Below are 72,089 nucleotides of genomic sequence, written 5' to 3'. Positions count from 1 at the left end.
TATGCGTACCCCGCTCGTGCCAGGTAAACTGCGTAGAAAAAGCACCCCCCTGTGGCGTGGGCTGCCTGTGGGGCATGCCCAGGGAGGATGGGGTGCCTGTGTGTATTTCGGGGGTGCACAGGGAGTTTTACACGAGATAGGCCTTGGGCGAGCGGGGTACATGTATTTGGGGGGTACGTGGGACGTTTCATACACGATACTCTGGATGAGAGCGGGGTACGTGCATTTGGGGGGTACACAGGGAGTTTCACACGTGATAAGCCTTGTGCGAGCGAGGTACGTGTATTTCGGAGGTACGCGGGAAGTTTTACACCAATTTGGCATTGCGGGCCCTCCCGGGTGTGCCGTTTCCTCCCCCCCATTCCCTGCAGGCAGCCCACACCACAGGGGACTACCCTATAACCCTCAACAAGCCCTGCATGCAGCCCACATGGCACCATGCACTTGTGAGCGCACTTGAGAGCCCCAACTCATGTCCCCCACCCACCCAACCACCATTGACGGACACCTGCCAGCAGGCCCGACTCATGTCCCCCACCACACCCCCAGTGATGGACACCTGCCAGCAGGCCACGACTCATGTCCCCCACCCACCAACCCACCCACCATTGACAGACACCTGCCAGTAGGCTGCGACTCATGTTCTCCCACCCCAGCAACGGGCACCTGCCAGCAGGCCCCGACTCATGTCCCCCATACACCCACCCACCATTGACGGGCACCTGCCAGCAGGCCCCGACTCATGTCCCCCCACCCCCAGTGACAGGCACCTGCCAGCAGGCCCCGACTCATGTCCCCCCACCCAACACATTATCACGATCCACACTCATGGCCCTTATGGCCACCCAAATCCCACCCCACGCCACCTCAGTCCAAACACCCAACCAAGCATTCCATCCTCTCAATATTGAAATCCCCATGTCATGATAGAGCCCAAATGACAAGTATGCACATCAATACATGTCCGTCAAACACACACAATGGGGGCACGTGAGTGAGAAAACCCACATTGTGACATGCACCAAACCAATGAGAAAATACCACACAAATGAAGTATGAAATAAACATTTATTATATACAAAAATGAAGGAATGAACGAAAATCACACAAGAAAAGAACTAATAAACAAAAGCCTGGATGTCCAAAATGAATGAAAAAATGTGAATGCTGAATCCAATCAAATCCAAATTAAAATGGTTCCAAAGCGTTCCTCCATTAAAGCAAATCCAAAGTTTAAAAAATAAGAAAACCATTGCTCCATGGTAAAAAAAAATTAAATGAAGTCAAATCCAGTCCAGAACTATATACAATGTAAAAATCCAGGGTCCATGAGCCCAACAATCCAAAGGAAACCTACCAAAAAGCCTATCTAATAAATAATTATATACAAAAAGGCGGGGCATAGTCCATGCGCTCCAAAGGAAAAAAAAATAAAAAGGAAACTTACACCTACAGAACTATTTACAAAGGTGGCGGGCAAGTCCAACGGCTCACTTGTTGATGTCCCTGGCCAGGGCATCATCGAACTCCTCTTCAACGTCCTGGAGGCGGGGCTGTTCCCTGGTCCCGAGGTCTTGCAGGGATAAAGCCATGTCCACCTCCAATTCACTGCGAATTTCCTCGAGGCACTCAGCCTGCCTCAACGCCATGCGCATGGAGTTCTCCGCCCTGACCAAAGTGAGCCATGCCTCTTCCGCCCGCTGCCGCTCCGCATCTATTTGCCAGCCCAACCGCTGCCACATGGTGTAACGCTCACCTGGTATCCACGGGGACGTCACTCAGCCTGTTCTGACCTCTTACGACCTCAACCCTTCCCTGGAGTCTACTCGACTGAGACTGGGCCTGAAGCACAGGATTGGCAGATTTTAACTCCCCATTGTCTCTGTCTGCTTGAACCCCTGCTTCCCTGGGTTCCAACCCCTCCCTTTAATCCACAGCTCACCTTGTATTCTTGGAAAGTGTGCTCTCCGTCCTGCTTTCAGCGCAGGGGCGCGTTGATTGAGGCAGGCTCGTTGCTGCCTAGTTACTTCACTGGCAAGAGTCCAACAGGTAAGTATAATGAGTCTTTTGAACAGTTCTCTAACTTTGTTCCTTTCTTTCCTTAGATGATGGCCGGCGTCCAGGGATGGAGACGTGCTGCTGAGATGAGTAGCACTGAAGGTGAGAGAGAGCGCGATGCGCGGTGCGACCCTTTCGTATTTCTTTTTCTGTGTCTTTTAGGTGGCGTGACGTTTTCAGCGTGGATGCCGGTTTTGAAGAAGGAATGCGGTGAGTAAGTGCGGTATGCAGCGCCTCTAGATGCTTCCACCCTAACCTTAAGTGTCTTTTCCCTCTTGCAGATGGATGAGAAGTTCTGGAAACAGAGTTCCCCCAAAGCGGCTGGGATTCCGCTAAGCGTTTGAAGCTTGTACAGTCTTTAAAAAATAAGCGAAGGTTTGCTGAATGCTTACTAATGCCTTTTTTCTGTTGTTTTCCCTTTTCCTTAGGAAGCGGCGTGCCGGGATGGGAATGACACCGCCGAAGATGCCCGCAGAACAGAAGGAGCGATGAATGATGGGCAGAAGCGCCGCAAGGTAAGGCTGTTCCTAACGGTGTTCTTGTTCTTGCAGGAGCTCAGCGCAGAAGAAAGAAGCTGGCCTACTGGAGATCGATCCGACCACGGTGAGTGTCACGCTGCAGGTGCAGAAAACACAAAGCATGTTTCTCAGCCTGGGCATGGCTTAAATAGTCTCTGGGTATCCCAGGTGTCTCTGGGCTGAACCACACCCAAAAGACTAGACTGCACATGCAATTCTGGGAACTGAAATATGTGGGGGCATCCATCTTGTCCCCATCAATGCACTACAAGTCCAATCCCCCATGTTATCCTATAGGAGTGAGTGAGTCTGGTGCCACAAGCGCCAAGTTTGACTCCAAGTGGGTCTTTGGAGGGATGAAGAGGCCCTTGAGGGCCATGTAGGTGATCCTGGCTTGGCTCCAGCCTGATATCTTGGAGGGCTGGGGACATGAGGGGCAGGAATCATGACACACGGAAGACACTCCCAATCCAGGGTCCTCCTGCCCTCCGGCCGATGCCTGCCCCTCTGATGTTGATGGCCCCGAGTCATCATCGCTCCCATCTTGAGCCTGCTGCTGCCATGCATCTGCCCTGCCTGTTGATGGCTGCACGTCCTCCTCCTGCTGGGGTCCAGTTGTTGGGGTGGCCACCCCTGCTGGACCTCTGACTCCCGACTGTGGCAGGGATGTGTCCTCCACCAGCCTGGCCGCTGGGTCAGAGGCAGCTCCACAGGGTGCCCAGGTGATACTTGGGCAGGAAGATGGCACGGAGGACGACTGGCACATAGGGGGTTCAGTTGAGGAGGGGGTCGGTAGAAGGTCCAGCATACGGAGGAACCCAGCACTGGTGACCCATCGTAGTAGGTCGACGCGTTCAACGAGGCATCTGAAATAACATGCACCGCCCGCACGAGAACCCTGCACGTTATCCCGGATGCCATCTTGACGCAACGCCACCCCAGCCAGGACAGGCTCAACACGGCCCCGGATTGCCACGTCCGCAAGGAGAGGAAGGCCAGTTGTTGTTCGCGCGTCCCCTCCCTGGAAATGGGTCTGGACAAAGGCATCCCTGCTGGTGCGGTATCATGCAGTCACAGGATCGGGGACAGGATTACACACGCACCTCCGCGGCCGCCTGTGCTGCCTCCTGTCCCTCCCCTGGACTGCACCACTAGCACCAGTGGAATCCCCCCCAGACCCCGTGCATGGGCCTTCCACTGCCTCCTCCTCAACCAAACCCCCCAAAAACCTGGATGACTCCATGTCATCTTCCTCCATAGGCCCTTTTGGGGTCTCAGCTGCCCCTTCTGCTGCTGAGGAGTCCACCTCCGACCTCTGCCTCTTGGACTTACCCTCGGCAGCTGCGGCCGCAGACTTGGCACCAGACTTCTCAATTCCCGACGAGATGACAACATGGGAGGGGAGCTGGGCCTTGCGTCTCTGGCTGGTGGTGGGATCTCTGCTGCTGTGCTCCACAGCACCGTCTCCGCCCTCTTCTTCAGTTGACACTGCAGACAGGGAGAGATAGAACACAGGCATCAGGGCACTGTACAATGGTCTGATACACACATGATAGTTGCACATGAGTGGCAGTGTCAAACTTCACACATGGCATCACACTCCCCAACACACATATCATTTGAACCCACACACATGTGCAAATTAACAGGAATGCTGCAGCAGGCAGCACCATCCATACACATACAACAGCATGAGCATCCAAAGGTTAGCCTGACCTCACATGCAACACGGGGAGTGCCAAACACATGCACACACGCCACCAGACATACATGCATCTGTACATCTCCACCACCTGTCGAAGTGAAATCATCGGCATCCATGTCACATCTGCCAATCAGCCTCCTACATGTCGGTGTCACATGCATCCATGGTGTATCACAGTGGCACACATGTCAAATACACACACACGCATTTGTACATTGTGCACATACATGAAGGTAGAACCAGCATCCATGTGTCACACCACAACCATGCCACAGTACATACAGAGAAATGCAAACATGTGTGCACCCCACATGCATTTGAACACATACACCATTGATGTGCCTCACACATGCTGGACTCACATGCAACAGGCTCATGTCCCTATACATACACATCCATACATGGGCCTTTCAAGACATATGTCCAACCTGCACACTCCTGCCACACCTCAACATGCACAGCGTCCAATCAGTACACATGGTCACTTACTGCTCGACTCCGGACGGGTCTGCCTATGAAGGATCTGGAGGTGGAGCGCTGGGTGTATGCATTCCAGAACCCTCATCTGGATGTTGGTAAGGCGGACCCGGCACCCCTCTGCATGCTTTGCCTCCAAGAGGCGCCGAGCCTTGCTGAGGGTCCTGGACCTGAAATCCTCCCAGCGCTTCCGGGCGTGTTGCATGTCGCGGGCTGCCACCTCCTCCACGTTGATGGCAGCCACGATGTCCTTCCAGATCCTCTTCCGTCCTTCATTGTCGGCGCGTGAACGTCCAAAGAGGGCATCATAATGCCCCAGGACTTGCTCCACCAGGATGCCAACTTCATTGGCAGTGAAGCTGGCAGCCCTCTGCCTCTCTGCTGGGGGGTTGCCACTGGTGCCAGATGGTGTTGTGTCGGACATGGCAACCCCCGAGGCAGGTGTGGGTGGGCAACTGGGTCCTGGGGCTGGGCTGTGAAGCGATGGAATACCAGTCGGGAGTCTTCTGTTCCAGCAAGGGTGGACACAGCAACTGGACCCTTGTAGATGGCTGACGTACAGGCACTAAATAGCAGGGCACGTGGCCAGCAGGCAGGCAGGCAGCAGCAGATGGCAGGTGGGAGCGTGCTCAGGCCTCTGGGTGGCAGGAAAATGGCCTTCTGGGCAGGAGTGTGGTCTTCCGTGTGTTGTCGCGTGGCCAGCTTGATACGGAGTGATTTGGCACATGAAAAAACTGTGCGTCAGCGTGTAATTCGAGGAAAAGCCCTTAGCACATAAGCGCTTCTGTGACGTAACGCGCACAGGCCTTTCCCTCCCTACACAGGGGCATAGTGATTGTACACGTGCAAAAACTGCACGTCCGGGTGTCACTGCGTGTAATTGGAGGAAAGGCCCTTAGCGCGTACGTGCGTAAGTGCGCAAGTGACATCGCACGTGTGGACTGGGTTAAAAGGTACGCATAGGACACCATTTTCTTGTACGTGCTTTTTGTGGAGAGCGAACGGGTGATTCTTGTACTTTTTGACGGTTCACATGCGATTACTTCACAACGGTTCCAGTTCGTACTCCTTGTATACTCAGACAGCGTTCAATTCTTCTTTTGGCAGGGGTGTTGCCAATGCGCACACGCACGTCTTTTTCACGTTCTTTTTCCAGGCAGACAGTGAGTCGCACACGTATTTTTCAACTGTGGTTGCCCCGATGTGTCGCGTTCCCATTCAGAGGTCATTGTAGCCTGCATGTGCCACGCATACGCTCATTTTTGTGTTTCTGGGTGCCACAGCATAGTGCGGGTTCTTTATTCAATGCACGTGGGCTACCAGGGGTCGCGTGCACGTTACATTTTGTTTTTGGGGTGCCTGAGCATTGCGTGACCTGTCATCTTCCCCAGGGGTCACAGACAGCTTTGCTAGAGCACTAGGGTACGTATTTCATCTAGTACCCTGCCCCTTTCACCCCAATTGCCCAGGACAATTGTTTACTGCACCTCCCATTCGCACAAGAACATCAGTGCCATGGTTGGGAGGTGACCAAGTGGTAAGGGAGGCAAAGGTGGCCGACCTACAAGAGGTCTCCGCGGTAGGGGACGTGGCCAGGATGTGCAGGGTGGCCCAAGAGGCCAGTGTGTGGAGGACCAATCAGGGACACCTATGCCCCCCCCCAATGGGTCGGGGAGATGCAGCTGACACAATCCCAGCTCAGGCCTTCTTATCCCGGCCCATATTGTCAACCAAACCGGCACAGGATGGCTCCCAGGCTGACTTCTGTGTCACCAAGTCAAAGCCACGTGTGGCGGTGAAAGTTGCTGTCACCAGGCCACGTGGATCTGGGGCAGCAATGTCATCTGCTGCCCCAAGTAGCCAGGGTGAGGAGGCTGCAGGGCAGCTGCAGCTCAATCTACCCCAGCTCCGAGTCACACAGCTGGGACAGTGTTGGTCCAAGTCCATCACACCGAGGTTGGTCCTGCAAACATCACCCAGCAGCCAATGCCTGCAGTGAGACCTTTGATCATCGTGCCTTTGGCTACTTCCAGTGCCCAGTCCACCTGCGCTTCAGCCCCTACCAACCAGAGCAGTGTAAGACACTCAGGGTCCGCACCACCTCTCAAGAGGAAGAAGGGTGCTCTTATGGTACAGGCTGGGACCCCAGACACGGCTCCCCCCTCCGGCATATCAAGGAAGTGTAGTTTCAATGATGTGGAACTAGACGCACTTGTGGGCTACGTGTCGGCCCATGGCTGCAAAATGCTGGTGACACCAGGGTGCAAGACTACAACTGCTCAACATAGGGCCCACTGGCAGTGCATCGCGGACCAGATTAGTTCCCTTGGATTTGTGAGGCACACAGCTGATGATTGCTCTAAGCGGTGGAATGACCTCAAACGCAGAGCAAAGAACAAGTTTGCTTCCAATCGTGCCTCTAGTCTGGTGATTGGCAGTGGGTCTCCACCAGAGGAGGAAGTGCTCACAGAACATGAGTCTATCGCTGGAGGCTTCATCACAGAGGATCAGATCCAAGGCGTGGGAGACCTACCAGATCTTGAGGCAATGTCCGGTGAGTGGCCATGCATGTGTGTGCAAACCATGTATATGTTGCTTGGGTCATGTGTTCTGATTGAGTATCAGGTGAGGCTGTGTAGTCATGACTGCTATGGGTCACCCATGTGGTGCAACCAAACCTTCCCCTGGCCTTGGGTTTGGGTTTTACAGTATCCCTTCTGACCGCAGTTAACACTTTCCACCTGATTACTGCCCTTCAACTGCCATCATGCCACAACATTGTTCATACTGTTTTCCTGTTCATTCTGCCTGATTGATGGAATCCTTTGCATGTTTAACACACATTTTTGTGCCGTTATGCCCCAAAATTAACATACTTCAGACATAGATTACACCCCACAATGCCGCACATTTCTTTACTTATTATGGGAATTATTTCATCAATCAGGCTGATTGAGTATTGTGCACCTACACATGCCCTGCACACAATCACTTCGGGGCCCTGTTTGAATGTTCAACATGACAATTGCCTTCTGTCATGTCCAAGTGACCAACCATTGATGTATCCATGTGCCCCCCATCACTGCATTAGTGAACACTGGCTTTTCTGCAGCATGAGGCATACGTGTTGCTTTTCCATCTTGGAGTCATCAGTGTCTGCTTTTTGGCTCCCCTTCCACTTCATTGCCAGTGCATGCATGCCAGAGTTATTGTCATGAGTGACATGTGTCATTTATGTATTCGATGTCTACCTAGTCATGCCTATGTGTGTGGGCTATGATGCTCATGCCTGTTTTCATTACTTTTCTTTTATGTTTTTGCAGGTGATGAGGCACTAGATGCTGTTGAGGAGGAGGAGATGGTGCAGAGGCAGGAGTACTCACAGCCACAACCAGGCACCAGTGGAGGACGTGGGGTGGTGGTGGGTGAAAATCTATTACTCCTTCAAACCATCCTGTCCACGGGTGTCTCTGGGTACACCTCCGGAGACCTCTATGAATCAGGTGCTGAATCTGACATTGAGACATATGTCCCGTCGCAGGTGAGTATTTCTGGCAGGGATGCTGTTCTGTCCAACCCACCTGCACTGGGGGTAGACCCCTCTGTGGGGCATTCAGTGTTGGAAAGTCCGCCTGTGGCGGTTACGGATGCAGGGTCACACTCCACAATATTTTCTCCTGTTCCTGGGCCAGCAGATCACAGGAGGAATGCAGTCCTGCAGCCTCAGACAGTGCCAGCACAGCAAGGTGCACATCACCTTGCCCCAAACAGGTGTGGTGCCCACCACCATGGTGGCCGTGTGCCACCAGGCAATACTGTGTGGGAGAACTCCATGTACACTATTGCAGCACAACAGGGGGCATCAGGTGAGATGATGGCTCAGGCCGTGGATAGGGTGGGCACTTCCATTCTCTCCCCTGAAAGGCAGGTGGAGCGCCAGCAGCAGGCAACAGAGTCCCTGTGCCACTCACACAGGGAGGACATGTTGGAGGACATGTTGGCGTGCAAAAGGGACCGACGGGCTGGACTGGAGACTCTGCACACAGCCATATCTGCAGAGTCACAGGCCCACAGGGATGCCCCGAGGTTAGAACACAGGTCCCTCAGAGATACTCTGGGTGCACTTGAGGTGTCCCAGAGTACAAGGTCAGAGCAGCAGCTGGAGCAGCTAACACGCACACTCTCAGCTGAGCTCCAGGCAACCCGTGAGGAGCTCCGGGCATCGCGCAAGGCCTTGACAGCAGCAATGCGTGCTACCCGTGAGGTGCTGCATGGGGATCTCTGTACCATCATCCTGCAGAACCAAACCTTTCAGACCCGCATGTTTGCTGCCATGGAGGAGCATGCCAGGGCTTTGCGTGGTCTGCCTCCCATATCACGTGCACCTTCTGATGTACCACCCGAGGGTGATGACAGTTCTCCCACTGTCGGGTACCATGCAGGCCATGAGCCCATGGAGTGTTTTTTAGTATTTTTTCTCAACATCCACGCATGTGGGTGTTGGGGTGCACCCTGTACCTCCTCCCTCCTGGGAGCCCTCCCCGGTCCACACACGGCCATTTTTTTTTTATTTTATTTTTTTTTTATTTTGGTTTTTTCATATTTCATTCCGAATAGCAAAATTGAATTGGTATTTCATTCATTTGTTACCTTTATTTCATCTTCTTTTTTCTATTTATTGTGTTCATTTTTATTTAATTTTAAATTTATTTTAATTTTCATACATTTATTTTTAATTCATTTGGATTATGATTTTTACTTTATTATTTGGTTTACTTTTTCTTTTTCTTTATTTAATTTGCATTTACTTTTTTGTTCATAACCATTTCCTTTCAGATGGTGAATTCATGTTACAGTGTGTTGCTTTTTGCGGCTCCCGTAGGCATCCACTGTGTATTCCAGCTGGGCACATGCAGGCTTGTCCTGTTTTTGGGTTAGAAACTTGGGTTCCTGACACACACACCCCTCCTGCTTTCCCTTTCCATGGGCTCGCAAAGGGTGTGACCAAGTGACAGTAACTTACAAAGAGGCATTGGGCTCCCATAAATTGTGTGGGCAGTCTGTAGTCCAAACTGTGTATACATCCCTAGTGGGGATTGTTGTTCATTTCTCCACTGCATGGTGGATTTGTATATGGTTTTACATACAGGAGTTTTTGCATATATACATGTAGCTTCTTCATGTCTTAACAAGCCCGTCTCCATTGCAGATGCAGTTCATGTTGTATGCCGTACACTGCCAAATTTGCCTACCAGCAACACACTGCAGTTGGAAGGGGTCGATGTGCTGCCTTTGTCAGGTTGTGACACTTGCACTACTTTCATTTTTTACTGTCATATGTTGCCACTGTTGGATCCTGTACTGATGTTTTGTCTTGCTGGTACGTATTTGTTCATGTGTGCTGTTTTTTATTTTCATTGGTGAGAGGCAATTGTCTGTGGCCTGTTTCCATTTGGGACGGTGCACTTTGTGACACTTGTGTCATGTGATGTGAATTCATTTGGTGGCTTTCACATCGCATGCCATGCCATGGTATGTTGGGTATCTGAAATGAGGTTAGGGAGGGGTTGGGTGACATACCACTATTTGGTTGTAATGTTTTGCAAAGGGTAAGTCCTTCATGCTGCATGAATGTGTGCCTTTTACTGACACAGCATTGGGTGTGTTTAAGTAGCTAGGGATGCACCCAATGTAGCACTTCCAGGTAAACAATCTCAGGGTGGATGGTTGTGACAGTTGACTGCCCCTTTTGTCATCATCATAAATTGTCAGCTGGTATGTGCGAGACCTGTGTGCATGCCGCAGGGATGGGATTTTAGGTGAAGAAATTAGCCACAAGCTGGGTACGGGCTGCCTCACCACGTGCCCTTTCACCTCCCATGCACAGCTGCCGTGCATGTGGTTGGGGATGTGGGGGAACCACCATGTCCACCGACACACCGCGCCGGGTTGCAACGTTGTGCAGGACACGTGCTGCAACTATGATCCTGCACACTACTGGGGGCGCATATAGCAGCTGCCCACCAGAGCGGTCAAGGGAGTGAAAGCGTGACTTCAGCACTCCGAATGTGCACTCCACTATGCCCCGGGTTGCAAATGGGCTGTGTTGTATCTTACCTCGGGTGGTGTGGTGGGGTTCCGTATTGGCATCATCATGTATGTGCTCAGAGGGTAGGCACTGTCCCTTGGGGAGGTGATAATGGTTGTCATTAGTGGGGTTTCCCATTGCTCAGTGTCTGAAATGCATGCATGTGCAGAGGCATTTATACTCACCAATTAGCCATGTGTCGCCATGCCTCCCAGCTTCCAGGTCCCGGTTTAGGGGTGACATTCGGAATATGAAATTATCATGACTGGACCCCGGATAGTTGGCATATACTGAGGTGATGATTCCCTTGGCATCACATACAACCTGCACATTGATGGAATGCCAGTGCTTGCGGTTTCGATAGATGTGCTCAGTGGCCCTGGGAGGATGTAGAGCCACATGGGTGCAATCAATGGCACCTAGCAGGTGTTCTGGGCATGTATATGTGCCTGCGGACTGAGGGGCGTGCAGTCATGATCGCCAACACCTGGTGTAGGCAGCGTGATTGTGTGGCCTGTGAGACACCCCCAACTATAGCACTTGTCTGCTGAAATTACCCAGTTGCCAAGAAGTGCAGTACATTGAGCACCTTTTCCAAAGGGCTCAGTGCTTGGGAGCACAGGGTGGGTGATGTACCTCCCATAGACCTGGTCATCAGGCATCCCAAAAAGGCTGGTCCTGGGTAAAAAAAAGCAGGGCCTGGCTATCCTCCTGCGGTGTCTCACGACCACGGCTGCGAGGAACGGTATATTCATCGTAGTGTATGTGCTTGTTTGTTGTTTGCGTGCACTTTTATGCTGCGCGGGGCGCTTACGCATGCTTCCTGCTGACATATGTGTTTCAGGATTAGCGCATCTTTTTTGGCGCACGGGTTTCCCCTGTTCGATTCCATGAATACGTGTTGTTAGCGTGCGTGTGGGCATTGCGAGCATTTACCTCCTGTACTTCCCCTGTAACGCCCACATTTTCACACGTTGTTCCCCATTCTGCGTGTTACACGCCGTGTTTCGCCCACTTTTCTTGTGTGCGCTACACGTTGTGTGCTTTCGCTGTGCGCGTCGTGCACAGCGTTTGATGATGTGTGCGCCCGTGTGCGCCACCAACAGATTTGGCGCACATCCCAGGGTTTACACGTGCAGCGCATTCCATGAATCGATGAACGGCTGCGTGCGCGGCTTTAGCATGCGTGCGCTGCGATTTACACGCTTGCGCTCCCCTTTTCGGCACACATTTATTCCATGAATTACCCTGTTAGTCCATATAGTGTATATAGTCCATATACATAGAGACAATGTCCATATAGTGCATCTTATATAGTGAATGTGATGCACTGCATACAAGATAAGAGGGTCATAACAACTTGTGTATTAAACTGTGTCTCTAAAAGTGTGTTCTTTAACTTATTATGCTTTCGTTTTTTACAGATAGAATGATATTATATTTTTTTATCCATAGTTGAATAAAAGCGGCTATGGTTTTGGCCAATGGGGTGGGGAATTTTGGAGGCATGGTTAACCGCAGCAATGACTGGGAAGGATCATGGCCACGATTTTGTTGGACGATACACGCAGAAAGAAAATTATGGTGTTTGTACCGAAAGAGTCCTTTTTAAGAATGATCTATTATGTACGTATGTATGAAAATGTATGTGACCTACTTCCCCGAAGTTTGATATTGTAACTGCGGCTTGGAAAAAAGTCAATGAACTCTTGCGGCGGCTATGAGTGATGAATCATTTTAGAAAAGGTTTTTTTATGTAATTTCGTTGTATTTGTGTATTTATATGTGATGGTTGTTATTTCATTGTATTTGTATATTGATATGTGATAAGTAGTATTTAAAAGGACTGTTTTGGAGTACACAGAGTGTAGCATATTACCACATTTGACATGCTCTCTTTATTATCATGTATCTTATATAACTCTTTTTAACTACCATTGTATAACTACTCATCAATATTCCACACTCTTATATATAGATTTTTTTAAAATCTAATAACTGCTGCTACTCAGCACCCACCCGATGCATGCCGTTGCTACCCGCAGTTAAAAGTGGCACCCTGTGCAGCCACAGCTAAATACCGGCACATGGCACATTGAGTGTTTGCAGACGTGTAATATCCATAGCTACGAGAGGGTTTTAACATGAGAAGACCGTGGCTATACAAAAAAACGGAGTGATTAGTCTTTTGAGGATCGTGCCTAGCCACAGCAATGGGTTAGCGTGTTCAATGCAACTATCCTGCATCCACCCAGTGTGCAGGCATTGCTACCCTTGTTTAAAAGTTTACCCTGTGCAGCTGTGACTATATACCAGCAAATGGCATGTCGAGTGTTCGTGGACATATCTTAGCCGCGGGTAATAACAGCAGAACCGGCAATGCTTCACATTACATTACATTATATTATTTGTTAGGCGCGTCCAAAGTGGCCTGAAGGTATATGGGCGCCGAAGATAATCTGAGCCAATTAGTCAGGTTGCAAAGGTCTGACTAAATAAGTTTAAAGTTTCTTCTTAAAAGCATTTAATGTCGGTCAATTTCTCACATCTGTAGGTAGGGAATCCCATTTTTCAAGGCGGCAGCCCAAAAGGCACCCCTTCTGACCATTTCCAGAGTGGTTTTTGCGATTTGCAGATTTGTTTTCACCATTTGAGTGAAGGACTTACACCTTCGGTATATTTATCAGTCTATTCGAGATATAAGCTGTGACGGATTTGTTAAGGGACTTATAAGTGATGGTAAGCAACCTGAACTCAATCATCTCTGCAATGGGTAGTCAATGCAGTTTTCTCCTCACCACATGTGCAAACTTTCATAAACCCATGATCGCCCTAATGGTGCTATTCTGCACCACTTGGAGTTTTGCAAGATCTGGTTTTCCTATTCCTATGAGAAGAGAACCACAATGGTCAACTTTTGAGGAGATGATAGCTCGAGCGATCGTTTCGCAACCCTTTTGGGATAGAAAAGGGCAGATATGCGAAAGAAGTCTGATATGGTAGGCCGATGCTGCTACCAAGCTATTGACATGGGCGTACATACCCAAGGTCTGATCAAATGTGACTCCTAACATTTCTATTTTACTCTTCGTTAGAATGATATGGTAAGCAATGTGGAAGGATTCATACTCTGAGGTGAGGTTAGCAAGTCTGGAGCCAATGATCATAAGCTCGTTTTTTTTCCTTGGTTCAAATGCCATCCCACTCATATCCATCCACTCTTGTATGAGGTTGTATACCTCTGACACTGCTATGGTGTCCTTCTCATAGTCACCCATGAGGGGTTGAGGCACTGTGAATTGTCAGCATAGTTTGAAAAAGATTTTTTTTCTTCTAATATGTAGAAGAAAGGGGCTGTGAAGAGGTTGAATAGAACAAAGGAAAGCAAGGCCCTTTTTGGGACACCATAATTAACTGAAATGGGGTCCGCTTCCGCTTGCTTGCTACATACTCCCATAGTGCTTGTCACTAAAAAGGACTGCATCCATTCCTTTGCTTGCTCACTAAATTTTGCTACCTTCTGCAGTCTGTCCAAAAGAAGAGGGTGGTCCACTAAATCGAACGCGGTCGATAAGTCCAAGGACATCAGCAACATTGTTGTGCCCTTATTAATATTGGTCATCATGTTGGACTTCAGTTCCAGCAATGCTGATTCAGTACTGACTCCTGGCCGGAAACCTGATGACCTTCATTCAGGATAGGATGATCTTTTATGTGGCAGAGAAGTTGTTCATATGCCACCCTATCCATTATCTTCAGGATGAAGGGAGAGTTGGAGATGGGCTGATAATTAGTGGCCATTTTAGGGTTAATGTCGTGTTTCTTTAGCAAGGGGGTGATCCAGGTGCCCTTCAATCTGGTGGGAACCCGACCCTCTTGAAAAAAGGCGTTCACTTTTCTGGTAATAGAGCTAATTAGAATCCTCAAACAGGCTTTAATAGTCGTAGCTTGGAACTGGTCCCATTTACAAGTAGATGGCTTAAGTTTACCTAGGATGGTACGAAGATCATCTTCCGAGATGCTCCTAAAGTTGAACTTGGGTATAGACTGCAAGGTAGCAGGTCGTTTTTCCTGAGCAGCCTTAAGAGGGTCTATTAACCGTAGATTCAGGGTTTATTCAATGCCATTTTTTGTTTTTTTGTTGTAGTTATCATAGCTTCCTGAATTTGAGTGCACCACTCCTGATCTTTGTCGATAGATTTTTGATATATAACATCTGGCTTCTCAAGTTCTCGGAGGATTGCAAACATTTCTTTGGAGTCTTGTTGAGCATTTTGGATATGAGCTTCATACGACTCCCTTTTTGCTTTTATAACAGCCAGTTCAAATCCATTGGCCGCCCCCAGATAGATCAGTCTATCCTCTTCTTCCTTCGAATTTCTCCACTTGTAGAATGTTTTCCTTTTTTCTACTCTGAGTGTCGTAAATTCCTCTGAAAAACAATTATTTTTTTTGTGACAAGTAACCTTCCTGTTTTTTACGGTAGCTATTACATCAATATCAATAGAAGGGGGTCAGTCAATCCCTCCAAATTCAAGGGTGGCAATGTTTCTTCTTGAGTGGTGACTGGTATCCAGTCCCTCAAGAATACCTGATTCACCTGCTTCAAATTTCTGGACAAAATCCAATTTTGTTTCGATATAGTCAGTTTGCCCGTGGTCATAATATCCAAACTAAATTCAATGAATGTGTGGTCTGACACAGGGCATAATGAAATATCTGGCGTGCTAATCTTTAAATTAAGCGAGAATATCCAGTCCAATATCTGGCCGTTAGAGTGTGTAGGCTTGTGTATATGTTGTACAAAACCCATAGCCTTCATGAATATAGCAAGTTCCTTCGCTGATAGATATTTAGGGTCGCCTTTCCAAAGATTAAAATCTCCCATTATTAACCTTTTGGCCTTTCCCTTGAGTTGGATCAGGACTGGGCTGTTCAGTTGTGCTACAAAGTCTGGCATGGTATTAGGGGGACGATACATCAGCAAGACATTAACCATAGTGGAAGCTGTCCATTCTGATTTTAAGACACAAGGACTCACACCCACTCCGACCTTGCATATCATGCTTCCATACCTCCAGTGAATTTTTGTATATAATTGCCACATCACCCCCACCTTGGTTATCCCTGTTAGCGCATAAGAAGGTATAACCTTTGGGAGTAGCAAGGGCCTGTGGCCTCATGCATCCACGTCTCTGTCTCTGTTAGGGCACAGATGTCTAAGTATTCGGAGGGGTTTGCCATCACCCATTCTAGATTCATGGACACTATTTACTTTATGAATATGGCAATTTTATTCAGATCAATCTCCTGAGTGGAGGACGACTCATTTAAAAGGGCTAGGACTGCCTGAACTGTTTCTGAATCCAGTGCGCCTACCAAAAAAGTGACTGGGTCAGAAAACTGCATACTCTCCTTTACAACCGACCTTTCTGATAAACCCTCTGAATTATCCTTTAGCAGTATGCAGACGCTTTGTTCCTGGGGGTGGCTATTCGAGTCTTCCTTTAACTAAATGACCGTTTTTTTCTGGAGTCTTGTAGAAATCCTTACTGTCAAAGATAGCTGTTGCTGCAGCTATGGCAGCCAGTACTTCTAGAATGCCCATGGTGAAAGGAGGAAAGAGTCTGTCGCTTCCTTTCTTCTGGCCCTTCACTGACCACCACTGACTGCTTGGTGGTCTTGCGCCGACACTCTCGTGCCTGAAATGCAAATATATGTAGTGCGAGATCCACCAGGCGGTCTGGGTAGTGTAGTTCAGGAGCTAGGTAAGAGCTTCTCTCTAACCGCGGCTATAACAAGCATGTGCGTGGGCATGTCAATGCTTTTTTGTCTTTTCTTTGGTTGTTCTGATTGACGCGGCTGCTGTTCAACCATACATTTCTGTGCAATAATCATATTTTTATGTGGATGATACAGATCAGAATTGTATCGCTGTGTGTTATTTTGCCTGCTTAGGTGTTCTCTTGCCTTATTTTAAGTTTTGAAGGTTGGCTTAGTTTGGTTTTTGGTTTGTAGAAAATGTAAGTGTAGCTGTGGCTACAAGAAAAATGTTTAGACGGTTGAATAGCTGCAGCTATTAGAGATGCTGGGCAGGGTTTTATTAATGTGTTTTTGATGTTTCTATTTGGCTGGTGTTAATGTTGTAGATATGTACTTCTTTGTGATAGATTGCAGTGAATATGTGTCGGCCTTTGTATTCGTTTTCTCACAATATAGTACGAAAACCCACCATTTTGTCTACTTTTTTCATTTTGACTCACACTGTGCAGTTCATGTTACCTTTGACAAAATATGATTGGCATTAATCAGTTGTTTGTCATTGGTTTGTTGAAAGTTTTATTTGATAATATGTTGATAATGGGTCTGTGTGATTTTTTTGTATCTTATTGTATTTGTTAACAACGAATTGGTCCTGCTGTATATGTTAAAAATGGGTGAGAACAATTGTTGGAAGGTGTTTATTAGGAAAGAAAATGTATTTCGGTGAGGTGCATGATATAGAATCACTAAGTTTACTTCCTGCAATCAAAATAAAAGAATGATCACAGTGTAGTAGAAATGTGATTTTTTAATTACAATGTTTTTAAATCACTTATGGTGTGTATTAAAGTGCGTTTTCGGGTGATCTGTAAAAAGATTTTTTTTGCTGGAGTGGGGTGATCTGAAAAAGTGTGTGCTTTAAAAAGATTTTTTTGGTGGAGTTTATTACTGTGTAGTTATCTGTAAGAGAACATACATTGGGCCTCATTATGAATCCAGAGGTAACCTGCCAGTTTTTCTGGCCCGGTTACCGCCAGACTCGTATTTCCATTCCGCCTCCGTGATTCCCAGAATTACTGGGGCATTACAACCCCGGTAACCCGGGAATTCCGGAGGCGGAATTCTGTAAGTCCCCATTCCCATGGAGTCCTGTAAGCAGAGAGTCTGAAATTCTGGTCTGAAAATAGACTTGGGGTTACTTGTGTTTTAGGCTTTCCCCTTGGCGCCCAGGTAGGTGCACCCACACATGTGAGGTACCGTTTTCATCGGGACACCTGTGGGAACGCGGGACAGTAGGCCAGGTGTTGTTGGGGGCGTGTTTCGATGGTTGAGCTGAGTGAAATTTGCAGAACAAATGCGTATTTTTCCCACATTTCGGAATTTGCGGGGGTGTCTGGGTACTAAATTCTGGGGCGATTTGCCCAACTCGCACCTCTGCGGATTCCCACGGGTGTCCTCTTTTCGGAAATGTATGGGGTTCCCTGTTTTCCTTGGTGGCTTGGACACCCGAGGGCCATATCTGTATGGTGTGCCGGTCGGCAGAGATTCTGAAATTCCGGTCTGAAAACAGACTTGGGGTTACTTGTGTTTTAGGCTTTCCCGTTGGCGCACAGGTAGGTGTACCCACACATGTGAGGTACCGTTTTCATCGGGACACCTGTGGGAACGCGGGACGGTAGGCCATGTGTTGTTGGGGGCATGTTTAAATGGTTGAGCCGAGCGAATTTGCGTAAAATGCGTATTATTCCCACATTTTGGACTTTGCGTGGGTGTCTGGGTACTAAATTCTGGGGCGATTTGCCCAAATCGTACCTCTCCGGATTCCCACGGGTGTCCTCTTTTTGGAAATGCATGGGGTTCCCTGTTTTCCTTGGTGGCTTGGACACCCGAGGCCCATATCTGTATAGTGTGCCGGTTGGCAGAGAGTCTGAAATTCCGGTCTGAAAACAGACTTGGGGTTACTTGTGTTTTAGGCTTTCCCCTTGGCGCACAGGTAGGTGCACCCACACATGTGAGGTACCGTTTTCATCGGAACACCTGTGGGAACGTGGGACGGTAGGCCATGTGTTGTTGGGGGCATGTTTAGATGGTTGAGCCGAGCGAATTTGCGGAAAATGCGTATTTTTCCCACATTTTGGACTTTGCATGGGTGTCTGGGTACTAAATTCTGGGGCGATTTGCCCAAATCGTACCTCTCCGGATTCCCACGGGTTTCCTCTTTTTGGAAATGCATGGGGTTCCCTGTTTGCCTTGGTAGCTTGGACACCCGAGGCCCATATCTGTATGGTGTGCCGGTCGGCAAAGAGTCTGAAATTCTGGTCTGAAAACAGACTTGGGGTTACTTGTGTTTTAGGCTTTCCCCTTGGCACCCAGGTAGGTGCACCCACACATGTGAGGTACCGTTTTCATCGGGACACCTGTGGGAACGTGGGACAGTAGGCCAGGTGTTGTTGGGGGTGTGTTTCGATGGGTGAGCCGAGCGAAATGTGCGGAAAATGTGTTTTTTTCCCACATTTCGGACTTTGTGGGGGTGTATGGGTACTAAATTCTGGGGCGATTTGCCCAACTCACACATCTGCGGATTCCCACAGGTGTCCTCTTTTTGGAAATGCATGGGGTTCCCTGTTTTCCTTGGTGGCTTGGACACCCGAGGCCCATATCTGTATGGTGTGCCGGTCGGCAGAGAGTTTGAAATTCCGGTCTGAAAACAGACTTCGGGTTACTTGTGTTTTAGGCTTTCCCCTTGGCGCCCAGGTAGGTGCACCCACACATGTGAGGTACCGTTTTCATCGGGACACCTGTGGAAATGCGGGACGGTGGGCCATGTGTTGTTGGGGGCGTGTTTTGATGGTTGAGCCGAGTGAAATGTGTGGAAAATGCGTTTTTTTCCCACATTTTGGACTTTGCGGGGGTGTCTGGGTACTAAATTTTGGGGCGATTTGCCCAAATCGTACCTCTGCGGATTCCTACGGGTGTCCTCTTTTCGGAAATGCATGCGGTTCTCTGTTTTCCTTGGTGGCTTGGACACCTGAGGCCCATATCTGTATGGTGTGCCGGTCGGCAGAGAGTCTGAAATTCTGGTCTGAAAACAGACTTGGGGTTACTTGTGTTTTAGGCTTTCCCCTTGGCACCCAGGTAGGTGCACCCACACATGTGAGGTACCGTTTTGATCGGGACACCTGTGGGAATGCGGGACAGAGGCCATGTGTTGTTGGGGGCATGTTTCGATGTGTGAGCCGAGCGAAATGTGCGGAAAATGCGTTTTTTTCCCACATTTTGGACCTTGCGGGGGTGTCTGGGTAATACATTCTGGGGCGATTTGCCCAACTCGCACATCTGCGGATTCCCACGAGTGTCCTCTTTTCAGAAATGCATGGGGTTCCCTGTTTTCCTTGGTGGCTTGGACACCCGAGGCCCATATCTCTATGGTGTGCCGGTCGGCAGAGAGTCTGAAATTCCGGTCTGAAAACAGACTTGGGGTTACTTGTGTTTTAGGCTTTCCCCTTGGTGCCCAGGTAGGTGCTCCCACACATGCGAGGTACCGTTTTCATCGGGACACCTGTGGGAACGCGGGACGGTAGGCCATGTGTTGTTGGGGGCGTGTTTAGATGGTTGAGCTGAGCGAAATTTGCAGAACAAATGCGTATTTTTCCCACATTTCGGAATTTGCGGGGGTGTCTGGGTACTAAATTCTGGGGCGATTTGCCCAAATCATAACTCTCCGGATTCCCACAGGTGTCCTCTTTTTGGAAATGCATGGGGTTCCCTGTTTTCCTTGGTGGCTTGGACACCCGAGGCCCATATCTGTATGGTGTGCCGGTCGGCAGAGAGACTGAAATTCTGGTCTGAAACCAGACTTGGGGTTACTTGTGTTTTAGGCTTTCCCCTTGGCACCCAGGTAGGTGCACCCACACATGTGAGGTACCGTTTTGATCGGGACACCTGTGGGAATGCGGGGCAGAGGCCATGTGTTGTTGGGGGCATGTTTCGATGTGTGAGCCGAGCGAAATGTGCGGAAAATGCGTTTTTTTCCCACATTTTGGACTTTGCGGGGGTGTCTGGGTAATACATTCTGGGGCGATTTGCCCAACTCGCACATCTGCGGATTCCCACGAGTGTCCTCTTTTCAGAAATGCATGGGGTTCCCTGTTTTCCTTGGTGGCTTGGACACCCGAGGCCCATATCTCTATGGTGTGCCGGTCGGCAGAGAGTCTGAAATTCCGGTCTGAAAACAGACTTGGGGTTACTTGTGTTTTAGGCTTTCCCCTTGGTGCCCAGGTAGGTGCACCCACACATGCGAGGTACCGTTTTCATCGGGACACCTGTGGGAACGCGGGACGGTAGGCCATGTGTTGTTGGGGGCGTGTTTAGATGGTTGAGCCGAGCGAAATTTGCAGAACAAATGCGTATTTTTCCCACATTTCGGAATTTGCGGGGGTGTCTGGGTACTAAATTCTGGGGCGATTTGCCCAAATCATAACTCTCCGGATTCCCACAGGTGTCCTCTTTTTGGAAATGCATGGGGTTCCCTGTTTTCCTTGGTGGCTTGGACACCCGAGGCCCATATCTGTATGGTGTGCCGGTCGGCAGAGAGACTGAAATTCTGGTCTGAAACCAGACTTGGGGTTACTTGTGTTTTAGGCTTTCCCCTTGGTGCCCAGGTAAGTGCACCCACACATATGAGGTACCGTTTTCATCGGGACACCTATGGGAACGCAGGACAGTAGGCCATGTGTTGTTGGGGGCGTGTTTCGATGGGTGAGCCGAGCGAAATGTGCAGAAAATGCGTTTCTTTCCCACATTTCAGACTTTGCCGGGGTGCCTGGGTACTACATTCTGGGGCGATTTGCCCAAATCGTACCTCTGCGGATTCCCACTGGTCTCCTCTTTTCGGAAATGCATGGGGTTCCCTGTTTTCCTTGGTGGCTTGGACACCCGAGGCCCATATCTGTATGGTGTGCCGGTTGGCAGAGAGTCTGAAATTCCGGTCTGAAAACAGACTTGGGGTTACTTGTGTTTTAGGCTTTCCCCTTGGCACCCAGGTAGGTGCACCCACACATGTGAGGTACCGTTTTGATCGGGACACCTGTGGGAATGCGGGACAGAGGCCATGTGTTGTTGGGGGCATGTTTCGATGTGTGAGCCAAGCGAAATGTGCGGAAAATGCGTTTTTTTCCCACATTTTGGACTTTGCGGGGGTGTCTGGGTAATACATTCTGGGGCGATTTGCCCAAATCGTACCTCTGAGGATTCCCACGGGTGTCCTCTTTTCGGAAATGCATGGGGTTCCCTGTTTTCCTTGGTGGCTTGGACACCCGAGGCCCATATCTGTATGGTGTGCCGGTCGGCAGAGAGTCTGAAATTCCGGTCTGAAAACAGACTTGGGGCTACTTGTGTTTTAGGCTTTCCCCTTGGTGCCCAGGTAGGTGTACCCACACATGTGAGGTACCGTTTTCATTGGGACACCTGTGGGAATGCGGGAAGGTGTAACATTTGTTGTGTTTGTGTGGTTTTCATAACGTTGTGACCCCCTTGCTGGTGCCCTTTGTCACACAACCCTTTCATTTCCCAAATATGACCTACATTTATTCACTGCTTTAGCCACCATACACTTTTGTAACCTGCACAAGTCACCTACCCTTGAAAAGGTCTTCCTGTGCTCTTTCAAAAAATGTATGCTTGCCCTTCCTCACCACATTGTTTTTCCCGATTTACACATGCTAAGTGCGTCTGTTCAGGCCGGGAGCGTAAAACTCCGGCGTACATTGGCTCAGTGTTTGGCTTGCGGTATTGCTTGTTTTGTAAAACACTACAAAAAATGTGTGCTCTCCTAACTGCAAGAGTCGGGGGAATGTAGCGGAGCATTACTTTTCTCAAAATTCATAGAAGCCATTGCCGTACCAAGCCAACCATTTCCAACACATAACTTTTTTTTCGGTCATTTTCCCGCTTTTACCCCAATATATGGCAGTTTCCCCTACCTAGTTGTTGCCTGACCTATGCAAATCACCCCTTCCTAAACTTGGAATTTTGTCTACTTTTCAGAAATATATGCCTTTCTGTCCTCCAATTCGGCTCACCTACCCTTTTTCTCCATTCCATCCATGCATGTCCAATTGGCAAAAATGGCCAAAATCGCCTACCTCTCACAAAACGGTTGATAACCACATCAAACTAATTATTTTTTTTTCCACTCAACCTGTTCTTGAATGCCAGGAAATTGGGGAACTCAGCACAGCAAACCATTTGTTCCTAGCTCTTTCAAGGAAAAAACCTCAGGCTTCTTTGTACATCATTTTATTGCCATTTTTTTGAAAAAACCCAACATTTTCACCCTTTTTGCTTATTTTCTCTCACCCCCCTATAGCAACCTAGGTTTCCTGGGTGGCGCTACGACCGCCTACATGTGGGGAAAAAGAGGAGCCAAATTTGGCCAAGATATCTCATGTAACAAAAAAGTTACAAGCCATTGAATGGCCACATACCGAAATCACCAAAAAAGGCCTTGGCACTGGGGAGAAATACCCATGGCACTTAAAGCGTTAATTTGACTGGTCTGGGTATGGTGTGCACTGTCGCAGTTCTGTCAGGGATAATTATTTTGCCATTTGCAGAAATGAGTTGTCCTAGATAGAGTAACTCATACTGGCAGTACTGGAGCTAAATCTTTTCAACCTTATACCCCTTACATGCTAATATTTGCAATAGGGCAATGGAGTCTCTGCAACAGTTCTGTTTGCTGTCACTGCACACCAATAAGTTATCTACGTACTGAATTATTGTGCTGAGCACCTGGATGTTACTTAAGTCTTTGTGCAGCATCCTATTGAATATGCTGGGACACTCACAGTACTCTTAGGGCAAATGAGTGTGTTCAAAGCGCGTTCCTCTGATGTGTAAATGCTGTGAGGTACTGTGAGTCTGGGTGCAGGGCTACCGAAATAAGGCATTATTTAAATTGACCAATGTGAAATGGGTTGCTTCCTTGGGGATACTGCACAAAATGGAAGCCGGGTTTGGGACAAGTGGAAATTCTTTCTGAACTAAATCATTGAGGGGGCGGAGATCTTGGTTCATCCTCCAACTGCCCCTATGCCTTTTTACTGGGGTATATGGCTGTGTTGCATGGTGAGGTAGAAGGCACTATGATCACGTGCTGTAGCAAGGCTTGTATCGTGTCTCTGAACCCCTCTTCTGCCTTTCTGGATAATGGGTATCACTTGTGGTAACACCCTTTAGTGTGATTCTTATGGGGTCACTTCTTTCAGCATCTCTACATCGTGTGGGTTGGTTGTCCATAGTTGTGTGAGCACCTGTTGTAAGTCTGTTTGGCTGAACGGGGGTAGCGTGACAACAGCCATGAGGGGGCTCTGGACTCTTCGGTACTGTACCATGATCTCCTAGGGGATTCGTATTTTGAGTATAATTTCCCTGTCACTGTTTTTGTCCTCTAAAAGTTTGTCATCTGTCTACTCCTTGTGGGGTACAGTGGGATCAATTAATAAAACTGTGCGCTACTGGCATTCTTGACTATCTGCACCTAGGACCACTATTCTTTTGCCAGACACCAGCAGCTCTTCCAGATCTAGGGATAGTATAGTGCTTGCCACTAGCTCTGTGGACACCACAGGCCAGAAAAGGAAGAGCAGGCACGATTATGCAAAGACTGCTCCTGCAGGGCCACTGGGGAGTATGCGTTTTGGGGCACGCTGCTTTAGGTGTGCGCAGCCCTTCAGGAGATGTTGCCTGGATACCCCCGCAGGTACGGAGCACTAGGATCATGTCAAGGTCACCAAATGAAGGCAAGTCCCTGTATGCTGACACCAGAAAGAATACAACTGAATAGGATGTGCCAACCTCCAAACCCCCGCAATTAGGTATAGATAACAGGATAGGCAGATCAAATGGTTCTATTATTGATTGATTGATATTTTATTTCTATCGCGCTCATACACAAGTGATTCAGAGCGCGACCAGGCAGGGAAAGGGAACAGGGGAGAAGAAAAACAACGATATTACAAGGCCCAGTGACATTGAGAATGTGCAAGTGCAGGGTAGAGGGAGAAGGGGAGAAGTGCATGGAAGGGGGAACAAAAGGAGAGTGCGGAGGGAGAAGGAAAAAAAACAAAAATAATAATAAAATAATAAATAAAAAGGCAACAAACAATGGGAGTGCAGCCAGCAAGTGGCAAATGCTGGGTTTATGGCAGCAGGCCGTGTAGGTCTGAAAGTGCAGGAAGAAAAGGGGAGGGCTGTATGGGGACAGATACAGACTCCAGTGCAGGGGTTGGCCCAGAGGCAGTGCGTGAGGGTGGCAAGATGGGCAGGTACCTGGTCCCAGAGGACAGAGGGTGGCCAGGTGCATGGTGCCGAGGGAGAGCAGAATCAACAGGGGAGAGGGGAGGAGAAGGCAGAAGCAAAGATGAAGGTTTTGAGGTGCTTCCCAAACCGGAGATGGCTCTCCTCAAGTTTTAGAGTGGCAGGGAGGCTGTTCCAGAGGGAGGCCCCAGCCGAAGACAGAGATCTATTCCGAGCTCGTTTCTTTGAGAAACAACTAACCCTGAGGGAGTTAGAGGTAGAGGAGCGGAGTGCTCGAGATGGGAGGTATTTGCGGAGGGATAGCTGAAGGTATGTTGGACCCAGGCCCCAGAAATCCTTGTGGACAATGCAGAGGGTTTTGAATTTAATCCTTGCATCCACAGGGAGCCAATGGAGAGATTTCAGAGCTGGAGAGATACGATCCCAGGGCTTGAAGCCAAGGACAAGTCTTGCAGTCCTGTTCTGGATAAGTTGTAAAGGGCGGAGAGTAGAGGCAGGTAGATTAAGAAAGAGGCTGTTGCAATAGTCCAGCTTAGAGAGAACCAGAGCTTGGGAGACAGTGAGCTTCTGGGGGAATGAGAGATTTATTGCAGAAATCAGGATTATAGTGCCTTTATTTAAGGTGTAAAGTGCACAGGGCACTACGCATTTGGAAAAGGATGACCCAGGAAATGAAGGGTTCTTTAAATATCACACACATACCATGAGTATATAAAGATATATTATGAATAAGGGATACAAAGTGAGAAATGTTTAAACAAATAAATAAATAATAAGCTCCCTGTAGAATTAATATATTTCAAAATGGATGACTCAAGTGCCAAATGATGTCCAGTTTTAAGCCAGGTGTGAAAAAAACAGACTTATGCAGGTAAGCAACAGAGGCTGATATATATAGAGAGTCTTTGCCAGCATCTTGCAGTGAGATAATTGGGTTTGTTAGCCAACAATGGAACTTGGCAGGAAAAGCAGACAAGATTAATGATGCAACTTGGATACATTTGTCTATGCTGTTAATGAGGAAGGCACAATGTGCTTCATGTAGACCAATTCGACAGACCAGCTATATTATTTGGCATCATGTAATAGAGTTTATTCATATCTCAACAGTATAAGGCACTAACTAAGATAAGAGATAAGGAGTAGATATTGATGTGAAGGTGGTTTTGGCAGAAGTTGAGTCTTTGTTCTGTCTTGATGGTCGTGCAGATATGTGGAACCTCCATCCCCAAGTACCACATGGGAAGAAGTTAAACCACTACCCGTGCAATCTTTGAGGCCACAGGTGTAGAGTGCCGTCAGCCTGGAACCGGGAACGCCGGAAGAACCCCTGACCACTGTAAGGCAAGGAATGGTTGTATTACACACAGTGGCAATGAGAAGTACTTCAGGATGACAAAGAATTAGTAACAGAGGCTTACATAATTTAGGTGGAGGGGCAGTCTGAGTAGAAAAGTGAAGCAGGAGCTTCTGACTAGCCAGCGCCAGCAGCAGGCTGGTAAGGGTCTTGGTAGCACTCTGGGAAATACCTGAGCCAATGTGCAGAACAACGTTGTTGACCCTTAAGCAGTCCAGTACACAATCCGAGGTCAAGAGCCAAGAGTAATGCCAGAGCCAAGGGAGTCCAATTCCAGTGTCCAGTTAACAGAGCCAGAGGTCGAATTCCAAAAGACAAGATAGTACGGATGAATCCAAAGGGAAATAACAAAAGGCAGTCTGTGAAAACGTTCCGTGGTCATGAATAGCTAGAAATCCAAGAAAAAAATCAACAGTCCTCCGAAGAAGCAGCTATGAAGCGTTTCTTCTGCGTTTTCCCGATCCATTTGCATGCAAAGTATGGCCACATGATGCGGGTCACGGGACCGCGAGCTGCGCGTCACGTGTCCCGCGATTTAAACAGAGACTGTTGTTTCCTGACCACGTGACGCGGGGAACTCTGAGCGCCCGTGTAGTGCCGATAGCCATGGGGAAATCACCTCGGCGGGTGCCATTGGAGGAAAGGCCGCTAGGACCCTGGTTTACCAGCTGGGAATCCCCACTTCCGGGCGAGCTGCTGCCACTGCCGTCGGGTACGTGAGTGGGAACGGGGAATGCAAGGGGCTTGGTGGGCGGTGGATGTGGGATCGGACGTGACAGAGCCCCCTCCCAAAGGCCCATGACCCCGTGGGCTTGACGGGTGATCGCGATGAAAGCGGGCAATCAATCGAGGGGCATGAACATCCCGGGAGGGAACCCATGAGCGGTCCTCAGGACCGTAACCTAACCAGTCCACAAGGTATTGCAGGCGACCCCTACAGATGCGAGAACCCAAAATGGCACTGACCTCAAACACATCAGGGGACACAGATACATGGGCAGGAGGGGAAACAATACGTGTGGGTTCCAGGCATGGCTTAAGCAGCGAGGTATGAAACACCGGATGGATCCGCCTGGCTGAGGGAATCGCAAGGCGTAGGGCTACAGGGTTCAGGATCTTGGCAACCCGATAGGGACCAACAAATCGACGGAGTAATTTACAGCAACCTGGAATGTGTAAATGGCGTGACCATAACCACACCCGATCCCCCACCCGATATGCAGGCGCCGCCACCCGCTTCCTATCAGAGGTAGCCTTCATGGAAGCCTGAGCTTCATGTAGATGGACAAGGGTCTGGGCATGGACCGTGACCAGATCGCGGGCACAGGCAGTGGCAGCAGGGGTGCTGGAATTTGTAAAATCCGGGAGAGGAAGGGTGCGGGGATGCTGGCCATAAAGGGAGTACAAGGGGGAGAAACCAGTGGATGAATGTAGTGTATTGTTGTAAGAAAACTCTGCAAGGTGTAGTAAATTGAGCCATGTACCCTGATATTGGAGGGTCAGACAGCGTAAGTATTGCTCCAAAGCCTGGTTCACCCTTTCCGTGTGCCGATCACTCTCCGGATGGTAGGCGGAGGAGAATCGAGCATCGATGCCAAGTAGCTTGGTAAGGGCCTGCCAGAAACGGGACGTAAACTGTGTACCGCGATCCAATACTAAGACCTTTGGTAACCGAAAGAGACAGAATACTGACTTAAAGAACGCCTAGCCAATGTAGGAGTGGAGGGTATTCCTGTACATGGTACAAAGCGGGCCATCTTAGTATAGGAATCCACCACTACCCAGATGGTGTCAAAACCCTGCGTACGGGTTAGGTCAGTAATCAGATCCATCGAGACCGTATGCCAGGGTCTTGGGGGTATTGTAGTGGTTGGAGAAGTCCCAGTGGGCGACCCCTGCGTGACTTACACTGAGCGCACATCGAACATGTGTTTACGTAGTTCTCCATGTCGCGTTTCATCGACGGCCACCAGCACCAACGTTTAGGCAGGTCTAAGGTACGATGTTGTCCTCGGTGGCCGTTGATGACAGCGTCATGAGACCAATCTAGTGCCTGATTGCGTGTCTCGCTCGTGGGTTGAAAAAGCTTCCCTTGTACGAAAGGCAACCCATCCTGAAAAACTGGGTCCCATTCTGCCAATGTGTGCGGATGCTGCGAGACCCACTGGCGTATGGTGGACAACATGGGTCATGACGGCGTACAAGCACAAACAACGTGGCCCTTTTCTAACAATGTGTCAGGAAAAGACGGGAGGGACTCCCCTCCTGGGGACCGAGACAGGGCATCCACCTTCCCATGGACCACCCTGGGTCTAAGCTTGATCACGAAATCATACGCCGCAAAGAACAGATGCCAACGCACTTGCCGACTGTTCATACATTTAAGGGAAGCGAGATCTTGCAAGTTCTTGTGATCCGAATACACTACAGTCTGATGTTTAGCCCCCAGAAGATGTTGCCGCCAGATTTGCAGTGCGTCTTTAATGGCCAGGAGCTCTTTCTCTGTGACCGTATAATGCGTTTCAGTTGACGTGAATTTCCGTGAATGGTATGCTACGGGGTGTAGATGACCAGTCGTTGGACAGGGTTGGGAAAGCACTGCGCCCAATGCAAATGACGAAGTGTCCACCTCTAAGCCAAACTGGAGCTGTGGATCAGAGTGTTGAAGGACTGGGGCCGTGGTGAACATCGTTTTGAGAGAATCGAAGGCTGCCTGCTGTTCTATGGACCAATGGAAAGGGACAAGAGGGCTGGTCAGGGCAGTGAGAGGGGCAACGATAGAGGAGAAACCAGCGATAAATTGCCAGTAAAAGTTAGCAAAACCCAAGAAAGACTGTAGTTGTTTAAGGTTCACCGGAGCAGGCCAATCCGTGATTGCGCGTATTTTCGATTGATTCATGGACAAAAGCTCCAGGCGATATGTGGAAGCCCAAGAAGTCGACTTCCTTAATGTGGAACAGACACTTTTCGGGTTTCGCAAACAATGCGTTCCTTTTGAGACGGGACAACACTTCCCTAACGTGAATGATATGTTCCTCCAGGGAAGGGGAAAACACCAGAATATCATCCAGATATATCACCACATAGACGTCCAGAATGTCGCTGAATACATCATTTATGAAGCGTTGAAATGTAGCTGGGGCGTTACATAGGAAGAACGGCATCACTGTATATTCGAATAATCCCTGTCAGGAGCAGAAAGCCGTTTTCCACTCATCCCCACTGTGCATGCGGATCAAATTGTATGCCCCCCGGAGATCCAGTTTGGTATAGATAGAAGCATGCGTTAGCTTATCTAGTAAAGTGGAGATGAGAAGGATTGGGTAACGATTCTTAATGGTGCTGGAATTTAGTTGCCTATAATCCACACAGGGGCAGAGGTTCCCCTCCTTCTTCGGGACGAAGAATATAGGGCTTGCTTCTGGTGAGGATGAGGGGTGTATATGGCCCAGCCGCAAAGCCTGTTGGATATACTCTTTTAAGGCCTGTTCTTCTGATCGTGTTAGTGAATATATCCGACCTTTCGGAATCGAGGCATCAGGGACTAGGTCGATGGGGCAGACATGAGGACTGTGCGGCGGGAGGCCTTCTACTGAAACTTTATCAAACACAGTCTGGAAGTCATGGTATGCTGAGGGTATTCCAGCTAAGATCGCCCCAACCGTATGAGGAGTGGTAGATGTAAGGTTACTCTCTTTGATGGTTAAGGAAGTTACTACCCCGGGGGCACTTGCAGGATTGGATACAACGTCAGGCTCTACCAGGCAATAGTTTTGACAGACCTCAGACTCAAAGAAGACTTGACCAGTACGCCAGTTTATTAACGGGTTGTGTTGCCTCAGCCAGGGGATGCCTAGGATGATCCCAAATTGCGGTGTGGCGATGAGACCGAAGGACAGAGTTTCCTTGTGGGTACCCTGAATCACCACCTCCAAGGGAGCGGTTTGTTGCTTGATTGGGCCAGAAGCGAGGGATGTCCCATCCACAGCCTTTACTGGTTCTGGGTGTTTTTTCAATATCAATGGTAAGTTCAGAGTGTTGGCTAGTGTAATGTCTATGAAGCAACCGGTAGCCCCTGAGTCAATCACTATGTGTACCGAATGTATGCAGTCCCTGGTGGGTTTCAACAGAGCCTGGACCACCACCGGTGTAATAGGGCCGAAAGCGGCCTCTACAGGTTTTGAGAAGGACTCGCCCTTACCCCTGATCTCAAGGGCGAACCTTCTGAAAACCCGAGTTCCTGTTCCTTGGGCGGCGAGGACACTCCTTGACATAATGGCTGATGAGACCGCAGTAAAAACAGGCATTGTCGGTTCTTCTACGTTCCCGTTCAGCATGGGTTATGGGACTACGAATCCCACCTATTTGCATGGGTTCACTGGTTGTGTCTTGCGAAGGGAGAGTCTGATGATGAGAAAGACCGACTTCCGCCCTGTGCTCGGTTCTTCGGGCGTCCACCTGCAGAGTCAGATCAACCAGGTCAGAGTAAATAGCAGGTAGTGCTGGTACAACCGAAAGGGCGTCTTTCATGGCGCTACATAGACCTCTATAAAACACAACAGCCTTTTTATTCTTGGGCCAAGACGTCTCGGCGGACAGTTGGTTGAACCGAGTTATGTATTCGATGAGTGTCTGTCTGCCCTGGGTGAGATCTAACAACTCCAAGTCTCAGGACTGTGCCTTGTACCTAGTATCGAATACCTTGGCCATCTCACTTACTAAGAGGTCGAAATCATAGAGGGCAGGATGATCACTTTCGAGCAAAGGATTTGCTCAGGTGGCTGCCACACCCGACAAATGGGAAAGCAGAAAGGCCGCCTTGGTGACGATGTCAGGGAATGCTTGGGGCTGGCACAGAAAATGGAGCTTGCAGTGATTAAGGAATGTGCGATACTTTCTGGGATCGCCCTGGTATCTCTCTGGAGCGGGGTTGGGAGTACCACAGGAGCAGCTGGTGTAGAGGTGGGGGCATGGGAGGAACTGGGTTTTGGGGTGGGGTATCCCCAAACTTGGGTGGGGTATCCCCGAACTTGGAATCTGCAGGCAAGGGGTGGTGGGCGCTTTGTAGATTGTCGATGCGGTGGTGTATTGCGGTCGTGGCTGCGGCCATATCTGTCCTAAGGGCCGCGACTGCTTGCATTAGAGTGGCCACGGAGTCCCCGGCTGAGGTATCCATGATCTGGACGACCAGAAGGGCTTCACAGTCTGTTCTGTCTTGATGGTCGTGCAGATATGTGGAACGTCCGTCCCCAAGTACCACACAGGAAGAAGTGAAACCACTGCCCGTACAATCTTTGAGGCCACAGGTGTAGAGTGCCATCAACCTGGAACCGGGAACGCCGGAAGAACCCCCCAACCACTGTAAGACAAGAAATTGTTATATTACACACAGTGGCAATGAGAAGTACTTCAGGATGACAAAGGATTAGTACGAGAGGCTTGCCTAATTTAGGTGGAGGGGCAGTCTGAGTAGAAAAGTGAAGCAGGAGCTTCTGACTAGCCGGCGGCAGCAGCAGGCTGGTAAGGGTCTTGGTAGCACTCTCGGAAATACCTGAGCCAATGTGCAGAACAACGTTGTTGATCCTTAAGCATTCCAGTACACAATCCGAGGTCGAGAGCCAAGAGTAATGCCAGAGCCAAGGGAGTCCAATTCCAGTGTCCAGTTAACAGAGCCAGAGATCGAATTCCAAAAGACAAGATAGTACGGATGAATCGAAATGGAAATAACAAAAGGCAGTCCGTGAAAACGTTCCGTGGTCGTGAACAGCTAGAAATCCAAGAAGAAATCAAACGCCAAACAGTCCTCTGAAGAAGCAGCTGTGAAGCGTTTCTTCCGCGTTTCCCCGATCCATTTGAATGCGAAGTATGGTCACATGATGCGGGTCACGAGACCGCGAACTGCGCGTCACATGTCCCGCGATGTAAACAGAGACTGTTGTTTCCTGACCACGTGACGTGGGAAACTCTGAGCACCCGTGTAGTGCCGATAGCCATGGGGAAATCGCCACAGGAGGTTCCAATGGAGGAAAGGCCGCAAGGACCCTGGTTTATCAGCTGGGAATCCACACTTCTGGGCGAGCCGCTGCGGCTGCCGTTGGGTACGTGAGTTGGAACGGGGAATGCAAGGGGCTTGGTGGGCGGTGGATGTGGGATCGGACATGACAGTCTTGTCATAAATGTGTCTAGCCAAGTCTAAAATAAGCTTGTCAGTTTTGTGCGTCAGAGAAAAGTGTGGAGGCTAGCTACGCTAATGTGGGCTTAGTGTACACCAGATAAGCCACCTAATCATAATGAAGTGAGTTTATTTCTCTGACGAAGAGGACCTATCAGAAGCATACTCTGACCAAAGTAGTCATTTGCATAAGGAAGCTGCATAATCCAAATGGCCTATATAAGCAGGTTGAAATGAGTGTTTTTCCAGAGAGTGTCTTGTAACTGCAACTAATAAAGACTGCTGAGAAAAACTCCCAGGCACCTGATTTTCCCCTGATTCTGTCTCTGAGGAAGGATTCCTGGATGTGTGGTGTTTGATGGAGACCGGGGCCTTCAATTCACAACCCTTTAGGGAAAAAGGCAAAGAGATTGCTTGCAAGGATAATAAGGTTTAATTGTACAAACAACAAGCGTGTCAGCAGAGGACTCTGCTGCTCAAGAACGATCTGCCAGAATGATCATGACCCTTCCATTATAAGAGTCCACAGCATCACTAAGGACATCATCCATAGGGTCTAAACCCGCACAGCGGATTGGTGAGACCACATACAAGGTCCTGCTCCATAAAGGATGCCAGGCTATGATTGGTTCCTGTCTCTGCCATCTATCAGTCTCCACGTGGTTCAGCTGAGCTCATCTCTCCAGGGAGTGAAGGATACTATTATTAGCTATTGCTACTACTGCATCATTATCGAATGTACCTTGGCGGCTCGGGGATTGGCACCAGGAGGTGTAAAGGAACACAATCGTGCTGACCCACACATTCTGGGCTCTTTCTATAGTGCACTCCTTGCACCCAAGGCTTTCACCCTTGTTTTGATCTATAATGTATCCCTCCCTGTACTTCGTACTACAAAGGGTGTATTTATGTGACGAGGTGAAATGGTCATGCATGGTCAGATCTTTTATAACCATTGGCTTTATCGCTGGTGGACTGGGGTCACTCAATATTGTGGAATGCAGGGGTTCTTGGACTGGGTCAGTGATGAGTGCCATTACTCCTGGTGGGCTGGGTGGGGGTTAGAGGTCTGCTGTTGGCCTGGCTGTGATGAATGTGCTTTGAGAAGCTAAGCACTGTCACATGGCCTTACAGGACACATTCCTTTCTTCGATAGTGAGTAATAAGGTACAAAGGAAGTTTCTGTGGGAATTAACAGCACAGGCTCATCTGCCCTCAGCATTTGGACCTGTTCAGGTTTTTCCGCCAGGCCTACGTTTACCGCACAGCCATGTAGGTCTGCTGGTGTCTTCCATAACTAAAAAATGGCATCTGTTTATATGCGCGCAAGTCTATGCATCTACACTTCCCACAGTATTGTGTTTGTGCCAGGTTTCTTAGCAAGGTCCTTTCCCCCCTACCACATTGCATGCTACCTATGGGATTCACCTCACTCTAAAGAGCCTAGAGGGGTGGGATAGACTCATTTCCATCCCAATATTGTATTAGTCTAAGGGGGCCAGTTTTGTGGCCAAAGTGTGCTAGTTTGATGAGTTACTTCACTGGGCAGCGCCTACTGTTGACCAATGTTACTAAGAAAATACTCTTAAAGGTACAATTTTCAACAAATTGTACCAAAAAAAAGAATCCCTGACAACTACTGAACAGTCTGCTACAAAGGGATAAGTCGTGTATGGGCCACTTTTACTTCCTAAAAATAGGCAAATACTCCCAAAAAATAAAAACGTGGAGTACAAATACTCCCAACAAAAAAAGAGAAACAAGCGCATATGACCATGTGCCCCTGCTTCCACTCACCAGCTCCATGGATATGTTTGGACCCGCAGTGCACGTAGTACCAGTGGAAGACATTGCTATCATTAGAGCCTGCGCAGAAGAAGTAAACATGTATCTTTTAATGTGTATGAATAACAAGGTTCAAAGATATATTACAAAACAGTTCAGTTAAACTATTTTTTTTACTCACTTATAAAATACTTTCATTGAGAATTGGAATCACATTTTTAATCCCTAAAAAATCATTTTACTCTCAAATTTAATAAATAGGAAGTAAAATACACCCACTTAAATATCTTATCTGGAGCACTGGCTCCCCAGCCGATTTTAATTCCCCCAGTCGGACCCTGGCGGAGAACATGTGGTGACGATTTACTACTGGTGTTCACACTCCATGCAGGAAATCCATTTCAGAATGCGACAGATGCTGGAAGACTCACGCAAAGACTTTTTTCAAGTGAGGAAGTTTTGAATCATTATGCAATATTAGGAGACTGCTACTGCTTGCGCATGCACAGTGCGTGTGTTCGTACCAGCGACCAGCGTGGAGGGAATCCCGAAAAGCTATTCGAGGATGCCTGCAGTCCCCATGGAGTGTGAGAGTGGGCAACGCCTACAATGATTCCTTACTGGAATTTGTGATAAGGAAGCATACACTGCAGGTAAGTGAAGGTCCTTTATTAGTAACCAGCCTGAGCCAGCAGTACTCAGCTTACACAGCACCTCTTCACTCCAGCTTCTAACGCTCTTCTTAGAATCTCACCTCTGAACAGAAGTAAACATGACATAAGAGAAAGAGTGGAATTCTACAATGTAGAATTCCACTCAAGAGCAAAAGACACTTTACAACACTTCTCCCCCCTTTACCCACAACTGATGGCAAAACAACTGCCACACACACAGCTACACACACTCCCGCAACACACACACCAACAGGCAACCACACACATTCACCACAACACATATAATCAAGGACCTAAATGCAGCTCAAAGAGGGGAAAATATAAGAACCTTAAAGAGGGAAAAACATAAGAACAAGAACAAGTGCTAACGAACTATGGCACCCAAAACATAATCATTGTACTTAGAAGGAACCTTCCTCTGCCTGACAGGATGAGCATTACTCTGGACAGAGACAGGCGGCCCAGTAACGGAGGATGCCTCCTCATCACATTCACGCACCGGAACAGGAGCAGTTTCACAATTGCGAGAAGGGGCCAGCATAGAAGGCACCTTATCTAGCTGGCCATCCAAAGCTACCCCGCTATCCGTGGGCTGGAAAACAACTTGCATCTCAGCAGCTTCCCCAAAAGTAGAAGGGCATAGCAAAGGACATTCAACCAACGCCCCAGCATTGCTCACAGCGCAATCAGGCTCCCCCAACGCACCACCAGCAGAATCCATTTTGGCCTTGTCTACCACAACCACACGCCTGAGACTCCATCTGGAGCCATCTTCAAGTTTGACATAACCACAACCACACTTGACAACTAAACGTGGTTGCATATACCTGCTGAGTCCCTTCGCTACAAACCTGGGATTATTGACCTGGACCCAATCACCCATCTTGACTGGCAAGGGCTTCCTGCGGGACAGTTGTTCCTGCAGAAAATGCTGTTGCCTACACCGCACTCGATCTAGGACTTCTTGCATATCCACTTTTGATTGAACCCCACCACCCAGGGCAGGGATTCTCAATTTGGAGCCAGGTTTCCTCCCTCGCATCAACTCGAAAGAAGAATGACCAGTGTAAACGGAAGGAGTAAGCCTGTATGCTTTGAGTGACTCCGATACTACTCTCCCCTAGGGAAGTCCATTGGCAAGGGCCAACTGAACAGCACCCTTGACAAAACGATTCATGCGTTCTACCAGACCATTGGCCTGTGGATTATATAACACAACTCTATGATGACGTATACCAAGATCATGCAAAAGCTTCTGCATGTACTCCAACAGAAACTGGGCACCATTATCGGTCACCAACCCCGCAGGCACACCTTCCCTGTCAAACACCGTAGAGAGGAACTCCACCACTTTCTGGGCAGTAACCGTAGCCAAAGCTGTGGCCTCAACCCATCTGGATGTATAATCCACCAAAACCCCAATAAATCTTAGACCTCCCCCCAATGAATCTATGGGGCCCATTATGTCAAGCGCCACCTTGGACCACACTTCACAGGGCACTTCCACAGGATAAATGGGTTGGGGAGTAGGAACTTTGCTCTTGTCACTAGTGGAACAGGCCGCACAATCCTTCACCACATCCTCCACATCAGCGTCCATTCGGGGCCACCAATACTCTTCTCTGAGCCTCCTCTTGGTGGTGGACCTTCCTACATGCCCCTCGTGGGCCAAATCGACGAGCTTCCCTCCAAGGGAGCAAGGAGAAACCAACCTCAGACTTCTGGCCACACCCCATGGACCTACAGACAATTCTTCCCACACGTGACCATACGATTTAGACAACGCAGTACCAACAACCCCACTACTGAGCGCAGTCCTTATTTCCATCAACTCAGGATCAGCTGTACATTCTGCACCCCATTCCAACTCCGACACAGCAGGCACCACACTAGCAACCAAGGTACAATCGTCCCCCCCTACAGCCTGGACTCCATCGACATAATCAGATCTCGGAAACCGCGACAGGGAATCCGCTATCGCATTCCTCGCTCCCGGGACAAATTCAACCTTGAAATTAAACTCTGCCATATCAGCCATCCACCTCATAATCCTTGAAGACGCATGGGACAACCCTTGAGTCGTCAGCACGTGCACCAAAGGTTTGTGGTCAGTGCGCAAGGTGTATTCAATTCCCCACAGAAAGGTCCTAAAATATTTGGAGGCCCACGCAGCAGCCAGAGCTTCTCTCTCTATGACAGCGTACCTGCCTTCAGCCTCTCTGAACACTCTGGATGCAAAGGCAATAGGCCGAAGCTCGCCCTCCACCCTTTGCTCCAAGACAGCACCTATGCCATACTCACTCGCGTCTACAGTGAGAAAAGTTTTCCTGACCGGTAAAAAGGAACCCAAGGACGGGGCTTGCTCAATCTCCTCCTTCAACCTGAGAAATTCCATTTGGCATGCAAAATGCACACCCTTCCTCAGCAACGACCTCATACCAACAGTCTTGTCGGCATACGAAGGCACAAATCTACTGTAGTACTCTGCGAGACCCATGAAGGATTTCAACTGATCTTTGTTTACTGGGGCCGGTGCATCCTTCAACGCTTTTACCAACTCCGCCCTTGGATGAATACCCTGGGCATCCAACGAATGTCCCAAATAAGTCACACTGGGAACACCCACCTTGCATTTGCTAAGTTTGACAGTGAGACGACAATCCTTCAAGACACACATCACCTCAAGAACCCTAACATCATGATCAGCTCGCGACTTACCCCATAATAAAATGTCATCCTGGAAACATTCCACCCCCCGAATGCCTCTAAAAAGTTTCTGCATTGTCCTCTGGAAAACCGCAGCTGCGGAGGCCAAGCCGAAAGGCATCCTACAAAAACGGTATGCGCCAAAAGGGGTGACAAAAGATGTAAGCGGGCGAGATTCCACATGCAGATCTATCTGATGATAGGCAGAGGAAAGATCAAAAGTAGAAAAGCAGGAAGCCCCAGACACCCGGGAAAGCATCTCATTGATGTTGGGCAGGGGGTGTCTGTCAACCCAAATGCTTGAATTTAGATCTCTGAGATCTACGCACATCCTCATTCCTCCATCACCCTTGCGTGCCAATACTACCGGGGCCAACCATTCTGAACACTCTACTTCCTCTATGACCCCAGACTCCTTGAGTCTGTGCAACTCTTCCTTTAAAGCATCACGAGCCATGATCGGAGCTCTTCTGACTTTGTGTACAACAGGCACGGAACCTTTCTTGAGAACTATCTTGTGTGCAAAACCCTTCAATTTGCCCAACTTCGAAGTAAAAACCGAGTGAAACTTGCTCTCCAAAACTTCTGCTGTGATTCCCACAGGCAACATAGTACAGTCATTCCCTTCACTTACACTCATCCCAGGGACATGTTTCCCAGGTCTAATTTGCAGCTCCAAGGCAGCTTGTTCGTCCCAGCCCACAACCGGGTCACCTTTGTGAGCCACGTACAACTTACCCCTAGTCATTCTGCCTTCAAACTCTATGTCAGCCCATTCAAACCCTAAAACTTTGATGGGTACTCACCCATAGGCACACGGGTTTATATCAGAAGAGGACAGTTCAGACACCTTCTTGTGGAACTTGGACTCGTATAGCTCAGGGTATATTATAGTGTATGGAGAACCTGTGTCCACCATCATCTCTAATGGGCCGCCATTAACCATGAGCGTTGCCCAAGCTCTCTTCTTGCAGCTCCCCACAATCAACAATGTCCCTTCAGGCACACCTTCTTCACCCCTGTCTGAACATATGTACCCCACTATCGTCACATCATCATCATCATCATTCACGTCCACCATTTTCACAGACTCCTTAGTGGAGGCAACGCCCCTGCACATGCGGCCATAATGACCTTTGGCTTTGCATTTCATACAGTCCACATTGGTAGCAGGACATTCCTTTTCACCCGCTGCATGGCCACGCCAACCACATCTCCTGCACTGTTCCTTCGATGAGGGCCCTGCCCTGCCGTCCTTGTTCCTCACTTTGGCCTTAACAGTCCTACGGGGATCACAGCATGCACAGCTTCCCCTTTATCAGCCATTTCTCTCACACTCTTCCTAGATTCTTCAATTGCGCGGGCAATTTCTATGACTTTTTCCAGGGGTGGATCTTTTTCAATCCATAGTCTCTCCCTGACACGTACATCACACGTGTGCATCATTACTTGGTCACGGATATACTCATCAACGGTACCAGTGAACTTGCATGTTGCAATCAAAGTGCGTAGGGCAGTCACATAAGCATCTATACCCTCACAGGAGCCTTGAGCCCTCGAGAAGAAATGGTACCTCTCAAGAACAACGTTGGCCCTCTTGCCAAATCGCGCTTCCAACTTGCCCAAAGCTGTCTCATAAGCGAGCACCACTGCTGGTACAACATCACCAACTTCACTGCCTTCTGCATGGGCAGCGGGGTTAGCATGTACATTGGGGCCGGGCAGATGCCTGAATACCCTGAGACCCTCAGTTCCCAAACAATTGAGCAAGGCCGCCTCCTTCTCATCATCCGTAAATTGTGCACCACCCGCGGCTCTGAGGTATACTTTGAAGGTGTCACCACAAGTCCCACACAATAGGCGGCTCACCAGGACTGACCAAGAATGCAGGTGGCGGACGTGCATTATTGTGCTGCATGTTGAGAAGGGGGTCAGTCAGGCTTGTAATGAATCAATATCCACTGTGCAACCTTGTAATTAATCAATATCCACTGTGCAACCTCACCCGTGTGCTTGGCAAAACAACCAATTCTGGAGTGTCACTGTACAATACAACGTGCTTTGAGCGAAAACAGAGATGTGGCCAGGATACAGTCACAAAACTCTTGGAAGGCCCACACAGGGTTAATTCTCCTTCTGTACCGCTGGAGGGAACACCCTTCAGGCAAGGCTGTGTGCGGGCACAGTGACAAAACCCTTGGAAGATCCACACAGGGTTAATTCTCCCTCTGTACGGCTGAGGGAACTCCACTAAGGCAGGACTGTGAGCAGAAAGGAGGCAGCTTACGCTTAGTCCCGCCCTCTTCCAGCCGGCGTCGATATCCGCTAAGGGAACGGGGGGCGGCAGGCACAGGGAGCTGAACGGCACGCTTCCCCCGGGCCCCAACCCTGCTCACCGCGCAGGGCAGACACGCGCCGGGAAACAGGGATCCCTTCCCCTCTCACCTGCTGTCAGAGGAGGCACCGCGCTCAACCCCGGTTGGGGAGCACAGGCTGCGGGCACGTCGGCTCTCCTGGTGCCGATGTGCACGGAGGGGCCTCCCTTCCAGGGAACAAAAGTCAGGACAATCAGGCGCCGCAGCCCACGGACGAACTGTCACAGTAGGGGCTGGGCAATGCTGCCCCTCCCAGCTGATTCAGGACGAGTCGCTCGACGCGGACAGCGTCGGCAGGAGGGCTCTCCTCCACACGGCCCCCCGCTCCTCCTCCGAAGCAGGCACTCTCCCAAAGGCGGAAAGAGGAATGTAGGCAACTGCTGGTGGCTGCAAAGGCAACGTGGGTCGGAGGCTGGTTACTCTCGTCGCCAGTGAAATAAGGAAGCATACACTGCAGGTAAGTGAAGGTCCTTTATTAGTAACAAGCCTGAGCCAGCAGTACTCAGCCTACACAGCACCTCTTCACTCCAGCTTCTAATGGCTCATCTTAAAATCTCACCTCTGAACAGAAGTAAACATGACATAAGAGAAAGAGTGGAATTCTACGACGTAGAATTCCACTCAAGAGCAAAAGACACTTTACAACAGAATTCAGGACGAACATACCTACTCTTAGCACGTCAAGGGGTTAACTACAGTACAGCAAGTGAATGTCATGAGAGATGGCAAACCAGACAAGTTGAGAGGTACAGACGGCAATGGGGCTCTTCCTAAAGAGATTGCGACATTAACCGTATCCTGGTGTGGGAAGAATAAAGAACTCCCAGAAAGTGCAATGGAATTGATAGCTATTGAGATGCAAAATGGGTCCTGGTGTGGGCCTTCTCCTTTCTCACATGAAGAACTGTCAATGAAAGAGGTACTGTAGAGCAAGCAGGCAGAGAAGGAGACTTGTGCATGTGTCGGTGCCAAACACATTGATAGATATTTAGATAAAGGCCACTGTATCAGCAGACATTGCCTGGGAACTAGGGCGTTTCTCTTCCGCGCACAGATCTCAGTTTTCCCCAATCACTGAGAGGAAAATGGATGCCTTTGATTGCCGACTACGGCACGTCGCTGGGCGCATCACACTGCTCTCTACAGCTTACATGATACTAATTCCATTCTAGGACTGAGAGATGCTGAATTTTATTCGAGGTCTGGCTAATAACGTGGACACCACGTGAATAACTAAGGTTATCGTGCATCTTTGCTAAAGCAATTGCTTCATGCTGCTCCTGCGTTCCTTGACTTTGGCTTCGTCCATCACAGCTGCAAATAAATGCCACTTGCACCTCAGGGGGAGGTATTTAGCTCTGACAGTGTCAAATCCACAGGCAACAACAAAAAACGTTTGCCAAGGCCATCCGTGTTGGCTTGTGTGCAGTGAACGAATGTTCTGCTTGGCCAGGCACTGCCATGGTGTGCCCTGTTTCTCACATCATGGGAAGCTTTCAGATCATTCACCAGGTGCCCACATCGTATGCCATTTACCACCATTGCATATTAAGGGCTCACGTGACAGGCCAGGCATTGGAATGCATGCAGACACGCCAGCTCTAGTTCTTCCATTTAGGTGCTATGTAATCATAGCTTCTCTTGGGTCCTGCCACGAAAAGGCGGAAACATCATCATCAAAACTGCAAGTACACGCACATCACTGCCAGGGAGTGCCAGCCAATGTGAAATGCAATGCGTGCCATGGAATGCACAGGTATGCACACTGTTGCCAAGGTAGCCAACTCAGAGCCAGCGGTTGCCATCTAGTGCACAGGTACCCCGCGCATTCCTAAGAGTGCCATCAAATGGTCAGATACCACACCTGCGGCAAGGGTTTGCCATCACGCTCCCAGGTACGTGACTCATTGCCTTGGACAACTATCAACCGCTCAGGTAGTCACCCCATCACCAGACATTGTCATCAAATAACCAGACACTGACCTCATTTCTACAAATGCCATGCACTCTCCAGGCACCCAGCCCATTGGTAGAGATTAGCCTCCAAATGCCCAGGCTCTCGCCCCATGGCCAGGAATTGGCACTAAAATCCCAATTATTCGCCCATTACATGATATTGAATGGCCAGATACTTGTCCCATTTCCAGGCATTGCCAAACAATTAAGTGGTACGAGCCCTATTGCCAAGGATTACCATGAAATGCTCAGATAGCTGTCCCATTGCCAAGTTGTGCCATAACATTGCAGGAACAAATTCTTGAACGAAACAACAGTTAACAACTGTTTTTTGTAACTATCTTTCACTTGTGTGCACTGAGATATAGGGCCTCATTACACGGAAGGCGGTGAGCCATGGCGCTATTAGCGCCATGGCTCATGCCGGTAAAATACCGGCACCGCCTTGGCGGAAAGGGGATTTACCGCCCCATTCCAAGGTTGGAGGGGCAGTAAATCTCCCTTCTGCCATTGCCCTTCCCCATTCCCATTTCTGCCCTATAGGGCTCTATGGGAATGGGGAAGGCGCTAATTACGGCACCGCAATTTTGCGGTGCCGTAATTAGCTCCGAGGTCCCTTAGCGGGTTGGTTTTTAACGCCTGCAAAAAGCAGGCGTTAAAGCACCAACCCGCTAAGGGACCTCGTAGTAAGGCGGTAATGGTTAACGGTCACCGTTACCATTAACGGTGGCCGTTAACCATTACCGCCGATTTAAGGGGTATCAGTCACCATCTGCTACCATCCTAGTGTAGCTCTGTTGACTTCTCCTATTTATTCACATGTTAATTTAGGAGGTGGATTGTCATTATAATTATAATTGTTCATTTATAACGTGCATAATACCAGGAGTGGTTTCTAAGCGCGGGATCGGGATTCAAACCTGCTTCTCTGCATTGTTTTGCTTCCAAGACAAACGCGTTGCCGCTGAGCTATCCTTCCTGAATGATGTTATATAAAAAATGAACCAAACCCTCAGAGCCCTCATTCAAGGTCCCCAATTTTTCAAAGGTTGTCAGTCCTCTATTAGTTGGCAATGCCTTACCCATAGGTAGTGGCGCACATGCTTCGCCCTCAAGCCATGTTCAATTTTGCAACTTTGAAATTATTCACCTTTATCCCATATCTTGAAGAGAGTGACATGTGCAACCCCTTCCATTTTGTAAAATATGTAGCTAACACTTCTTGAAAAAAAAGCAGAGGATTCTGATGAAAATGGATGGGGGGGGTGTTTCGAGATCTGGACTTTATCAGTTAAAGGTCCGCATTACGACTTTGGAGGCAGCCATGGTTCTATTAGCACCATGGCTGCCTCCAAAATCGTGTCCGGGTCCAGTCTGGTGGAGTGGGGACTTACCGGGACATTCCGCCCTTGGCGGACCCGGTAAGTCCCCATTCCAAATGCCATTCCCCATTCCCATTTGAGCCCCCATAGGGCTCAATGGGAATGGGGAAGGCGCTAATTACGGGCTTGCTAATAGCAGGCCCGTAATTAGCGCCCTGGTCCCCTAACGGGACCCGTAAAGGACGTGTGGTCCGACCACATGTCCCTTGCGGTTCCTGCTAAGGGACCTCGGAATTGGGCGGTAAGGGATTACCGGCACCGGTCTCCTTACCGGTGCCCGATATCCCTTTCCGACCAACTTGTAATGACCCCCAAAGTCTCCCAAACTATAACCACTGTTCCCTTAATCCCTGACACACATATATATATATATATATATATTCAGTAAAAAAAACTTTGTTAAAGGGACGTTATGGTTAAGTTGCGCTACTAAAAACCTATGAAATTCAGTGAAAAAACTTTGTTAAAGGGACGTTTTGGTTCCAAGTAAAACCGAAAAACCCTTGAAATTGGCCAGTTATGGTAAGCTAAGCAACCATAACTCGTGCCACCACCGTGCACTGCTAAGACTAACACCCACGACATCAAAGATGACATCACAAATGTCATTGATGACATTACTGATGACATCACATGTCTGGCTCACTCTTTTTTCTTTTGCTGACATATCTAGGCCACATGGTTTTCTTCAGTAACAGTCAGAAACGAAAAATTGTATTTTATTTGTAGACGTATCCTACAAGTAGGTTCTTATAGTAATTCCCTTAGAGTCCAGTCACATCCTATGAAACATATACATAGGGGAAGACACAAGATTTAAAGACAGCATTATTTTCATGCAAATAAATGATTGCTCTGTTTCAAAGCTGCTATTTACCCTATGAATATGTATATTGGTATGTGTTCTTGTCTCTTTGTGTTTTCTCTATAGTAATGCAATTATGTAATATATGGGTTTTATTAGCTACTTATTCCATATTTCACAGTACACAAAAATCTATTAAGAAAACAATTATCATTTAATTATTCAACATATTAACATTACGGATATTATACCTTCATCTTGTACGCTGCAAACAATGCTATGTTTCTGCATTAGTAGCTTAGTATACTAGATAGAACCCCATAATAGAATGCTATTTATATCAATGCATCGTTCAATGCACTAATTAGGGTATGATATTTATTGCAATGATCCTTGACACTTTTTTCGCAACATTATAATAAGAATCCCTTGTACACATATTTAATGTAAAGCACATACTGTAAGAGGATTCAATTCAGCACTACAGCTAAGTTAACGCCTAGTCTAGAATACTGAATGAAAACCCTTATTGATATATCTTTATGTCCAGTTCATGCGTTCTGGATGACTACCCCTATATAACACCCCTCTCTTGGAATCCCCCTGACCCCACTGAGCCAAGAAGTAGTTCTGTTTTGCAAGTTTAAAAGGTTTATTTGATAATTTAAACAATAGATATATATATGACACTTTATAATAAATTAATAATTGAATAGCACACTTAATCTGATATGATAAAGATCAACAACGGAGAATCTGGCACTAGCACACTTCTTATAATCACTAATGAGTTGACATGAAATGGATAAGATAGCACACAGGTGAATAGGAACAAAAGAAGAAGGTGGTACAAATTGCTTTATAGAGTTCAAATGGATGCAAGGTTGAATGAATGAAATGCAGTATAGAAATACTCAATATGATTTCAACAAAACAATGTAATCACTTTTCTCTGGCAATCCCCTCCCCCCCTTGATGCAAGGCAAGGAAATGGAAGGAAGCACACAGTTCTCAGAAATGCAATCAACGGTAATTCAGTTCAATCCAGCAAGCTTAGACTACATAAGTTTGAAAACACAGGCCCAAATTGCTTGGATATGTGCTGGCAATGAATTAAAAATATGCTAAAAATGCTTTTAATTCCCTGTCAGAGGTTCAGGGTGAGTGGTATCTAGTTAATATTAGCTCAGCTCACACTAGCAATGATGCAGGGATAGTTAGCAGGTTAAACGAATTTCTGGCAAATGGAAGGCAAGCAGCAGCAGTTTTTACATGTGAAGAAATTTGCAACTCGCGGTAAAATTCGCGGATGCGCCGAGCGCTATTACAGGAGAACCACAAGGACTATCTCTATCGTTTTGGGGTCCTAGGAAAGCCTAGGATCTCATCTTCCAAATGAAAGTTACTGCAAGTCTCTAGCACAAACGGTTGCGGAGATATGAGCGATTAAATAAAGGTCGTTTTTCAGATTTGAAATTTTAAAGTTCAAAAAGACACGTGCAACTTGCAACTCGGAAATGACAAGTGACAGCTTTACAAATGACAGGTGACAGTTAGGAGACAGTTCTACTTAGATTAAAATAGGATTGAATTATATTATTTTAACTAGGAGATTGGTTCTGCACAGTTTTCTAGGTACTCACACTATATTCTTGAGTGAAATGGGCCTCGCCATGGATCTGGTCAGGGTTTTGGACTGGGCTCGGGTCTCTCTCTGGGCACAGCACTGCTTTCTCTCTGGGTACAGCACTGCTTTCTCCCTCTGGTCTGGTCTCTAGTTCTGGATAGATTGAAGTCTCTAGTTTGGCTCTCTGGAGGTTTGATGGAGGTAAAGTCTGGATCTCTGGATGTTGTATGGTCCGGCAGAGCGCGTTGCAGCAAATGGAATTGAAGGTCCCTATCTGTCCTGTCTGTCTGCTTTTATGTGTTTAGAATGTGGGTGTGTTCTAGCATCACTGACCCTACCTCTCTCTCAGCTTCTAATTGGTCAAACTTCCATTTATCATTTGATTGGGGAATGAACTGTGAGTCAGAGTGATGTCATTTTACAGCCTGCAGAAAGTCCACTCCTCCTGTCAACTTACACACAAATCTAGATTTGAAACAAATACATATTTGCAGAGGTACATATTGTTTTAAAATCATATGCACCCATCATGCATTACAGGAGGTATCCCCTGTTCAAACTCTGCTCTTCCTGGGAGCTTGCATTCAGAAATGGCACATATTTCACTTTTTAAATGATTTTTCAATTTCTGACATTGACCCAACTTTACATACATGTGCGCAGGGAGTATGGACACTAACTGATGAAGTTTCAGACTTTTAACATGCATACATTTAGAGTAATATCCACTTTTCCGCTGACACCCCCCTGAACATGCCACCGGGTCGAAAAACCTCTTAAAATGTGGGCAGAAAAATCACAAGAATTATGGTGTCATTTATAAAATTTTCACATGTCCGCTCTATGAGTTATTCATCTTTTTAAAGTTATGTTCTGGCTCCAAAGGGGTGTGGTTTACCCTCAGCACAAGGTTGAATTTCTGGTTAATCCAGTTCTGCCAAGCCAGCTTGCTCTCACAGGCAGTGCCCCTCCCAGCTCCTGCCAAGAGGAAGCTACATTTTACGACTGCGGTAATAAAAACCTTTGCCTGAGTGAAGAGGGCTTTGTTCACTCTCCTGCAGAGCACAGGTAATTCAATTATCAGATAGATGGCATATCCTTAGTGTGGGCAGCAAAAGGAAGGTTGCCTGGGAACACAGCTGTGACTCAAATTTCACTCCTGATGGGGGTAGTTGCCAGGCAGAATTCAGTTCCTTAAGCCAGTTTCAGATAAAATGTCACTTTTTGTTCCCCAGTTCTTGCATTCAAATAAAACTAAACATTTTTACATATGCAGCTAGAATGCTGATTCTAAGTGCAACACTATGACATTTCAACAGTTACAAAGGCATGTGACACCAAACATAGGTCACTCATTTAATCTAAACATTTTCGATTTTAGTGTCTTTAAATCCAGTGCAACTTAAACTGCTGACTCCATAGCTCAGCCAGTTTTGTTATAAGCATTGTTCTGGGCTCTTCATTTCCCATATTTTGTAGGCACACAAAACTCCATTCTACCAAATGTCTGCTGGTGTTCAGTGAATATTTTGCACATATTGCAATGTTTGAAATAGGCACTTTGGCTTGCCTTCAGAGAAACACAGGGTGGTTTTAAACTGCCGGCTTTTGGATAGTGGTGAGTACTGGTACTGCACCCATTTTTGGGATTTAAGAAAATGAATTCCCAACAATTCTAGGTTGCATTTGGCAATCAGCATTGCCATTCCCAATGGTTTCAGACTACTGTGCGGGTAGTCCAATGGTGGTTTTAAAGCGCTTTGAAGCTAACCGGCGCTACTGTTTTTCCTTTGGCAACCCATTTCCCTCATGGCAACCCGGCCTTTCATTCTCGCACTGGTGGGTGGCAAGTGAGGCAACCATTTTAGTGTGCGCACAAACTGCGCAGCTTTCCTGGATTTCGGCGCACATGTGGGTTTTCCGCCATCTTGAATTTTCTAAGCCCACAGCACCAAGTGTTGTGGCATGATAGCTTAAACGTGGGTCAGGACACCCAACAAGCCCCCCCACGCGACTGCACTTTGAATTTGAGTCGATGGGGAGTCGCGTGCCCAAGGGTTTTGACCCACGCACCGGTCTGTCCGCATAATCTTCTTCCTACTCTGTAGATGGCATAGTTCAGCATCTTCTTCTCCATCCGGTACTGATCGATCGGTTCTCCTCGCCAGTCCTGATGGGAGTATTGGGCGGTCCACTGGGCCCATCGGATCTTCGTTCCCGGTCTCCGGATCGTCCTCCTTGGCCCGTCTTCAGGTTTTCTTTCTCCTAGGACGACAAAGGAAGAGCGGCAATACCTACTCATCGACGTTTTTCCACCACTGTTGAGATAGTGGGGCAGCATATGCATTTCATCATAACGAAACATTACATTCTTATTTTGAAAAAAAAACAGTATAACTAAGAGACAGTTTCATGCAAATCACAATATTTTAGAGACTAGATGTGGTATGTTTTATGATTGGAACTGAATTAGTCTGAGACAGTACCCGCTAGGATTCCAGAGGATTCCTCCAGTTGTTGCAGAGTGTGCCTGGGATGGCAACATTTCAACTGGTTTATGTGGACCCACTTGTCTTCCCCCTCTGCCGAACCGCCTTTGGGGATGTGGATCTTGTAGGCCACAGGGGAGATCTTGTCGATGATCTCAAAGGGTCCCTTCCATGTAGGCAAAAATTTGCGCTGCTTGGCCTGGTTCCTTTGGAAGTTGTATAGATAGACCCGGTCTCCCACCTGATATTCCTTCCTGGAAGTTTTCAGGTCATAATAGGTCTTCATGCTATCAGCTGATCTTTCTAGATTCCGCTGAGCATAAGCAAAAGCATGTTGGAGGTGTTTCCTTAAATTCTCTACATACTCATGAGTAGTGGAGGCATTTATCAGTGTCTGCTCTTGGGTCCTGTAGAGCAAATGCTGAGGAAGCACCATCTTGCGCCCAGTCATCAACTCAAATGGTGACATTTTGGTTGCAGATGAAGGGGTAGATCTGATAGCCATTAGGACCAGAGGTAATCGGATATACCAACTTGGCCCAGAATCTGCCACAAACTTCTTTAATATGCTCACAATTGTCCGGTTATATCTCTCTACTGCCCCAGAAGAAGCTGGTCTATAAGCAATATGCAGCTTTCTCTTGACCCCCAGTATCTCCCACATCTTTGTCATTACTTCACTGGTGAAGTGGCTACCTCTGTCTGACTCAATCCTTTGAGGTAGACCAAAACGGGAAAAGATGTGGTTAATCATCAAGGCAGCTGCAGTTTCTGCCTTGCAGTTTGGGGCTGGGAGACATTCCACCCACTTGGTAAACAAGCATGTCACGGTCAACATGTACTTATTCCCCCTAGCCGAGCGAATCACAGGGCCTACAAAGTCGATTTGTAAATCTGACCATGGCAGTGTCATTCCCCTCTTTTGTAAAGGCGCCCGGTGTGTGAGGGATGTCGGCTGAAATTGTGCACACACAAGACAACCCTTCAAATATTGGTTGAGGTCCTGGCCCATGTGTGGCCAGTATGCAACCTCTCTTAAGATTTCCAATGTTGTGTGAAACCCCCTGTGACCGGCAGTGGCCGCATCATGGGCGTGACTTAACATCAGGCTGCGGAATGAGGTAGGAACCACCCACTGATCGTGGCCAGCTTTGGATTTCCTTACCAACAAACCGTCTTGGATTCGGAACATTTTTGGACATTTCATCAACACTCTTATGTCCTCTTTCCCAATGTAATCGGTATCCGTCAGGGGAAAGTTCTCAGGATCCTCAAGGTGTTGGTAAAATTTACCAATAATTGGATCCCCCTTCTGAGCGGTAATCAAATCAGCATCAGGGGTCTCCTTACTCCATTGTGCAATTGAAAGGTCGTTGTGAGCATTTGTCTGGGACCTAGTGATGGCAGTGACCTGGATTTCCCCCAACAGGGACTCAATCTCAATTGGATCCCCTTGGATGGCTCCGGTTTTGGCCAGCTGATCAGCTAAGTCATTTCCAGTTTTGTCTGGTCCCTCTACTTTGGAATGACCCTTAATCTTTTTCCAGTAGATGGTCATCCCATTCGATGTGACCAGATCATCAATGTTTTGGATCAACTTCCCATGTTTCAAGGGTTTGTTGTTAGCACATAACATGCCTCTGGTTTTCCAATTAACCAGGTGCTCCACAAACCCGTTCCGTACATAATCCGAATCTGTGATTATGACCAGTTCGTGGAGTTGATGCTGGACAGCAGTGAGGATGGCCTGATGCACAGCCATCAATTCTGCCACCTGACTACTTCGGGGACCAATTTTGTATCCAGCGGAGGGTTCTGGGGACTCATTCACCCATGCATTCCCTACGCCGGCCACCAGTTCTTTCTCCCCGTCGTTGTCAACATGGTAAGAGCATCCATCCACATGCACTGTGGGCATTCCCTCACACTTGTCCTCTTCAAACACTTTGTGTGGGGAATTAAGGTATGCCTCCGTGTTGTCCTTTATTTTTAGACTCTCGTCCTCGAGACAGTTTTCTCTGGCACAATCATGCAAGTCAGCCAGACCTTGCGCGAGGGGACTCTTCTTGTTTTGGCCATATCTGACTTCCACAGGAAAGCCTTGCATTGACAGAATCCAGGAAGTAATTCGGGAATTACTCACATTTCCGGTCCGGATTCTGTCACTTTGGAGATATTGCAGAGGCTGGTGTGGAGTCTCCACTATGATGTGTTCCCCCTGGATAAACGGGCGGTAATTCTTCAATGCCCACACCGTTGCCAGGAGTGCCTTCTCACAATCGTTGAATTTTTCCTCCACAGAGGATAAAGTTTTGCTCGCATAGGAGATTACTTTATTGACCTTGTCATGCTTTTGATATAATACTGCCGTCAAGCACGTATTAGAGAACCCTGTCTCCAGGAAGAACTCCTTGTTTCTGACCGGGTAAGCTAGGCAAGGCGCTTGTGAGAGGCTTCTTTTGAGTTGTTTTACTGCCTCGGCTTGTTCTGGACCCCATTCCCACTTGACCCCCCCCTTCAGGAGATGAATCAGGGGTCTGGTGATCTCTGAGTAGCCCTCAATGATTTTTCTGCTGTAATTAGTCAGTCCAAGGAGGCTCCTTAGTTCCCGCAGCGTTGTGGGGTCTTTCAGTTTCTGAAGTGCTTCCACTTTCTTTTCCTGGGGACAAAGACCCTGAGGAGTAATCTCATGCCCCAAGAAGTTAACACGGGTTCTACACCACTGTGCTTTCTGAAAGGAAAGTTTTGCTCCGGCAGCCCTCAACTGTGTCAGAACATAACGGATCTCCGCTATGTGTTCCTCCACAGATGAACTTTTGATGAGGACATCATCTACATAAGCCAGGTTACCCCTTGCACCCAAGTCGGGCATGGCCTTATGTAGGAAAATGTTGAATTCATTGCCGGAGTTGAGGTATCCGAAGGGAGTCCGGGTCCAGGTGTACTGCTGGCCCCCAAAGGTAAAAGCCAGCTTGTATTGGTCCTCCCTACTGACAGGCACAGTCCAGTATCCATTGGTCAGGTCTATTGCAGTGAATACCTGTGACCCCTGGATCTGGGCCAGCCCTTGGTCAATGTAGGGCAGAGGCCATCGGGAAGTATGGACCCGTTTGTTGAGCTCCCTGAGGTCGGCACAGAGTCTCCACTGGCCGTTTGGCTTCAATATTCCCAGCACCGGATTATTGAAGGTGCTGTGGACTGGACGGATTATTCCCCGGGACTCAAGGTTCTTAATTATTTCAGTAAGGGACTCCATTGATGCGAGAGGCAAGCGATATTGCTTCACAAACACAGGAGTCATGCCAGGGTCCGTAGGGATTGTTGTTGTGTGGATGTCAGTGCGACCACAGTCATATGAGTCTACCGCAAAGAGATCTTGGAAATCCAAGAAAACTTGTTTCAACTTTTGCTTTTGTTCCAGAGTCACACAGGCATCAGCTAGGTTGACTCTCTCTTCCACCATCTGCCTGAAGCCTGGAAAGACTTCTGGTTTGGCTATTTCAGCGGCCTCCTCCAGCTGGGTGGAGAAGTCCCTGGTCAGAGTGCTGATTTGGACCGGAGGCTTCAGGTGGGAAAGGCAGCCCTCATGTACCTGGAAAATCACCTCATCCCTCCTGAAGTCACACGTCACATCTTCCTTACCATAAGGGCAGGAAGTGTACACCAGGAAGTTCCCCCCATGCCGGGTAAAAATCCTGTCTGGTGTTGTATTGTCCTCACTGTCACTGTCAAAACAGTCCTTGGGGATTGGTCCTAACAGTTCATTTTGGTGCCTGCGGCTAGAGTAATACTCTTTAAGTCGCTGTTATCCACCTCTATTAGAATGGTGTCATGTTCTATGTTGACTAATGGAGTTGGGTTTACCCCCAACCCTTGCTGTTGGAGAGAAGCGTTTAGATGTATGTAAGCATCAGGGTTTTTCAACTCTTGTCCCCTTTTAACTTTCACTTCCAGGGAGAATTGTCGGGTCCTTTCTGGGATGGTGACTTCCTCTTTAACCTGAATTTCAACTGCATAAGGTAGCAATTGAGCTGACCTAAATGCTTTTTCTGGATCATCAAAGCCCATGGGATTATCCGCTAATCGGGACCAAGCTTTGAAGTTTATTAGGTCCAAACTAATGGCAAAGCGATTGAGAATGTCACTGCCTAAGTAAAAGGCGGCAGTGACGTGTCGCACGACCCAACAATTATGGACTATGCTCTTGTTGCCAATGGAGATTTTGAGCATACACCTGCTTGGCAGGAGATGTTTTGAATTGGGTGCTTCCAGGTCCATTTCCCATTTGTCTATCAGTTTGAAGGTGGGAATGGCTGGATCTTTTGGGAGTTGGCGGAACATGGCTTCGCTGATGAAGCTCTTACCGTTGTTCACACACACTCGAGCGAGAACAGAGTCCTTCCCATCATTTAACTGAACAGGGATGAACAACTGCTCTCCAATTTGCTGAATATCAGCCAGGCTTTGAGCTGATTTCACATCTTTCTGGACTATAGGAGTGGGAGTTTCAGATTGTGGATTGGTATAGAATTTCAGAGTGTTTCCTTCCAGCGTGGAATACCACCTTAAACTGGAAGGAAGGTTGATTTTCAGAAATAGAGAGGACCCCCCATCACCAGTCTGTTGTCCTACTGCTATGACTGTCACGTCTGGAATTTGGTTGTTCTGGAAGTGAAATTCTACTTGGTCAGATTTTTGTTCAACCATGTGGCAGGTGCCGTTTAAACTAACATGGTTGACACTCTGTTTTAATTTTATCGGTCGGCTAGTCTGGGTCCAGAGGACCTTGTTTACGCAATCTATTAGGGGTGACAACCTTCTCAGGAGGTCATTCCCTAGTAAACAAGGGGTGCCCTCTGGGGTCACAACTATGACCGGGTGTTTCAACTTGTGTCGCCCGATCTTAATGTCCAAGTCTGCTGTCCCCTCGACGGGAATTTCCTTCCCGTCAAAGTTCTGGAGTTGCCCAGGAAGAGAGGTGAGAGGAATTTGATAATTCTCTCCCCTTCCTGCATTCAGTTTGTCAAAGGCCCTTCTGGACAGAAGGGTAGCTTGAGATCCCGTGTCCACCAGTGCCGAGATTGTAACCTGCCCCTGTACTTGTACCGGGGCATAATATCTTCCCTCCTTCTCCTCAAGGGGGCACAGATAATGTACATTTTTGGACAACTGGTGGGCTAACTTTCTGGTTTTGGACATTGCTAGCGAAGAGATTTGGGCAGAATTCTGTGGAGAGCCTTGGGAATCTGAAAGAAAAATTTTGCAACTGGAGATCAGAGCCATTGTGGGTTCCCCTGGCTCCGGTTCTGGGCCGCCCCCCCCTTTTTGGAGGCAGTCACCAGGATGGGTTTGAACCAGGGGATTTTCTTGCTGTTGGTTCTGGGATGAGATGGTGGGCGGCGGTAGCTCAGTCTCCACATCTCCCCAGTCTGGATTTGCATTCCTAGGGACCCATTTTTCTTTGGGAGGAGTTCCCCCCTCTCTGAAGGAGAAGATCCTTTTCTCAGGATCCTCTGAGGATCCCTCTCCCTCAAATTGGAAGATCTGTACCTCCTCCTCAAACTGAGTCTGTTTGGGTCTTTTGTTTCTCCTACCCCTCCTCTGCTCCTTAGGAGGCAGACTTTCAGGGGCAAGAGATTTTGTTTCCGGTTCCTGGGTTTCCAGGGGCTGTTTACAAGTGAGGAAGGAAGCTTCCTCCAAGGCTTTACACCCCCCTTCCCTTTGTGCCTCCTCCCTGGGAACCGGTGAGTTATCGGGGTGCTGCCCCCGTCATTGTTCTGGAGCACCAGGTCCAGAGTTGGGTGCGTTCTGCGCTGGCATGCCGATCTGAGGGTTCTGCTGCGCCCTCAGTATATGACCCAGATCCCGCGCCATGTTTTGAACCTGGCGCTCTAACTGGGAAACCCGCTCAGGCTGATACGGGGCCCTGTTTTCTCCCCTGGGCTGATCCCGGGAAGGGTAGCTGTCCCTCCTCTGGTAATACCCCGGGTTGGGAAGATTTGGGTACCCCTCCACCCTTGGCCTCCCCTCTCCCGGATTCAGTGGTCTGGGCTCAGGGAATTGGGGAAAGAAGGATGGATGGTTTTGGGGCTGAAAGTCGGGTGGATATCTGGGGAAAAAGTTCTGCCCAGGGTTTGGTAAATTTCTGCCCTCCTGTGGGAAGTTTGGAGGGAAGTTCCCTGGGTTAGGTGCTTGGCTGGATCCCCCCCCTTGGGCTGGAGGAGTCCACACATAACCCAGGATGGGTCGATTTCCCTTGTAACGGGGACTTACATAATCAGGAGAGCGAGGGAACCCATTTGTGGGGCTGCCTCCCTGGCTCCCTGTCTGTGACTGGCCCGAGGACCTTCGGGGCCTAGCATTATTAGGTGCAGGTAGGTTTTTAGGCCCCCCCATCTCCAAATCCAAAACGGGGGTGACCTTTACCTCTGCCACCTTGGCAGCAGCAGGGGTGCTGTTGACTTTGGGGTTTTTCTGGGCATTACTTTTGCTATCTATCGGTTTCTGCACCTCATAGATCCGGGTAGCCTGTTCAATGACCCAATCTAAGGATCTTTTCTCGTGAAAATCCCTCACGAGCTGGGTCATGATGTATTTGGGCAAGGCATGGAAAAACGTATTTATGAACTCTCTACTATCTGTGCGCACCCTTCTTGTGGTCTGTGCAAAAGCACGCTTTAACTCCTGCACAAATTCTTGTGGGGCCTGATCCTCCCCACATTGCAAATTGTAGGCTGCCTTGCGAGCCTCTTGAGGATTTCTGTGAACAGAAAAATGTTTCAGGATGGCCGCCTTATATGTGGACCATCTTAAATGATTTTGGTCCTCCAGCCCCGCAAAGAAACTGGAGTATTCCGGGGAGAATGTCCACTTTACATATTGAATACAGCTTTGGCTGTCCTTCAAATGGAAAGTCTCCATCATTTGTTCAAACAACTCTAAGTGCTCCCAAACAGAATACTTAGCGTTCTTATGGTAAGGCGTGATGACGCTCCTGATCGCCTTAATCTGCTTTAAGGGGTCCTTAAGCAAGGCCCTTTTTGCCTTATTGGCCTTTTTGGTTCGAGTAACCCTTGTCCATTCATCCTCGGACTCAGAGGCACTGCTCCCAGAGGTTCCCGTCTGATCTTCCAGGTTTTCCCGGATTCTGCGAGCCTGGGAATGGCTGGCAGAATGTGGGGACCTGGTCTCCTGTGTCCTGCGCAGTTCAGAGGAGTCTTCAGATTCCTCCTTGCTGCCAGGATTTGATGGGTACCCCCTCCACTGACCTAACTGGGCAGAGGTTTTCAGGATGCCCTTAATGGGCCTACTCTCCTGGGGTTCCCCATTGAACTGTACTGTACTTGGGTGCCCATACCCGGATGCCCACCCCTCCATTCCTAAGTGGTACTGGCCTATGAGCCCCATACTCTTAGCTGGATAGTAATCTGCCATCCCTGTGGCCCTGTGCTCATGTGCGCCAGGGGACATGGGGGTGGCAGAGTCCAGGGACTGAGAGGTATGAGGGCCTCTGGTACTAGTGCTCCTGAGGTTATGCTCCGGAGTTTCCCTTTCCCAGTGAACCTCATCTCTATCCGCCCCTGCTCCCTGTTTCAATGCAAGAGCCTGCATTTGTGCTTTCAGTTCCTCTGTTAAGGCCTTACTCGACTCTATCAGTCTCTCCTGCATCGCTACCTGTTGTTGGAGCCTATCATTGTGTTCACAGAGGGCCTCGTTTTCCCTCTGTGCTTCCTGGTTGGTCCTGGAGAACTGGGACAGTCTTTGCTGCAGGAGGGTTACCTCCTGAGCTGTGTCCCTATTGGCCTGCTCCTTTCTTGCTAGAGCATCCTCCACCCTCCTGGTGTGCTCTAACAAGTCCTGGTGTTCTTTTTGGAGATCACCCAGTCCCTGGTGGGCCAGGTGATTTTCTTCCATTTTTCTTTTTAAATGGCAGACTTCCTGGCCTAAGGCGTCTCTTTCCTGACTAAGAGCCTGCATTTGTGCCGCCAGGTCGTCCCTCTGCCTTTGAAAGGCACCAGCTTTCTGGCGTTCTTCATCAAACTCTGCCTGGGTATCCAGGTCTTTCAAAATCAGCTTGTTGCTCTCTACCTTCACTCTATCTAGATGACTTTGCAGGGTGGCTACCTGCTCCGTGCATGCCCTGTTAAAGTCTAATTGTTGCTCCAGCTTTTTCTGGCTTTGCAGTAGGGAGTCCAAACCTTCTTGGTGTTCCTTCTGCAAGGCCAGAAATCTGGTATCCTGGTCTGACTTTTCCTTTTGCAGCACATCCATATCCTCCTTTATTTTAGTGATGTACTGTCTGGTCTCATTTTCTGACTCCTGGCTTCTGTGCAGCCTTTGCTCAGAAGAGTCCAGATCAGATTGGGCCTTCTGTAATGCCATCTGTTGCCTATTTGCCAGATTTTGGCTTTCAGCACATCTATCCTGCATGTCTCCCATATATAGGTACAGGTATGCTGCTATCCTGGCAATCTTATTGTGTTCCTCTTTGGCTTTAGGAGCCATATATAGTTCACTCAGGGCCACATGTAAGGGACCCTGATCTCTATATATATCTGACCCTGTTTCAGTGACCTGTTGTGTGATGGCCTGCAACCACACATCCTGGCCCTGTTCGGTCCATTCACCTCTCACAAATAGCTTATGCAAGAGGTGCTCTCTGGCTATTTTCATGTCTACCAAGGTCGTCATTCTAGAGATTGGTCTCTGTCCTGACTTACAGAAGTTTGTATTTTATTTTTGCAGAACAGAACTTTTCTTGGAGTGTCCCTTTTGAGGAATGCTTCACAGCGTAATGCAGCGTGGTGATCCGACCGGATGTATGTATCCCGTCAGTTAGCACACTGTATTAAGCTGCACAAGTGGTAAATCTAACCCAACGTCTCGGCTCGAGCCCCCAATTTGTAAGAGGATTCAATTCAGCACTACAGCTAAGTTAACGCCTAGTCTAGAATACTGAATGAAAACCCTTATTGATATATCTTTATGTCCAGTTCATGCGTTCTGGATGACTACCCCTATATAACACCCCTCTCTTGGAATCCCCCTGACCCCACTGAGCCAAGAAGTAGTTCTGTTTTGCAAGTTTAAAAGGTTTATTTGATAATTTAAACAATAGATATATATATGACACTTTATAATAAATTAATAATTGAATAGCACACTTAATCTGATATGATAAAGATCAACAACGGAGAATCTGGCACTAGCACACTTCTTATAATCACTAATGAGTTGACATGAAATGGATAAGATAGCACACAGGTGAATAGGAACAAAAGAAGAAGGTGGTACAAATTGCTTTATAGAGTTCAAATGGATGCAAGGTTGAATGAATGAAATGCAGTATAGAAATACTCAATATGATTTCAACAAAACAAGGTAATCACTTTTCTCTGGCAATCCCCTCCCCCCCTTGATGCAAGGCAAGGAAATGGAAGGAAGCACACAGTTCTCAGAAATGCAATCAACGGTAATTCAGTTCAATCCAGCAAGCTTAGACTACATAAGTTTGAAAACACAGGCCCAAATTGCTTGGATATGTGCTGGCAATGAATTAAAAATATGCTAAAAATGCTTTTAATTCCCTGTCAGAGGTTCAGGGTGAGTGGTATCTAGTTAATATTAGCTCAGCTCACACTAGCAATGATGCAGGGATAGTTAGCAGGTTAAACGAATTTCTGGCAAATGGAAGGCAAGCAGCAGCAGTTTTTACATGTGAAGAAATTTGCAACTCGCTGTAAAATTCGCGGATGCGCCGAGCGCTATTACAGGAGAACCACAAGGACTATCTCTATCGTTTTGGGGTCCTAGGAAAGCCTAGGATCTCATCTTCCAAATGAAAGTTACTGCAAGTCTCTAGCACAAACGGTTGCGGAGATATGAGCGATTAAATAAAGGTCGTTTTTCAGATTTGAAATTTTAAAGTTCAAAAAGACACGTGCAACTTGCAACTCGGAAATGACAAGTGACAGCTTTACAAATGACAGGTGACAGTTAGGAGACAGTTCTACTTAGATTAAAATAGGATTGAATTATATTATTTTAACTAGGAGATTGGTTCTGCACAGTTTTCTAGGTACTCACACTATATTCTTGAGTGAAATGGGCCTCGCCATGGATCTGGTCAGGGTTTTGGACTGGGCTCGGGTCTCTCTCTGGGCACAGCACTGCTTTCTCTCTGGGTACAGCACTGCTTTCTCCCTCTGGTCTGGTCTCTAGTTCTGGATAGATTGAAGTCTCTAGTTTGGCTCTCTGGAGGTTTGATGGAGGTAAAGTCTGGATCTCTGGATGTTGTATGGTCCGGCAGAGCGCGTTGCAGCAAATGGAATTGAAGGTCCCTATCTGTCCTGTCTGTCTGCTTTTATGTGTTTAGAATGTGGGTGTGTTCTAGCATCACTGACCCTACCTCTCTCTCAGCTTCTAATTGGTCAAACTTCCATTTATCATTTGATTGGGGAATGAACTGTGAGTCAGAGTGATGTCATTTTACAGCCTGCAGAAAGTCCACTCCTCCTGTCAACTTACACACAAATCTAGATTTGAAACAAATACATATTTGCAGAGGTACATATTGTTTTAAAATCATATGCACCCATCATGCATTACAGGAGGTATCCCCTGTTCAAACTCTGCTCTTCCTGGGAGCTTGCATTCAGAAATGGCACATATTTCACTTTTTAAATGATTTTTCAATTTCTGACATTGACCCAACTTTACATACATGTGCGCAGGGAGTATGGACATTAACTGATGAAGTTTCAGACTTTTAACATGCATACATTTAGAGTAATATCCACTTTTCCGCTGACACCCCCCTGAACATGCCACCGGGTCGAAAAACCTCTTAAAATGTGGGCAGAAAAATCACAAGAATTATGGTGTCATTTATAAAATTTTCACATGTCCGCTCTATGAGTTATTCATCTTTTTAAAGTTATGTTCTGGCTCCAAAGGGGTGTGGTTTACCCTCAGCACAAGGTTGAATTTCTGGTTAATCCAGTTCTGCCAAGCCAGCTTGCTCTCACAGGCAGTGCCCCTCCCAGCTCCTGCCAAGAGGAAGCTACATTTTACGACTGCGGTAATAAAAACCTTTGCCTGAGTGAAGAGGGCTTTGTTCACTCTCCTGCAGAGCACAGGTAATTCAATTATCAGATAGATGGCATATCCTTAGTGTGGGCAGCAAAAGGAAGGTTGCCTGGGAACACAGCTGTGACACAAATTTCACTCCTGATGGGGGTAGTTGCCAGGCAGAATTCAGTTCCTTAAGCCAGTTTCAGATAAAATGTCACTTTTTGTTCCCCAGTTCTTGCATTCAAATAAAACTAAACATTTTTACATATGCAGCTAGAATGCTGATTCTAAGTGCAAAACTATGACATTTCAACAGTTACAAAGGCATGTGACACCAAACATAGGTCACTCATTTAATCTAAACATTTTCGATTTTAGTGTCTTTAAATCCAGTGCAACTTAAACTGCTGACTCCATAGCTCAGCCAGTTTTGTTATAAGCATTGTTCTGGGCTCTTCATTTCCCATATTTTGTAGGCACACAAAACTCCATTCTACCAAATGTCTGCTGGTGTTCAGTGAATATTTTGCACATATTGCAATGTTTGAAATAGGCACTTTGGCTTGCCTTCAGAGAAACACAGGGTGGTTTTAAACTGCCGGCTTTTGGATAGTGGTGAGTACTGGTACTGCACACATTTTTGGGATTTAAGAAAATGAATTCCCAACAATTCTAGGTTGCATTTGGCAATCAGCATTGCCATTCCCAATGGTTTCAGACTACTGTGCGGGTAGTCCAATGGTGGTTTTAAAGCGCTTTGAAGCTAACCGGCGCTACTGTTTTTCCTTTGGCAACCCATTTCCCTCATGGCAACCCGGCCTTTCATTCTCGCACTGGTGGGTGGCAAGTGAGGCAACCATTTTAGTGTGCGCACAAACTGCGCAGCTTTCCTGGATTTCGGCGCACATGTGGGTTTTCCGCCATCTTGAATTTTCTAAGCCCACAGCACCAAGTGTTGTGGCACGATAGCTTAAACGTGGGTCAGGACACCCAACATTTGTGATGTCATCTTTTATGTCGTGGGTGTTAGTCTTAGCAGTGCACGGTGGTGGCGCGAGTTATGGTTGCTTAGCTTACCATAGGGTGTTTTACTTGGAACCATAACGTCCCTTTAACAAAGTTTTTTCACTGAATTTCATAGGTTTTTAGTAGTGCAACTTAACCATAACGTCCCTTTAACAACTTTTTTTTACTGAATTTAATAGGTTTTTAGTAGTGCAACTTAACCATAACATCCCTTTAACAAAGTTTTTTTTACTGAATTTCATAGGTTTTTAGTAGCGAAACTTAACCATAACGTCCCTTTAACAACGTTTTTTTACTGAATTTCATAGGTTTTTAGTAGCGCAACTTAACCATAACGTCCCTTTAACAAAGTTTTTTTACTGAATTTCATAGGTTTTTATTAGTGCAACTTAACCATAAAGTCACTTTAACACATTTTTTTTACTGAATTTCATAGTTTTTTATTAGTGCAACGTAACCATAACGTCCTTTTCAATGGAGGAAGACCACTAGCATCCTAGGTTCTCAAAGTGGGAACCCGGGATGGCAAAAAAAAGATTTTTCTTCCCAAACCGGGACGCCGCAGGCATGAGCGGGAAAGAAGGGAGACACGGGGCATGAGTGGGGGGTGGGGGGGAGAAGGGATACACGGGGCATGAGCGGGGGGTGGGGGTGAATAGGGGAGACACGGGCCATGAGCGGGGGAAAAGGAGGGAGACAGGCATGGAGCATGAGCGGGGTGGGGGTGAACAGGAGAGACACAGGGCATGAGCAGGGGTAGGCCAAGGTGGGGCCCCACCCCTGCTCATGCCCCGTGTCTGCCCTGTTCCAACAGTGCAGACACAGGGCATGAGCGGGGGGTGGGGGGGAAAGAAGGGAGACACGGGGCATGAGCGGGGAGAAAAGGAAGACACGGGGCATGAGCAGGGGTGGGGGAAAGAAGGGAGACACGAGGCATGAGTGGGGGGTGGGTGGAACAAGAGGTCAACAAGAGGCATCATAGGAGGGGGGACAAGAGAAAGACACGGGGCATGAGCAGGGGGTGGGAGGGAACAGGAGGAAGACACAGGGCATCAGCGTGGAGTGGGGGGACAGGAGGAAGACACGGGGCATGAGCGGGGGTGGGGGGAACAAGAGGTCAACAAGGGGCATCATAGGAGGGGGGACAAGAGGAAGACACGGGGCATGAGCGGTGGTGGGAGGAACAGGAGACAGATACAGGGCATGAGCGGGGGGTGGGGAGAGCAGGAGACAGACGCGGGGGTGGGGGGCAACAGGAGACAGACACGGGGCATGAGCAGGGGGTGGGGGAACAGGAGACAGACACGGGGCATGAGCGGGGGGTGGGGGGAACAGAAGACAGACACGGGGCATGAGCGGGGCGGTGGGGCTCAACAGGAGAGACACGGGGCATGAGCGGGGGGTGGGGGGGTACAGAAAACAGACACGGGGCATGAGCAGGAGGTGGGGGGCAACAGGAGAGAGACACGGGGCATGAGCGGGGGCTGGGGGATACAGGAGACAGACACGGGGCATGAGCGGAGGGTGAGGGGGCAACAGGAGAGAGACACGGGGCATGAGCGGATGGGGGAACAGAAGACAGACACGGGGCATGAGCGGGGGGCAACAGGAGAGAAACACGGGGCATGAGCGGGTGGGGGGAACAGGAGACAGACACGTGGCATGAGCGGGGTGTGGGGAGGTACAGGAGACAGACACGGGCCATGAGCGGGGGGTGGGTGGTACAGGAGAGAGACGCAGGGGGTGGGGGAAACAGGAGACAGACACGGGGCATGAGCGGGGGTGGGGGGCAACAGGAGACAGACACCGGGCATGAGCGGAGTGTGGGGGGCAACAGGAGACAGACACGGGGCATGAGCAGGGGGCGGGGGGGGCAACAGGAGGAGATTAACACGGGGCATGAGCGGGGGGTGGGGGCAACAGGAGAGACACGGGGCATGAGCGGGTGGGGGAACAAGAGACAGACACGGGGCATGAGCGGGGGTGGGGGGAACAGGAGACAGACACGGGGCATGAGCGGGGCGTGGGGGGGTACAGGAGACAGACACGGGCCATGAGCGGGGGGTGGGGGGCAACAGGAGAGAGACGCAGGGGGTGGGGGAAACAGGAGACAGACACGGGGCATGAGCGGGGGTGGGGGGCAACAGGAGACAGACACGGGGCATGAGCGGAGTGTGGGGGGCAACAGGAGACAGACACGGGGCATGAGCAGGGGGAGGGGGGGCAACAGGAGGAGACTAACACGGAGCATGAGCGGGGGGTGGGGGGCAACAGGAGAGACACGGGGCACGAGCGGGGTGGGGGAACAAGAGACAGACACGGGGCATGAGTGGGGGTGGGGGGAACAGGAGACAGACATGGGGCATGAGCGGGGCGTGGGGGGAACAACAGACACAGGGCATGATCGGGGGTGGGGAAAACAGGAGACAGACACGGGGCATAAGCGGGGGATGGGGGCAACAGGAGACAGACACGGGGCATGAGTGGGGGTGGGGGGAACAGGAGACAGACATGGGGCATGAGCGGGGCGTGGGGGGAACAACAGACACAGGGCATGATCGGGGGTGGGGGAAACAGGAGACAGACACGGGGCATGAGCCGGGGTTTGGGGGCAACAAGAGGGAGACATGGGGCATGAGCGGGTGGGGGGAACAGGAGACAGACACGGGGCATGAGCGGGTGGGGGAACAGGAGACAGACACGGGGCATGAGCAGGGGGGGTGGGGCTCAACAGGAGAGAGACACGGAGCATGAGCGGGGGTGGGGGGAACAAGAGACAGACACGGGGCATGAGCAGGGGGTGGGGAGAACAGGAGACAGACACGGGGCATGAGCGGGGGGGTGGGGGGCAACAGGAGACAGACACGGAGCACGAACGGGGGATGGGGAAGAGGAGACAGATACGGGGCATGAGCGGGGGGTGGGGAGAACAGGAGACAGACACGGGGCATGAGCGGGGGGAACAGAAGACAGACATGGGGTATGAGCGGGGGGTGGGGGCAACAGGAGACAGACACGGGGCATGAGCGGGGGGGTGGGGAGAACAGGAGACAGACACAGGGCATGAGCGGGGGGTGGGGGGCAACAGGAGACAGACACGGGGCATGAGCGGGGGGCAACAGGAGAGACAAGGGGCATGAGCGGGGGGTGGGGGGAACAGGAGACAGAGACGGGGCATGAGCAGGGGGTGGGGGGAACAGGAGACAGACACGGGCCATGAGCGGGGGTGGGGGGAACAACAGAGACAGACACGGGGCATGAGTGGGGTGTGGGGGCAACAGGAGACAGACACGGGGCATGAGCGGGGAATGGGGAAGGGGAGAGACACACGGGGCATGAGCAGGGGGTGGGGGAGGGGAGAGACACACGGGGCATGAGCGGGGGGTGGGAGGGAGGGGAGAGACACACGGGGCATGAGCGGGGGATGGGTGGGAGGGGAGAGACACACGGTGCATAAGAGGGGGGAGGGTAGAGACACACGGGGCATGAGCAGGAGGTGGGGGAGAGGGGAGAGACACATGGGGCATGAGCGGGGCATGGGGGGGAGGGGAGAGACACGGGGCATAAACGGGGGGTGGGGGAGGGAGAGACACACACGGGGCATGAGCGGGGGTGGGGGGGAGGGAGAGAGAGACACGGGGCATGAGCAGGGGGTGGGGGGAGGGAGAGAGACACACGGGGCATGAGCGGGGGTTGGGGGGAGGGGAGAGACACACCGGGCATGCGCGGGGGTGGGGGGAGGGGAGAGACACACGGGGCATGAGCGGGGGGTGGGGGGAGGGGAGAGACACACGGGGAGTGAGCGGGGGATGGGGGAGGGAGAGAGACACACGAGGCATGAGCGGGGGTTGGGGGGAGGGAGAGAGACACACGGGGCATGAGCGGGGGGTGGGGGGAGGGAGAGAGACACACAGGGCATGAGCGGGGGGTGGTGGGGAGGGGGAGAGACACACGGGGCATGAGCGGGGGTCGGGGACAGCGAGAGAGACACACGGGGCATGAGCGGGGGTGGGGTGGAGGGAGAGAGACACACGAAGCATGAGCGGGGGGTGGGGGAGAGACATACGGGGCATGAGCGGGGGGTGGGGGGAGGGAGAGAGACACACGGGGCATGAGCGGGGGTGGGGGTGAACAGGGGAGACACAGGCCATGAGGGGGGGAAAGGAGGGAGACAGACACGGAGCATGAGCGGGGGTGGGGGTGAACAGGAGAGACACGGGGCATGAGCGGGGGTAGGGTAAGGTGGGGCCCCCACCCCTGCTCATGCCCCGTGTCTGCCCTGCTCCAACAGTGCAGACACGGGGCATGAGCGGGGGGTGGGAGGGAAAGAAGGGAGACACGGGGCATGAACGGGGAGTGGTGGGGAAAGGAAGACACAGGCATGAGCAGGGGGTGGGGGGAAGAAGGGAGACACGGGGCATGAGCGGGGGGTGGGTGGAACAAGAGGTCAACAAGGGGCATCATAGGAGGGGGGACAAGAGGAAGACACGGGGCATGAGCAGGGGGTGGGAGGGAACAGGAGTAAGACACAGGGCATCAGCGAGGAGTGGGGGGGACAGGAGGAAGACACGGGCATGAGCGGTGGTGGGGGCAACAGGAGAGAGACACGGGGCATGAGCGGGGGTGGGGGGTACAGGAGACAGACACGTGGCATGAGCGGGGGTGGGGGGCAACAGGAGAGAGACATGGGGCATGAGCGGGGGGTGAGGGAACAGGAGACAAACACGGGGCTTGAGCGGGGGTGTGGGGAACAGGAGACAGACAAGGGGCATGAGCGGGGGTTGGGGGGAACAACAGAGAGACATGGGGCATGAGCGGGGGTTGGGGGGCAACAGGAGACAGACACGGGGCATGAGCGGGGGGTGGGGCCAACAGGAGAGAGACACGGGGCATGAGCGGGGGGTGGGGAGAACAGGAGACAGACACGGGGCATGAGCAGAGGGGTGGGGAGAAAAGGAGACAGACACGGGGCATGAGCAGGGGGGTGGGGGCAACAGGAGACAGACACGGGGCATGAGTGGGGGGTGGGGAGAACAGGAGACAGACACGGGGCATGAGCGGGGGGGTGGGGGCAACAGGAGACAGACACGGGGCATGAGCAGGGGGTGGGGGGCAACAGGAGACAGACACAGGGCATGAACTGGGGGTGGGGGGAACAAGAGACAGACACGGGGCATGAGCGGGGGTTGGGAGAACAGGAGACAGACACGGGGCATGAGCGGGGGTGGGGGGAACAACAGAGAGACACGGGGCATGAGCGGGGGGTGGGTGGCAACAGGAGACAGACACGGGGCATGAGAGGGGGTGGGGCCAAGAGGAGAGAGACACGTGGCATGAGCAGGGGGTGGGGAGAACAGGAGACAGACATGGGGCATGAGAGGGGGGGTTGGGTGGAACAGGAGACAGATACGGGGCATGAGCGGGGGGTGGGGAGAACAGGAGACAGACACGGGGCATGAGCGGGGGTTTGGGGGGCAACAGGAGACGGACACGGGGCATGAGCGGGGGGTGGGGGGCAACAGGGGACAGACACGGGGCATGAGCGGGGGGTGGGGGGGTACAGGAGACAGACACGGGGCATGGGTGGGGGGCAACAGGAGACAGACACAGGGCATGAGCAGGGGGTGGGGGGAACAGGAGACAGACATGGGGCATGAGCGGGGGGTGGGGGGAACAGAAGACAGACACGGGGCATGAGCGGGGGGGTCGGGGCAATAGGAGAGAGACACGGGGCATGAGAGGGGGGTGGGGGGGTACAGGAGACAGACACGGGGCATGAGCAGGGGGTGGGGGGCAACAGGAGAGAGACATGGGGCATGAGCGGGGGGTGGGGGAACAGGAGACAGATACGGGGCATGAGCGGGGGGTGGGGAGAACAGGAGACAGACACGGGGCATGAGCAGGGGGTTGGGGGGGCAACAGGAGACAGACACGGGGCATGAGCGGGGGGTGGGGGGCAACAGGAGACAGACACAGGGCATGAGCGGGGGGTGGGGGGTACAGGAGACAGACACGGGGCATGGGTGGGGGGCAACAGGAGACAGACATGGGGCATGAGCGGGGGGTGGGGGGAACAGAAGACAGACACGGGGCATGAGCGGCAGGGTGGGGGGCAACAGGAGACAGACACGGGGTATGAGCAGGGTTTGGGGGGCAACAGGAGAGAGACACGGGGCATGACCGGGTGGGGGAACAGGAAACAGACACGGGGCATGAGCAGGGAGTGGGGGGGTACAGGAGACAGACACGGGGCATGAGCGGGGGGTGGGAGGAACAGGAGACAGATACGGGGCATGAGCGGGGGGTGGGGAGAACAGGAGACGGACACGGGGCATGAGCGGGGGGGTGGGGGGCAACAGGAGGCAGACACGGGGCATGAGCGGGGGGTGGTTGGCAACAGGAGACAGACACGGGGCATGAGCGGGGGGTGGGGGGAACAGGAGACAGACACGGGGCATGAGCGGGGGTTGGGAGAACAGGAGACAGACACGGGGCATGAGCGGAGGTGGGGGGAACAACAGAGAGACACGGGGCATGAGCGGGGGGTGGGTGGCAACAGGAGACAGACACGGGGCATGAGCAGGGGGTGGGGCCAACAGGAGAGAGAGACACGTGGCATGAGCGGGGGGTGGGGAAAACAGGAGACAGACACGGGGCATGAGCGGGGGGGTGGGGAGAACAGGAGACAGACATGGAGCATGAGCGGGGGGTGGGGGGAACAGGAGACAGATACGGGGCATGAGCGGGGGGTGGGGAGAGCAGGAGACAGACACGGGGCATGAGCGGGGGGTGGGGGGTACAGGAGACAGACATGGGGCATGGGTGGGGGGCAACAGGAGACAGACACAGGGCATGAGCAGGGGGTGGGGGGAACAGGAGACAGACATGGGGCATGAGCGGGGGTGGGGGGAACAGAAGACAGACATGGGGCATGAGCGGAGGGGTGGGGGGCAACAGGAGAGAGACACGGGGCATGAGCGGGGGGAACAACAGAGACAGACACGGGGCATGGACAGGAGGTGGGGGGCAACAGGAGAGAGACACGGGGCATGAGCGGGGAGTGGGGGGTACAGGAGACAGACACCGGCATGAGCAGGGGGGCAACAGGAGACAGACACGGGCATGAGTGGGTGGGGGGAACAGGAGACAGACACAGGGCATGAGTGGGGGGTGGGGGAGTACAGGAGACAGACACAGGAATAGGCGGGGGGTGGGGGGAACAAGAGACAGACACGGGGCATGAGCGGCGGGTGGGGGAACAACAGAGACAGACACAGGGCACTAGCGGGGGGTGTGGGGCAACAGGAGACAGACATGGGGCATGAGCAGGGGGTGGGGGGCAACAGGAGACAGACACGGGGTATGAGCGGGGGGTGGGGGCACCAGGAGACAGACACGGGGCATGAGCGGGGGGTGGGGGAAACAGGAGACAGACACCGGGAATGAGCGGGGGGGTGGGGAGAACAGGAGACAGACACGGGGCATGAGCAGGGGTTTGGGGGGCAACAGGAGACAGACACGGGGCATGAGCGGGGGTGGGGGGCAACAGGAGACAGACACGGGGCATGAGCGGGGGTGGGGGGGTACAGGCGACAGACAGGGGGCATGGGTGGGGGGCAACAGGAGACAGACACAGGGCATGAGCAGGGGGTGGGGGCAACAGGAGAGAGACACGGGGCATGAGAGGGGGGTGGGGCGGTACAGGAGACAGACACGGGGCATGAGCAGGGGGTGGGGGGCAACAGGAGAGAGACACGGGGCATGAGCGGGGGGTGGGGGGAACAGGAGACAGATACGGGGCATGAGCGGGGGGTGGGGAGAACAGGAGAGAGACACGGGGCATGAGCGGGGAGTGGGGGGTACAGGAGACAGACACGGGGCTGAGCGGCGGGTGGGGGAACAACAGAGACAGACATGGGGCATGAGCGGGGGGTGGGGGGAACAGAAGACAGACACGGGGCATGAGCGGGGGGGTCGGGGGCAACAGGAGAGAGACACGGGGCATGAGAGGGGGGTGGAGGGTACAGGAGACAGACACGGGGCAACAGGAGAGAGACACGGGGCATGAGCGGGGGGTGGGGGAACAGGAGACAGATACGGGGCATGAGCGGGGGTGGGGAGAACAGGAGAAAGACACGGGGCATGAGCAGGGGGTTGGGGGGCAACAGGAGACAGACACGGGGCATGAGCGGGGGGTGGGGGGAAACAGGAGACAGACACGGGGCATGAGCGGGGGGAGGGGGGTACAGGAGACAGACACGGGGCATGGGTGGTGGGCAACAGGAGACAGATACGGGGCATGAGCAGGGGGTGGGGGGAACAGGAGACAGACATGGGGCATGAGCGGGGGTGGGGGGAACAGAAGACAGACACGGGGCATGAGCGGAGGGGTGGGGGGCAACAGGAGACAGACACAGGGTATGAGCAGGGTTTGGGGACAACAGGGGAGAGACACCGGGCATGAGCGGGGAGTGGGGGGTACAGGAGACAGACACGGGGCATGATCGGGGGTGGGGGGCAACAGGAGAGAGACACGAGGCATGAGCGGGTGGGGGAACAGGAAACAGACACGGGGCATGAGCGGGGAGTGGGGGGGTACAGGAGATAGACACGGGGCATGAGCGGGGGGTGGGGGGAACAGGAGACAGATACGGGGCATGAGCGGGGGGTGGGGAGAACAGGAGACAGACACGGGGCATGAGCGGGGGGTGGGGGGCAACAGGAGACAGACACGGGGCATGAGCGGGGGTGGTTGGCAACAGGAGACAGACACGGGGCATGAGCGGGGGGTGGGGGGAACAGGAGACAGACACGGGGCATGAGCGGGGGTTGGGAGAACAGGAGACAGACACGGGGCCTGAGCGGAGGTGGGGGGAACAACAGAGAGACACAGGGCATGAGCGGGGGGTGGGTGGCAACAGGAGACAGACACAGGGCATGAGCAGGGGGTGGGGCCAACAGGAGAGAGACACGTGGCATGAGCGGGGGGTGGGGAGAACAGGAGACAGACACGGGGCATGAGCGAGGGGTGGGGAGAACAGGAGACAGACATGGGGCATGAGCGGGGGGTGGGGGGAACAGGAGACAGATACAGGGCATGAGCGGGGGGTGGGGAGAACAGGAGACAGACACGGGGCATGAGCGGGGGGTGGGGGGCAACAGGAGACAGACACGGGGCATGAGCGGGGGGTGGGGGGTACAGGAGACAGACACGGGGCATGGGTGGGGGGCAACAGGAGACAGAGACAGGGCATGAGCAGGGGGTGGGGAACAGGAGACAGACATGGGGCATGAGCGTGAGCGGGGTGGGGGAAACAGAAGACAGACACGGGGCATGAGCGGAGGGGTGGGGGGCAACAGGAGAGAGACACGGGGCATGAGCAGGGGGTGGGGAGAACAACAGAGACAGACACGGGGCATGGACAGGGGGTGGGGGGCAACATGAGAGAGACACGGGGCATGAGCGGGGAGTGGGGGGGTACAGGAGACAGACACGGGCATGAGCGGGGGGGGCAACAGGAGAGAGACACGGGGCATGAGTGGGTGGGGGGAACAGGAGACAGACACAGGGCATGAGCGGGGGGTGGGGGAGTACAGGAGACAGACACAGGGCATGGGCGGGGGGTGGGGGGAACAAGAGACAGACACGGGGCATGAGCGGCGGGTGGGGGAACAACAGAGACAGACACAGGGCACTAGCGGAGGGTGGGGGGCAACAGGAGACAGACATGGGGCATGAGCGGGGGTGGGGGGCAACAGGAGACAGACACGGGGTATGAGCGGGGGGTGGGGGCAACAGGAGACAGACACGGGGCATGAGCGGCGGGTGGGGGAAACAGGAGACAGACACGGGGCATGAGCGGGGGGTGTGGAGAACAGGAGACAGACATGGGGCATGAGCGGGGGGCGGGGGGAAACAGGAGAGACACGGGGCATGAGCAAGGGTGGGGGGAACAGGAGACAGACACGGGGCATGAACGTGGGGTGGGGGTAACAGGAAACAGACACGGGGCATGAGCGTGGGGTGGGGGGACCAGGAGACAGACATGGGGCATGAGCGGGGGGTGGTTGGCAACAGGAGACAGACACGGGGCATGAGCGGGGGGTGGGGGGAACTGGAGACAGACACGGGGCATGAGCGGGGGTTGGGAGAACAGGAGACAGACACGGGGCCTGAGCGGAGGTGGGGGGAACAACAGAGAGACACAGGGCATGAGCGGGGGGTGGGTGGCAACAGGAGACAGACACAGGGCATGAGCAGGGGGTGGGGCCAACAGGAGAGAGACACGTGGCATGAGCGGGGGGTGGGGAGAACAGGAGACAGACACGGGGCATGAGCGGGGGGTGGGGAGAACAGGAGACAGACATGGGGCATGAGCGGGGGGTGGGGGGAACAGGAGACAGATACAGGGCATGAGCGGGGGGTGGGGAGAACAGGAGACAGACACGGGGCATGAGCGGGGGGTTGCGGGGCAACATGAGACAGACACGGGGCATGAGCGGGGGGTGGGGGGCAACAGGAGACAGACACGGGGCATGAGCGGGGGGTGGGGGGTACAGGAGACAGACACGGGGCATGGGTGGGGGGCAACAGGAGACAGAGACAGGGCATGAGCAGGGGGTGGGGGAACAGGAGACAGACATGGGGCATGAGCGTGAGCGGGGTGGGGGGAACAGAAGACAGACACGGGGCATGAGCGGAGGGGTGGGGGGCAACAGGAGAGAGACACGGGGCATGAGCAGGGGGTGGGGAGAACAACAGAGACAGACACGGGGCATGGACAGGGGGTGGGGGGCAACAGGAGAGAGACACGGGGCATGAGCGGGGAGTGGGGGGTACAGGAGACAGACACGGGCATGAGCGGGGGGGCAACAGGAGAGAGACACGGGGCATGAGTGGGTGGGGGGAACAGGAGACAGACACAGGGCATGAGCGGGGGGTGGGGGAGTACAGGAGACAGACACAGGGCATGGGCGGGGGGTGGGGGGAACAAGAGACAGACACGGGGCATGAGCGGCGGGTGGGGGAACAACAGAGACAGACACAGGGCACTAGCGGAGGGTGGGGGGCAACAGGAGACAGACATGGGGCATGAGCGGGGGGTGGGGGGCAACAGGAGACAGACACGGGGTATGAGCGGGGGGTGGGGGCAACAGGAGACAGACACGGGGCATGAGCGGCGGGTGGGGGAAACAGGAGACAGACACGGGGCATGAGCGGGGGGTGTGGAGAACAGGAGACAGACACGGGGCATGAGCGGGGGGCGGGGGGCAACAGGAGACAGACATGGGGCATGAGCGGGGGGTGGGGGGAAACAGGAGAGACACGGGGCATGAGCAAGGGTGGGGGGAACAGGAGACAGACACGGGGCATGAACGTGGGGTGGGGGTAACAGGAAACAGACACGGGGCATGAGCGTGGGGTGGGGGACCAGGAGACAGACATGGGGCATGAGCGGGGGGTGGGGGGGAACAACAGACACGGGGCATGAGCGGGGGGTGGGGAGAACAGGAGACAGACACAGGGCATGAGCGGGGGGTGGGGGCAACAGGAGACAGACACGGGGCATGAGCGGGGGGTGGGGGGAACAGGAGACAGATACGGGGCATGAGCGGGGGGTGGGGAGAACAGGAGACAGACACGGGGCATGAGCGGGGGGTGGGGGGCAACAGGAGACAGACACGGGGCATGAGCGGGGGGTGGTTGGCAACAGGAGACAGACACGGGGCATGA

This window comes from Ambystoma mexicanum, chromosome 12 (genome assembly GCF_040938575.1).
Source record: "Ambystoma mexicanum isolate Mex_15411 chromosome 12, UKY_AmexF1_1, whole genome shotgun sequence".
Taxonomy (NCBI): domain Eukaryota; kingdom Metazoa; phylum Chordata; class Amphibia; order Caudata; family Ambystomatidae; genus Ambystoma; species Ambystoma mexicanum.
Note: the sequence above shows the minus strand (reverse complement) of the source record.